The 63,064-nt window shown below is 37.3% G+C and overlaps 1 protein-coding gene across 1 annotated transcript; it reads right to left on the bottom strand.

Annotated features, from left to right (window-relative positions):
• Positions 1-35,258: 35,258 nt before the first annotated feature.
• Positions 35,259-47,826, bottom strand: LOC134740929 (uncharacterized). Its single transcript, XM_063673585.1, has 5 exons — positions 46,835-47,826; positions 44,862-45,169; positions 38,171-38,321; positions 36,372-36,562; positions 35,259-35,349 (listed from the first exon to the last, which is right to left on the bottom strand). The coding sequence occupies exons 1-5, from the start codon at positions 47,762-47,764 to the stop codon at positions 35,259-35,261; spliced, it is 1,671 nt and encodes a 556-aa protein (XP_063529655.1). The 5' UTR covers positions 47,765-47,826.
• Between the last annotated feature and the right edge of the window lie 15,238 nt (positions 47,827-63,064).

Below are 63,064 nucleotides of genomic sequence, written 5' to 3'. Positions count from 1 at the left end.
ATCTATCTATTTCATCCTTCACCATGCCGTGATAATTATCATACGATATACCAATACTATAACTAACCATATGTGGACCTTATGACTTAGCAATAAGGGTTACGATTTCTCAGTTAACAGTGTGAAAAATGATATCTTGTAATTCTTGTAGGTTCAATATTAGAAAATACAGTATTATGTCATCAACTCATCATAGTAAATTACAGCTTCATATAATTTCTTGCTTCTAGTCTCTATGAAATTACTATAAGATTAAACTTTGTCTGGTTTATGCTAAATGTTTCTAAACTACACCTATACTCTGTGAAATAAAACAACATACGGGCGAATTCTACTTTGTGCCCGTAGCTTCACTTAGCGAACGCGCTTAACGTCGTAGTTATTATGAATTGAAACAGATGGCGTTATTGCAGGCTACTAAAATTAACTCTCATCCAACGGGTATATTAATTGTGCTGAAAACCTTGTTCATAAACATATATCGTTATCGCGGGAGCAAAAACAAGCCTGTCAAAGAACACGTGTAACAGAAAGTATGTTTTGTAAAAGTGGAATATTCTGCCTACACATTTTAAACTTCTAAGATGTTCTTCTAGCAGTTCGTCTAGCATCAAAGATAGATATAACTCCGTAATAGATGGATACAGTCTAAGGAAAAAACGTGCCTTGAAAATCAAGAAAATTTGACTCTCGATCAGAGGGCGCTACTAGCTTTGGCCTACTGTCGTATAGATGGCGTTGACGGTTTCGTTTTTTATTTAACAACTTTAACGCATATCAGTGAAAGAACATGGGTCAAAATCATAAAAATAATTAATGCAAATAAAAAAATCATTTATCCATATTTAAATACATTTTATCGTATTTTTATAAATCTTCATTTTTAGTTTTAAAGTGTGTCGATAGATGGCACTGAATTTCTGTGGTTACAAAATTTACTATGACAGTACCGCTCTAGTATAAGTTACTCTATGCTAGCATGAAGTTTTCGCTGGAATGGTCAACTCGTATTTCACCACTTAAACGCCTACCTATAAGTCAACGTGTCAACTTGAAAAATAACTCACCACTATATTAATTATGTTCTTCTTAAAGTATTTTATGTGATTTTAGTAATAGATGACCAAAATTTTATCTAAATTCGATTCTGCAACACTTTGAACCCATAAGTACATTTATAAACGTTACTCGATAGAAATGTCACTTCTGTTATTATTTTTAATAATCTTTCACTATTGTCAAAACGTTGTTGCTCCCGTGATAACGATGTATGGTCAATTATTGTCATAAATTATTATTAGTCGTGTCAAAGAGAATGTATAGGATAGACGGGTACTGTCACAGTAAATATACTGCCATCTATCGACACACGATTGAAACTAAAAATATCAAAAAATGTGTATATATATGGATACATATTTTTTTTTTGTATTTTTTTTTAATGATTTTAACCCATGTTCTTTCACTGTGTGTTAAAATTGTTAAATAACAAACGAAACCGTCAACGCCATCTTAACGAAAATAGGTCAAAGGTTGGTATTTGTGGTAGCGCCACCTGTGCGAGAATCAAATCTTGATTTCCGAGGCACGTTTTTTCTTTTTCCTTAGACTTTATTTATCTTATACGGAGTTATATAGGTCTTTGGTCGTATGGTACCGTTCTGCGCTTTCTCATTGTATTTACTAACCCTTGGTGCTGCCTGCTCATCTTAACTTTCACTGATCACCGTGTAAACAATTTGAACAAAAATGTTAAAATTGTTTTCACAAGATTTTGTAAGTAATATTTATTTTTTACATTATAATTATATTAAAGATAAGTTCGTTATATTTTGATCCATACAACGTTTTTACATCATCAACCTATATAGGTACATACTTCACATACTTGTATATGCCCCACTTTCTCCTCTCAAAAGCATAAAATGTGATCTTGATTTGACATTAGTCTTAGTCATCTCGCTCGCGTTTATTATAAGCTGGATTGCAAAATAGATTGAAACGCCTGTGTATCAAAACATGATTGTAATTCTATTTGTAATTGGAATGCGCCTGATTGAAATATTTAAATTAATAAAATTTAATAAATAACTCCGCCACAGCCGCCGTACTCAAAGGGTAAAAACGGGACCCTATTTCTAAGACTCCTCTGTCCGTCTGTCTGTCTGTCACCAGGCTGTATCTCATCAACCGTGATAGCTAGACAGTTGAAATTTTCACAGATGATGTATTTCTGTTGCCGCTATAACAACAAATACTAAAAAGAACGGAACCCTCGGTGGGCGAGTCCGACATGCACTTGTCCGTGTTTTTTTTTCATAAGCAAGGAATCTGACAAAATAACCGTTCTTTCAGATACAAGGAAATATTGTTCGCAATGCGATCAAACAAGGAGAACAGGAAAGATCCAAGCTACATCGGACAAAAGAGTACGCTTAATCGGTACACTTCTGACGTCGCGCATTGCTTGGTGAACGAAGCCAGCTTCTCGGAACGGCAAAGCGGTCTGGTCTTCCAACGTTTACATCCTCAAGTCGTTCAAACATTGACCGAGTACATACCAGAATCGGACTCGATATTGAGCATAAGAAACCATCTAGCCTTCGCTCCGTACACGTACATACAAATGGACACATTTGACTCCTCCTTCGCTGATGGACTGAATGAACTGTGGTTTGATGCGGTAATAAACAAGGAGTTTACGCATTTATCTTCGTTATTTAACATGCTGGCGTAGAAAAATGGTTAATTAAACAAGCGATTTTGACCCTTGTGTGTAGAGCGTTAAGTTGTAATTGGATTTATTATTTTTAGTGTAAAGTTTGGAAGTAAGTTAGCCTAAACATATTTAGAAATTGCTTCTTGATATCGAGACAAGAGTTGATATTTAATTAATCACTAACACTGGTGCGTTTTTGTACCGCAAAACCGATGTATGAAAATAACGTATCAAAGATTCAAACTATGTTATGAATTTATGATAACTATTGATGTATTATGTATTTATTTACAATATCATAGTTCACAGCTAAGTAAGAATGTAATCAGCGGGAAGCCTGTGTACGTTTGATTAACGACGTAATCAAATCAATTAAGTAATCGTCAAAGACATTATTGTAAACCATCCATTCATGTATGTAAAACGGATTCGTGATGAGAATAGAATGTAATTATTGATACTATTGTGACAATAATGTATTGTAAGTCTCATAATTTTGTAGATAATAAGTATTATTTTATCAAAACTTGAGTTATTTTTAAGTCTCCTCAAAGTCCTCTTGTTCGAAGCACTTAATTGATTCAGAACATCGAGCGTCCTTTGTCCGTGGGTTGAAGCGGCGAGGGCTGTTTTCAGAGGTTGAAAAACATATTTGAGTGTCCTTAATTTACCGGGATTGATTAAATTATACGGCCCGTCCATCGCTTTTCAATTCGCCAGGAGAAAGAAAACAAGGAATTAAAATAAGCCCGAGAGGTGCTCGGGCCCATTAATTACTCCCTAAAAATGCTGCGACCCTCCGCCACGCGGCAGGCACAAATTAATACAATATCATGATGTATTATGTATCGTATCGCATGGGTACTCTATTGAGGTCCTCTGTCCTGCGTAGGGTGACCAAGCCGGATCGCCTGTTGTACTTGAGTTTGTACGCTCGGCAGGAACGCTTTATATTGTTTCATTATTTCTTTGAAAGGACCGTTCTTTTACGAGTTTCCGTAATATTTATTGAAAAGGAAATTATCAATAGAGTATTTGTTAGGTTGGACGACTTCCAAAAGGAGTAATTTGTGCAAGTCTGTAAAAGCTTCCCTTTCTTTTTTTTTTTCAATGGTATTGTAAAGAAGCATACAATTTCCAATAAACTTTTCTCCAAAGTTAACCACTGCAGAGATGTGTTACAATTTATCTCTCCTCTTTACCACCCCCTCTTTGTATTTGATTTAATTGAGAAATGTGCAGTGTATCAATGTAGGTTCCTATGTAGGTAGGAATGTGTTGTCTGTTGTTTTAAGTTTAATATTAATTTAATTTTTGAAATTTAATAATATGTACTTCTATGGATATATGTATAATCCGAAATAAAAGCTTTTTAATTTAATTTAATATTGAGATTATATTCTGGTTCTGAATCAAGTAACAAATCATCTTCCTCGCGTTGTCCCGGCATTTTGCCACGGCTCATGGGAGCCTGGGGTCCGCTTGGCAACTAATCCCAAGAATTGGCGTACGCACTAGTTTTTACGAAAGCGACTGCCATCAGATCTTTCAACCCAGAGGGTAAACCCGGCTTTATCGGGATTAGTCCGGTTTTCCTTCACCGAAAAGCGACTGGTAAATATTGAATGATATTTCGTACATAAGTTCCGAAAAACTCATTGATACGAGCCGGGGTTTGAACGTCCTCCGGATTGCAAGTCGCAGGCTCTTACCGCTAGGCCACCAGCGCTTTTTTTAATCAAGTAACAAATGTGGACAGAAATATTATTTTCACCATACCAGGGGCCCATTTCTCGAACGATTCCTATTGGTCTAATATTATAAGTGTGTTGTCATGACAACCCATACAATTTGACAGTTCGTGGACTAATAATATTATTCTAATATCGTTCGAGAAATGGGCCCCAGCTGGTAAAGGTTCTCTTGATTGTTCAAAAACTGTTAGGAAAGTTGCATTTTATCCACATGTGAGGCAAAGTAATCATATGCAAATTTTGAGTTGTTTTCTTATGTTTGCTAGTAGAATTGACTTTTAATAACATTCATTTTGAACCGCAATTTGAATTCATTACGCAAAAAACGGCAAAAAAATCACGTTTTTTGTATGGGAGTCCCACTTAAATATTTATTTTACTCTGTTTTTAGTATTTGTTGTTATAGTGGCAACAGAAATACATCATCTGTGAAAATTTCAACTGTCTAGCTATCACGGTTCATGAGATACAGCCTGGTGACAGACGGACAGACAGACAGACAGACAGCGGAGTCTTAGACCCCTTTTAACCCTTTGGATACGGAACCCTAAAAATCGCAGCACCGGACACCGTTCCGAAGTGCGGAACAGTGTGATAAAGGGCCGTAGTATGACTATAAAAACGAAAGCTTGTCAGTGCGCAAAACTCAATCAAGTTAATACCTCCAAAGTTAAACAATTGAAAACCGAATGAACTCGCGTCGTTCTGACAACTTATTTCCCGTTTTCTCTTGTAACTAGCGCCCATATATTTTTAGCGGTCCGCTCGAAAGCATAAATTATGGACATCGTGGCCGGAGTCTGCACGTAGTGGGGCGCGGGCGGGGTGGCCACCCCTCGCCTCAGTGAGAAATGTTTCAGGGCGCTTTGTTCCCTCATGCCCCTTTTTGTGAGCGACATCTTCAAGGATACTGTGTTAATCGGACCCTGCGATACTTTTTACGAAATACGTCAACAGAAGTCGTCTGGAAAAACTGTTTTTGCCGGCAGAATCGTCTTTTGCCTTTGATTGTCCTTTGTTTGTTAAAGGTCGTGTAACTTTTATTCAGCCGAGCTTAGAGTTGCATTTATTTATGGATCGCTGGTAGGCGTTTAACGTTTTAAAAGGTTTTTTTTGGTCCAGCAGTAGCATAGTCTTGTTTTCTATTGTCAGCTTTACAGTGATTATTAATTTAACTAGGTATACCTTTGATGACGATGGTAGGTACCTTATATTACCTGTAGTCAGAGGATTTGATCATTTTTATTTAGTTGAGGAATATGAGGTATACTCATCCGTAAATAGGTGTGCGTCGATTTTCTTAACAGTATAGTGACCAAGTAGTGACGCGTTTATTAACCCATATAAGTAAGCCTGTGTCACAGAATAAGTAATAGTCTGTGTGGTGAATGACACCTGTCTCTGGCACGGAACGAACACGCCGGAAAAAATATTTAGGAACCTACGCGAAATGTAGCGATCGCGCGGTATAACATTTTTACCGCATTTCCCTTATACTCGTGTATTGGTTCGAAAATTATGTGGATTGAGATTGGTGTCTAAAGAAATATCTCAATAGGCGTATTGAGATGCGCATCTGCCGAATCGACCTTGACGCGAAGGAAAGTCTGAAAATGCTCTTCATTTTTCTAGCGATGTCATATAATAAGAAAACAAACATCTCGAACATGTTAATATTATGCTGTGGTACTGTGTTGATTACGCAACCGTCATATATTCTCGTGATAACAAAATACGGCAGTCACGGCTCTCGGAGGGTTGTTTTTGTGGGTAAAAATATGCGCAACTGGTAACAATTGATAGGGGACTGCAAAGGGTGTAATAGTTCATATCTCGCTTGGAACTAGGGTAACCAGGCGTCCGTGGCGCGTCGAGCAGTTAGGCAAGCCGGAGCTTTTTTGACTTGTTTTTTTTTTAGACATGTAGGATAAGTGCTTGGTTGTTCAGAAATAAATAGGCAGATGGGAATAGAGTTGTATCTATCGACGCCCCGCCACTGATAATGATGTCGGGATTTTCTGAAAGTATCAAGAATACTAGTTAAATGTCAGGATTTGGTAACAACTCACAATTTGGCCAATTTTTTCGGTTTAAGATTAGAAGTTTAGAACGTAAAATTAAACTCCTGTATTTTTTGACAATGGCCGTACTTTCTGTGCTATTGCTATTGGAGCTAGCATTAAAATGTAAAATAATTGACAAATAGCATGATTCTTAACAAATAAAACACCCATTGGATTGTTGACATGTCAGGAAAAATTTCGAAGAATCAGGGATTTGGTCAGAACATATAAAACTTGTATCTGGTAACCCTACAAGAAACCCTTTGCGACCCCACTTTCCTTTTATCCCTACTCAAAAAACGCTCTGAGTGTTGTGTTTTCGTTCGGCGAGGTAACTACTGCTCCCATTTTTTTGTTATCAAATTTTTGCTTGGAGCGGGGTGCATACGTAATGTTCTGACCAATGTGAGGATACAGCGATCACTTCTGTTCACTATTCGATAGTTCTTTATTGTAACTTTTTTAATGATATAGCAGGCAAACGAGCGAACGAATCGCCTGGTATGACCAATGAAATGGTAAGCCATTACCTCCGCCCATGGACACCTGCAACACCAGAGGGGCCAGTTTTAAGATGGGAGTACGCTCTTTTCTTGAGGGAACTTTGAAGGCGCGTGTCCTTGGCCACTTTAACTGTCAGTATTATGACCAATAAGGTACCTAAATACCTATTATTAAATAATGGCTATTATTTCTAAAATTATAACGAACCCAATAGTTTTCGAGATATACATTTTAATAGTTCCTAAATAAACTACATATAGAATTTACTACTAGCACAATATCATGGTGCACGGTATTTAGTTTAGACTTCCTTAAATAGAACAAAACGTCGTATATGTTCTTATTGTTGGAGATTTTAGTTAACAGCGCCCCAAGACTGCGAATTCATATAGCCAAATAGCCATTGACCCCATTCCTTCCGACCACTTAGCTTGTCCCGAAACTATTTGTGAATGTTTATGTCTCTCTTATGTATTTAATACCAACTGAAATAATTTTAGTCAAGACTAAAATTAAATTATATGTTTCGTCTTGTCCTTTTACACATAAATATGTGTAAAAGGACAAGACGAAACATACTAGACTAGACTAGAAACTTTTTAGATATGTATCTTCAGTATTAATTGTGTGTGTACATCCGTTTTTGTATACCTACATTTTCTATATACATTTGTATTACCAAATTACAACAGAATAATATATAAAAAATATAAAAAAAATGATGAAATAAGGATGATATAGGGCGCAAAAATTATAAACGAAATAAATACGACAATAATGAATAAGAGGACAATTTTTAGGGTTCCGTACCCAAAGGGTAAAAACGGAACCAGAATACAGAACTTTATTGGTAAATTAATTTTTAAACCCTAACCCCTATTATTAACCTTTATTTTTAACCCTATTACTAAGACTCCACTGTCCGTCTGTCTGTCAGTAATCGTGCTGTATCTCATGAACCGTGATAGCTAGACAGTTAAAATTTTCACAAATGACGTATTTCTGTTGCCGCTATAACAACAAATACCAAAAAGTACGGAACCCTCGGTGGGCGAGTTTGACTCGCACTTGTCGGTTTTTAAAGCCATGTCTTCGAGACAAACTTTAGTTAGGACAATGATGTTAATGATAGATATGATAATAACTAAAATATTATAGTAGGTAATGATTTAGGGTTCATATGAACCATGTCTACGCAGCATATCTCCAGGAGCGGACAGGAGCGATTTGTTTTACGAGGACTGTTTAGCTACACGTACATATTTAACAGCCCAAATGTCAAAGCCCTTCTAAACCACCGAGATCAGTAAACACGGGCGTTGAATCGTGTTAGTGTAGGCGAGAGCGGCTGCTGTCTGTACCGAATCGATAAAATTCGGGTCCGGGCCCCCGTCCGTATCCATGGCAACGGGAGAGGGGACACCACCCGCCTTCTCCAGAACACCGATGTTGACTTTAGACGGATAGGGTAAGAGGCTTATTAATGGATTTATGTTACTTCACTGTTACCTATAAAAGTACGCAAAAAACGGTTTATCTTTTATTAACGTCAGGTAAGAAATGAATTGGTAATTAGCCTTAAAAATCAGTAAAAATTCTTTAAAAAATCGTGTATTGAACTGTTTAGTATTCTTTGAGGCATTTTTTTAATTTCGAAAAATAAAGGGGGTACATGGTTTCATATTTTGTACAATACAAGACCCTTTGCTGAGTTACGAAGACTTTTGCAGTTTTCGCAACTCAGTGCATTTATTCTACTTTTTATCATGTTTGGTACCTATATTTAAAATTAGGTAACTTCACAGAAAGAGGAGTCGTTCCTACACACCAACCCAACAACAACATTTAATTATGATAAATTAAATCGGCTATCAAATAATATGTAACGTCTGCGAAAAGTGGATGCCGAGCTCTGGTAAATAACCGTGGAGCGTGTCGGCCATGTTGCCAGACCGCGTGACGCCATTTCAAATTGAGTGCGTTCACGTCTGAGCCATTCCTACATTATTTTCATCCGGAATCACACTTAGTGATGGGCTAAAGGAATACCTTTTCTTAGAAATATGACCTAACAGACACATGGAATGGAAAAAAAAAACGCGGACACACAATTAGTTTTTTTTTTAAAACGATATCAGAAACTTTCGAATATTGTGAGTTTACTTTGGGCACAGGGCGGACACGCTATACATCAAAAATCACTTGCGTTTCTATGTGTGAACGGCACGTCTGTGCACGCGGCATGCGTCATTGTGTGAGTAGTTGCTTAAAAATAGTACTGAGCGGGCGGCAAACGGCCGTCAATCTGCTGTCGCGGGGCGAGGTAATTCAAGTCGGGGCGGGGCGGTTTGTGGCCGTTCTGTATGATAATACTATTACTTATTCTGTGCTTTGGGCTCGAGTAAACGACCTATCAAAATATTGTCATGGAAAAAATGCATATCTGTGTTTCGTTTTGTTAAGACAAGGTTGGTCCAGACCGATTAGGTATGTATCGATATTAATTTCTAATGAAATACTTACTAGTTTAGTAATGTAAGTATGTAGGTACATACTGAGGTAAAGGTGCGTATTGTTTGTATTCGTTGTATATATTGAAAATACCACAAAACGATCTGAGTAAATAATTAAGGAAAGTTTAAGTTAGCTTAAGGCAAAATAAAAAATTCCTAATATTTTCTTGACTTCGGCACATCACTAATCAAACTGGCTGTGCGAAGTCTTAATGTAGGATGTATTGAATCGAAACGAGCGGATCACTGAACATGGCTTACCCAAAACGGTGAAATTTGACGATATGGCATCTGTCCCTTTAATTTTATTCCATTTCAAAGTACCGTCTTACTCGTAAACGAGAATCGTCTAATAATTTATTATGTTGAAATTTAAACCCCTATTTCATCTAGGCTTTTTTTCAACAGATTTAAAACGAAATGTATAAGGTAGGTATTCATAACTTGATTTAGCAGCCAAATAAATATTTCAGAGGGTACAAATAATAGTATCGTTCCAATTAAGCCTCGTAGTTGGACAAATTAACGAACCCATTTTAATTAAAACTTATTCGAAAATATAGGTAGGTACCTTAATTACAAGAATTAATTTCCGCATCAAATCTTTTAATTAGGAGATGTACCTAAATGGTCCTTTGAGTGGTTCGTATCGTTTCAAATATTGAACTTGTTAGGACATCAAAAGGGCGCAATATGCAATAAGGTAAGTAGCCGCGAGCGTATCAGTGTCGCCCTCGTCGGTCCCCGGGCAAGGGTAACCAGTTAAAGTAGAAAAGTCCTGACAAATCCTTGATTTTTGTAACAACATCCTGAATCCTGAGTATCCTGACATTTAATTTTATACTATCCTGACATGTATTTGCAAAAAAGGGCTTCTCGTATATCCAACGTGATACAATTGTTTACTATCAATAAATGCGTAATTGCGAGTAAAATCATTGGATTCATGCTTACAGCGAAATTTTATTTTGCTTTGGAAAGAAAAACTAGGATAAAAATCAAAAAACTACTAATGTAGACTTAAATTAATAGAACTTCTCTATCATTTCTGACTGCTTCGGCAGACATCCTGTTTTTAGTAAAACTATCTTATCTTTAAAAAAAATCCTGTTTTATTTCTGTAAAAATATCTCACTGGTATATTATTAGGACGTTTGGGTCTCTACCGTCTTCGGCCTACCTTATTGGGCTTGGAATGAGGGCGAAAACGCCTGAAATGTAAGAAAACGCCCTGTCATGTGGCCACCCTACCCAGGGCCGAAGCCGGTGCCCCGGGCGCCGGCTCAGTGCCGGGACGAGGGTGTACAAACTTTCGCCTTCAATATTTCTCGGCCTGGGATTACTTAGCGATACATAAATGGCATTTTAAAATGCGTCAATAATATAACTTTTGGAATCGACATTATCAGTATATTGTTCACCAAGGCCGATTTTAGTTTTTGAGCTATAAGTAGATATGTTACTCCTTAATTTGGCATTGTTGACCGAGCGATAGCGAAGGTCTCCGATTCAGCTTGGGCAAAAATGCTTTCGTATGTCCGGAATCCGGATGTTCTCTACAGGTCGCATTTCTCAACCGATTCTCATGAAATTTTCTGAGCAGGGTCAAGAATTAAATAGTTTTTTTGTCGATTCATTTTTTTTTCAATGGCGAAGCCATGGGGGTCGCGAGGTCTACAGCTCACAGAACCACTAGTTTATTTAATATCACCATACACAACTGCGCCTATAAGTATGCCTATTTATTAGGAACTTATCTAAAAAGTTTCCCTGGGAACTTGACTATATTTTTGTAGGTAAATATAGTATGAATTTTCTCAAATGATTTTTACACCTAAGACCTGAATCTGTTAAACGAAAGCCATTGTTTCTTTTGTATGAGCTGCTGTTAGCTCCCGTGTTGGCAGCCGTATTAACGCGGCAACGAAACAATGTCCTTTAAAAAAGCAACTGTATCGTGGTGGTTTTAAGGTTCAAGTCTATGTAAGTACATCTAACATGTTTTGGTAATGTAGGATGATCGACCACCTCAATGTAGGCGAGTGCTCATATTATTACATAAATTTAAACCTTAAAACAATAAGATACAGAAGCTTTTTAAACGACATTGTTGCTTACCAACGCGCTCAAAATGGGAGCTGACCGCTCGCGCAAAAGAAACAATGGCTTTTGTTTAACAGATTAGGGTCTTAGGCGTAAAAATCATTTAAGAAAATTCAAACTATAGGAGTATGGAGAAGATTGTATTAACGACATTTACTGAAACGGTTGAAGCAGGAAGCTTTATTATCTCAAAGAAAATGGCGTGTTACTTTGAATAAAGGTTCACAACTAGCTTGCCGCGTAGATACGTATTACCTGTAACTACCTATGTAATGTACTACTAAGTCATACTAAGTACCATGTAAATGCCGGTACTTTTTAACTAAAACGCGTCATTTATTCCAACAGGAAATAGTCATGCACGCGCCGTACGCGTACCTTATTTATAAATTAAAACTAGAAATAGCACGTTGTCTCTAAAATTGATTAATCAACGTCGTGGCAGAGCGGCATGGTTAAATTTTCCCCATTGTCCCGATTGAGCGACGAAAGCGATGCGACGCGAACCATAAATTTCGGCCTGGTCCTAACTGAGCGACAAATACAGGAACGCGGTGCAACGTTGAAAGTGGATACCAAAGGCTTTTTTGTTCTCCGGCCGAAAAGCGTCAACTTTCGGCCCGCTACGCTAAACAAAGTTGCCACCTTCCGCTCCGACCACTAAATAATAATGCCTTAGATCTGAGACACTTCTTACTTTACTGCCCTAGATATCTATCTAATTTCACCATACCAGCTCGTAAAGGTTCTCTTTATTCTTCAAAACCTGACGAGAAGGTTGCATTTAATCTACAAGAGTGGCAAAGTAGGTAAGTTAGTATAAATTTTGAGTTATTTCCTTATGTTAGCTGGCAGAATTGACTTTTAAGTGATGATTTTGAATGATAACTATTATTTATTTATCGTATGGCATTACTATTACTGGATTTTTATCAAATATTATTCTAGAGCTAGAGGTTTGCACTCCTCAGATACTCGACTACGATAACTGTTTAATAACGTTCATTTGTATTTTATTTGTAATGTTTTACAGTTTGAATTTTCCTCGCGTTGTTGAGGTGAAATTTTTGTGTTGCACTGAGAAGTAAAGATTGTTTAACCCTCGTGCCTTGTATCCCTCCCAACGCTCAAGATTCCAATTTTCGAACCAAGAGCGTAGCGAGTTTGGAATATTTCCCTTACTCGGGTATCAATATTAGCACGAGGGGTTAAACAAGAACTTTGCCCCCTTCATACGTACTAGGGATTATAGGTAGTAGGGACGTTTTTGGTTGTCACTCAGTTAGGACAGGGCCTCCCGGGCGGAGTATTAGTTCTTTTGTCTAGCGGGCAATAAAGGCGCCTGCAAATGTGCTGCATTAATACAGGTGCCAGCGTCTGGCGGTCGTGGTTTATTTTCAGCCCATGCTACGCCCCGCCTCGCGCATAGGGTGACCAGGCGAGGCATAGAAAGTTTACCAGACTTGTCAGAAATAACGGTCTGGCGCCTGTTTCACCAACGTGTTAATTGACATTGCTACTGACAATTTCCTGTAATTTCTGGGACGGTAATGTATCCTTCTTGGACCAGTAATGTATTATGAATTGTCAATGTCAGACGACAATTGCGTGCGTGGTGAAATAGGGACCAGGAGTGACTATTTTGTGATTTTTCATGTAATTTAAAACTAATACGGGACTTTATCGCGTACAAACTTACGTTTATTTAGTTTGTACGCGATTAGTTTTAAATTATGAGTGAAAATCGTGTTAGTTTAAATCAGTTTATTTTTCATGTATTTGATATATTCCAGAAATAGGTACTGAGTTATACAAGGTGTGCAATAGTCAAGCATAGCTCACAGGAATGGGAAAATGTTATTTTAAATTGAACTACAACCTATAGACAACTGTGTGAAATGAATTAGTAGATTGTGTTACCAGGGAGCAAAATGGCATATTTACGGCGAGGGCGTACATTGAATCCTAAACGAAGCGAAGGATTCTATAATAGAATCCCGAGAGTAATTTATATACAAATGGTCTCGCCGGAAGACCAGCGCTGACTTTAGGGTTAGCATTATGCTGTGGCGGGACCATATCATGGTAAACTATATACTTTTTGTTTTAAATATACTACGTTTGTATGAAATGTAGTTTGCCATGAATAAATGAATTATTCTATTCTATTTTTAGGGTACCAGGAATTTTCAAGGACTTTTCAATTTTGCAGCTGGCATCCTCAGCGGAGCGCGCTCTTATTCCTGAGACTGCCTTTTAATTATTTTCTTTAATGAAACTTCGTCGCCAGGAAACCTTTGTCGTTTGTCCTCCTTTGTGAGCATAATATAATTCAAATTCTAACAATTATGAATAAAATGTGTAACATGTTTTCTATCTTGTCGTTATCGCTCTGCTTTGCTCGTTAATGAGCATTCTCGGATTTGCAAAGGGTTTACAATGTTCCACTTCCATCGTTGGCGTCACTGTTGCCAATTAACGATTAACGTTTTTGACGAACTTAGGATTTTCTTTGAGTATATGATTCTTGGAGATGATCAATAAGGGGTTGTCTGTCGCTGAGAATAATGTGAAAATCGGAAAGAAATTTGTAGTAATTTGACGCCTTTTTTCTTTACGATTATATAATAATCGAATTTAAACTGTTGTGAGACATACTAACATTAAATCATTTTACCTAGACCTAGGCTCTCCGAAACATGTCGCGCGAGTGACTAAAACAAGTGAGTCTAAAATGATTTAAGATTATATAATAATTGTCTAAATTGCGTTTCAAGTGTTATTAGAACTTTTTCCCAATCAGTTCATCTGCTTGGTGCCACAAATAAACAATTGCGGGCATCAAAATTGTAGCAGCCTTTTAATTGCAAAGGCTTGTAAAGACTTATTGTCGGAATTTTAACATTAACCGTTTAAAGTTATGTTAGTGTTTATTCAAGATCCAAATGTGCTATGTTTGTACCAGTATATCCAGGCCCGCCCTTGACCCTGTATATTATATTGTAACCCTGTATATTATGTTTTCTAAGAAACCCTCACTTAAACGGCCACTCCCCACAGAACCCATATAAAGTCGGTCCGATCAGGCGGTCACCATTGGTGTAAATTCGATGTGATGCGATGTTCAATTGTTCGAATACTATCACAGCCGACGCGTCATTTAAGGGGCCCACTGACTTCTTCTTCTTCTTTTAAAATTATGGCTTCAGCCCAGTGGGACTATTTCGCCAGTGTCAAGGTATTAAGAGGTTTACAAACGACAAAAATTTGTACGGTTGTACAAGACAGTGTACGGTGATTTGTTAGCTCTTGTAAATCGATAGCTAGACTTTACAAGAAGCACGTGGACTACCGGCCGTTGACTCCAAGATGGTGGTTAAACGCGCTTCAAAATTAATTCTCCATTCACTGCACACTACCACATTAGTTTACTGTATAATAAGCTATCGATATTACACTTTAAACAATATTAATGAGCAAAAAACAAAGTAATTAATCACGATGCTAACTATCAAGATGGCGCTCGAACCGGAAGTCGGGCCCACTGACTATCAGCCCGCCGGACGTTATCGGCCTGTCAGTTGTTCGGAACTGTCAAATTTTTGTTCTAACTGACAGGCCGATATCGTCCGGCGAACTGATAGTCAGTGGGCCCCGTTACATTTATTATGGTTTTGCTTGACTGTGATAGCTCGTTTTGGTTGTTTTATGGCTGATCACTTGCGAACGGATCATTTAGTAAAAAATAGTGCGATGGGGGTCATTTATTTATAACAATATTTATGTTGTCCTAGGATAGTGGTCCCTGGTTCAAACTTTGAAAACTTGTAAAGGATGGTCAACTAAACTTTAAACTATTGTGGAATCAAAAGTATATATATCAAATTTAAAATCACCCTGAAAAAACCTTCTAGTAAAAACTTGATTTTCGAAATGTAAATGAACGTATTAGCTTAAAAACGTAAATTTCTGACTGTTAAAAAACTTTACACTCTAGGATGGCAAAAGCTATTTTGTCACCCGGCTATCCCCATATAAAAAGTCAACTAACCGAAAAGAAAAGCTGAATTTTTTGGCACAAAACTAAGGATCATTATTTGTGATATTGTCGCTTGTCGATAAGGTTGATTTCTAATTGAAGCTATATGGAAATAGCGCCTTACTGACAAGCGACAATAAGTACCCTTTTGGTTTAAAATGGCACATTTATTAATAGCTTATATTTTGATCATTCTTACTTTTATTTATGATCAGCTCATAAAAGAGTATCAATTGACTCTTATTTGTCACTGGTTCCCGCCATTTTGAATTTGTTATAAAAAGGCGGGAGCCTATGCAGCAGTAACAAGTGGCCAGTTCGAGTACGGATAAGTTATAGTGAAGACGTCTTGGAATATTTAATGTAAATTGGTTGTTATTATGTTTGTAACAAACGAAAAAAGTTAAAATATTGGTACAAGTATAGTTTTCATCATCAACCCGGTAATAACCCAACAACTGTCAGGAATACTTGTTTAAAGTTTGTAGGGTTATTGGGGCAGATGGTGTATATGTCGCAGGCAAATTGTAAGATTTGTAAGATTCAGCATTTTCCAAATGGCGTCGTCATTTTACAATTTTCACGCTTGCAAATTCCTGAAGGCAAATTGTTAGTGCCCTCAATAGTGTCAACGTAAAATGGTTATCTGAGGGCGACCATGGTTTGCTGTTTTATAAATTTATATCTCAGACCTTTAAACAAGCAATTCTTGTCTATATATTTCGGGGATCTCGGAAACGGCTCTAACGATTTTGATGAAATTTGCTATATAGGGGTTTTCGGGGGCGAAAATTCGATCTAGCTAGGTCTTATCTCTGGGTAAACGCGCATTTTTTAGTTTTTATATGTTTTCCGAGCAAAGCTCGGTCTCCCAGATATTTACCTTTAAACCACACACCAATCCTCACGGCCACCAAAATCTCAGTCACCCAAACCGAATCAGACCACCCCACTATCCACGTGGTCTTGTCTGTCCTACCGCTAGAGAGCAATTACGAAATCGGAGGCACGTAGGGAAAGCAGCCCTCGCCCGCTGAGACGAAGCGCGGGAACGAGCGAGGCGAGCGGCTGAGGCTGGCCACCGAAGGCGGCTAGTAAGTCGTAGCTGCGGAGCTGAGTGCTTCGTCACACGAGGGTGCAAGGGCTGCTCTTCCGCAGTGCCGGAGCCACCCAGATCCAAAAGCCTCCCCCGTTCCACGCGCCCCTAATAAGTCCGACGAACTCCAGATTTGATGGACACCCCAGCGTTTTTCATAGTTTTAATGAGCAGCGCCACGCGTGGTAAATTAAAGGACTAATTCGTTCAAAATGTATTTTACAAAATGCCGACTTTACAAATTGCCTTCGGCAATTTTACAAACGGCGGATTCTTATAATTTGACTGCGACATATACGTAACATAAAGTAATAACTTATCTGAAATGCAATTACTCTGAAATTCCCCTTTCGACTCTCCATGTGCTTTTCCACTTATTACGAGTTAAATTTGCCTAAAATTAATCTAATAATCGACGATAGGGGGTTAATTTCGTTATTAATCTGTGCTTTCCCTTCCAATTTGGTATTTGACAAAATCCCAGCAAGTCTTATCAAATAGGTATATAATACTTTAACCAGAAACATATCTCAGATCAAATTCATAACATGTTACAATCAGATTAATCCGAATACGTTTCGGATGAGATAGTTGCAAAAGGAAATAGGTAGGTATTGAAATTCAAGACATACCTAGATTATTAAGAATTGAAGGCCCTTTTCAGATGTTTTTTTCTGCGCGAAGCTCGTTTTGATACCCGCGCGTTATAATCCGAATCGAGCTTACATTTAGCATTCACTCTCGAATAGTCTCAAACCTGTGCGTGTCTGGTGGTGTTTTTGTTGCGCTTATACTAGCTTGTAAGCGCGTTAATGGTCCTAGGAATTACCTCGCCGGGATATACGTAACTACATAATTATAAAATGTTAGCTAGTCTAAGTTTTACAAATGTACTAATGTTGAAAATTCCTATAGTACCCTCGCCTACTCGGTCCTACTAAAATGTCTATACATTTGCATACCTTTTCATACTTTGGCTTTGCATACCTAATGGCTTTTCTCGCCAGCGGCGCAACGGCGGCCTCGTACACAATCGAACGGCTCTCAGATATGTTTCCTTTGCTCTCCTTTAGCGACAGTGACACAAACCGTTTTCGTATGTTTAGGTACATTACGCCGACCGGACGGCGATATTATTTGTATCATTTCGTCCCTTATTTATTAGACAGTATATAGCTATATGTGCGCGTAAAAAAGGCCCACGGAACGTGACCCGGGCGTGTTCTTATCGCTGATCGCCTAAAAGTAGATGGACCAGTACAATGTGACCTATAGACACTTAATAAAGTTTACAACACTTAATACTGGTTCCCTCAGCGTTTCGTTCTTTGGCGATTGGAATATGACCAACCCCAGGACGAGGGCAACAAAAGGCATGAATCTTATAGGTGATTTATCGAGCAGCGGTCGCCAAGAGCTACGTGCGACCGCTATCGCTGTTATGGTTTGCCCAAGGAAATGTAGGCGAACCGGGCAAAATCAGAAAACTTGGGAGCGGCCAACCCAGTTTTTAAAATAAAACGGGATAGTAATTAAATGATCAGCCGTTTTTAAAACTGATTTGCAAAAAAAATTGCCATTAAGTCATTTGGACAGCATACAAACATTTTGTTCTCTACTCTTGTTCAGCAACAATACAACTTACAAACAACTACAACAACAAAAACAACAGCAACAACTTGTACAATTTACAAACGGTCAACATTGGTTAAGGCGCTATAATGGTAGGTAATCAAGACTTCGCCTCCTGGGCGATTCCATTTTGTCACAACTCACAGCGTTTCTTGTGACCTTTGATCTATTGGTGCCAAAATTGCAAAAAGTCAATTTTTTTTCTTTATGTTGGAATGGCTTGTACACAATTTGAGTAATCTCTAATACAGTCTCCTAATGACTACAAGTACCTAGATTAATCACAAACAAAAGCACCATTTCCAAGATAAAAACCCGGGCTTTTACTCAGAATCTTTTACACGCTTCTTTAAAATCGCGAGCCGGCAATCAATCTTAATAATGAGTTTGCAGGAGAGAATCGCAATGGAGAACAATACTTACCGCTAGATGGAGCATTAAACGCCGACAACTCATTTACGTATTTGAACAAAATTCCATTAAAAAATCCTATATTTTATATTCTAATAAAAAAGATTACACACGAATAAATATTTGGGCAAACATGACCAAGCAAGTACGATCTATGACGACTTACGCATGTTGAAGAAATAGGTACGCATCTAAAATACTAGGGCTCAGTCACCATGCATTTAATTTGGCCCACTGCCATATCATTTTATACAGTGACAGTTCATATTTATCAGATGAGGCCAGATTTACAAGCTGAAACTTCTGTTACAATACAATTTTACTTGGTATCATTCTTGATACCAAGTAAAATTGTATTTATACTTTATAATGTACCCTTAGTGTCCATATGTCTCTATGCTGCCGAGACATGGACACTACGGATATCCGAAGAACAGAAAGTGAATGCACTAGAGATGTGGGGCAGGAGACGAAGGCTGGGTATATCATTCCGGACCAATGTATCAATTCTTGAGGAGCTTGGCATAAAAGAGCGTTTGCTGTCTACGGTCAAAACTGGGATCCTCAACTTTTTTGGACACGTGTCTCGGCGAGATGGAACATCCATAAAACGTCTGGTTGTGCAAGGAAGAGTGGGAGGTGACAGGGCTAGAGGAAGATCGCCAATGAGATGAACCGACCAAATCAAAGCCAGTGTGTCGGCCACAATAAGCCAATGCTCACGGAAAGCAGCTCTACGGGAGGAATGGCGACGTATCGTTAAGCGAGTCGCTCAAAAGATTACATAATGGCCACGACCTCTCTGTAAAGAGTGCAACGAAGAAGAACAAGAATGTAGGATCTAGTTGGAGGCAACGTTATCGAAATCTCCAACAAAATAGTGAGATAAAATAAAATTGAAAGATGCGCTGTTCTCGTACGTCTTTATCTGGCCGCTGTAACTCTAATGAAACCTTAGAGGATATAACCCAATGGAGACGCCTTGTCTGTAATTTTCTGTACAAAACAGTCTGCCGATTTTTGCGGGGAGGGGCACGTGAAATGTATGTAACGTACAAATAGCCATGTCAGATTAAACGTCACTCCATACAATGTGTATGACCACTGGTCATAGAGTTTCGACAGAGGGGAACGCCTGTCAATGGCTACTCCGTTTGGTTATATCCTCCAAGAATGAAACACACTAACCTGTTTGAAGCCAAGGTGAGAATCGTACAGTCGAAGGCAAAAATATCGATCCAGACAAATGGCTCAAAAATATGTGAAAACGACTTTATTGTCTAAGATGTAAGAGCGTACAGATATTTTTGAAACTTTGGGAATGTATATATATTTATGCCCTTGACTGTACATCGACAAACGCCAAAAACGTATCGGGATGACAGATGCTACCAAAACTCAAGTGTGCCCCCTGAAGTGTGAAGGTTAGCCCAGAATAATTATGTACCGTTAGACTAATTTTCGAAGAACTTAGGCTATTTTTATGACGTTTGCACTTTGACGAATGATAATAAGTATGATAACTAAAAGAGCATAAAACACACAACCCTGCTGAAATTATTATGTAAATATTTTCACGGTTTAGACTCACTTGTTTTAGTCACTCGCCGTGAAATTATTTAATGTTAGTATGTCTCACAATAGTTTAAATTCGATTAAAGTGACACCCTTGAACTTGTTGGTACCAATTTTAATTGTGTTGATCACATAGCCCAAGTGCAGCGTTTATCCATCTTGGACGCCGACGGTCGATTCATCTCTGAAATACAACTTTACTGAATTACTTATACGGCCCGCGAGCAGCTGCTGAAAACGCTATTTCATCCTGGGAAATGTGCACATAACGCCGTTTATTGGCTAGATCCATTATTATTTTAGTACGATGCGAGCTGTTTCTATGGAGATTAATGTGTTCTAGCAGGAATAATCGGTTATCTAACTAGAGTTTGACGACTTGCTGACGAGTAGCTATTTGTAATTACTTGTTAATGAGATACTAGACAAATATTTTTGCATTGTAGGTACTTTATAGCGGTTGTTTATAGAAATTCTTACGAACAAGAGTCTTATTTTATAACTTATTACAAAAACTCGACTCAATTATGCGAGACTACGCGCTTAAAAGTTTTCAGTCTTTTGCGACTTAAATCGAATCTTTTAAGAGTACATTTATTAGGACTTGAAATTAAAGGACTCGAGCCATATAAAACACCCAGGCATACCCCTCCAGCTGTCTATATAATGTTCCATCTACCTATACAAGAGTAACGAAAGTCGTCGGTATTGTTTTTTTTATTAATGGGTTTCTTTGTTTAAAATGGTTACGCGTGAATAAGCGGCGTAGAGGCAGAATGGTACCTGTCCGTAGTTTCCATTAGTAGCGCAACCGCGACTGAGCTGTTCTCGGACAGACCATTTCAAAGTGATCTCTAGATCTGTAACAACCATACGCAAGCTGGACTTACTCTTTTACTGGTTTCCTCGAGCGATCAACTCTATAGGCAAGTATAAACTTCCTCGAGCGGTCCACGACGTGCTGCCGAGAAATATTCAATCAAGTTTATAGTCCCAATTCTTCGCAGCCTCCGGCAGCTTTATCTCCGTCCGACGACTTTCAAGCCTCATTTTGCCCTAACAGCCGACGGTGCTTGCACAGATAACAAAACAGAGCCCTTACGCTTTACGAGTAAAGTATTTTTTATCCAAAATTTCCGAAAATTTGATCTAATGGTTAGTTTTGTGCAGTCGGCACTATTTTGAGAATCATTTGGTACTTATAGTATCCATCTTTCAGCAGAATGTTCGATTCAATCAGTTTACAACGTTCGGTTAAGTAGGATTAGCTATTTTTTATTGATACTAGTTCCAAATACATGGTCACATTACCTACGACCAATCACAATACATTTTTTCATTGGGAGTAGGTACAGTTGTCTAGAGGTGTACCTAGTTCCACCCAACAAGGCTTAGACAAAGATGAGATGAGAGAGGAGGCTGTATTTGGGTATTATTAGATAATTTTGAATTTTGATGTTTATTTGTAATGACAAACCTTACACCTTAAACCTTACTTGTAGGTAGATAATCGTCTCGTAAAACAGGAACACACTCAACTGACCATCGATAGGCTTTATCTTGTCGCAATAAGGTTCAAAATGCTTAATTAAATGTTTCAACGATGATATATAGCAGGACAGGCCTTCATATACGCCATTAGGACGGTCCTTTGTGCCCGTATCCGGCGGAAACCCTGCAAGAACTCCGTCTCAGTAATAAATGGCTGGGAATTATTTTCACGTAGACATTATATATATTATAATAAAGCTACGTGTGATGTATGTGAGAGCACCGAGCATCATGGCCCGGAAATAATGAGCGCCCCCATACAGCTAACCTGTTGTTCGATATGTGGCCGCGGGTGAGTTGCGTTCGTGTAATTCCAGTGTAATGTGACCTCTGGCTCTAGATCCTTGAGGCTTATTCTGATAGTAATAACTAGTTGAATTTGATCTGGATTTGTCCTTGATATGATCTCTCAGCTGTTAAAGCAACTTGAATTTATCACCCCTGCTTGCCCTGCAGACCTATTGTGGATGGCTTTTGTTGATGCTTTGACAAAATATCCGTCACTTTTTAACAGAGCGCGATTGAAAGTGACGGATACCATTTTATCGCGCTGTCACGTAGACAAGAACGACCATCATATCCGTACTGGACAGTCAGCTATAGCTAGAAGCTGATTTTACGTTTGTATGAGGGCAAGGTTAGTATCTGAAGCTGATTGTACTCTATCACATCACACACTAAGTCCAGGCGACTGTAGAATTTGGAGATATCGGTATAAAAGTATGATCTCCTATTATTTGAAAATTGGTTAGGAATCTCGAGTTCACGATTACGAGACGAACGCTAGGTATAACAATGGTAGGCTTTAAGAATAACATCCCTGATACATTAAATAGAACAAAAGACGAGCGTGTCGAAAGAGCGATAATGAGCAGCCATTCATTACGATACGAAGAACGCACGTAACACTATCCCGAAAATAGTACTAATAGTAGAACATCGTAAGATGTTGAACTTACAGAATACATTTTGAAAACCCGACTGTAAGTTTACTTTATTCTTCAAATCGTTTGAGTTATGTGACACTTGACATTGATACACTTTAAAAATTTACCTTTCTTCATTGTCAGTAGGCAAATAGGTATGTGCATGGTACAAAGATAAGCGGTCGGTTTGCAATATAAGTATAAACTTTGTTAGTGTACCTACGTACATGTAGTAGTAGTAGTTATAGTAGTAGCAAGTAGGCACCGAATAGCCTATGTATGGTAGGAGATTGCTTTTTATTATCTATATCAATGACTTGCCACTAGCTATAGATCACCCCATGGTCCTCTTTGCAGATGACTGTACAATTGTATTCTCAGATTCAGACCCACATGCATTACAAATTGACATAAACAAGACACTTGGAACAGTAATAGAATGGCTAAACAGAAACAATTTACGTATTAATTTGACTAAAACAAAAATTATGAATTTTAAACAAAGACTAGACAAATTGCCCGATCTAACTGTGACATATAAAGATAACATTATTGATGAAACGGACATTACAAAATTTTTGGGATTAAGTTTAGACCATAAGTTGACGTGGAAAAATCAAATTGAAATTGTATGCAATAAGCTTAGCAGATTTTCTTATGCATTGTATAATCTAAGTAAAAGAGTCAACGAGTCTGCTTTACTGACTGCCTACCATGCATACGTAACATCAACACTGAGATATGGTGTCATGTTCTGGGGAAATTCCACTGATCGCGAGGCTGCTTTTAAGGCGCAAAAAAAATGTTTAAGATCAGTTTGTAGATTACAAATAATGGAAACCTGTAAACCACATTTCATTAGGTTCAATATACTAACCCTGCCATGTCTATACATTTTTGAAACTGCGGTTTACATTAAAAACAACATCGATCAATTTTCAATGTTTAAAAGTGCTCGCAGATGCGAAAAAATTTACATCCAATCCGTGAACTCGGCTTTGCTTGCTAAAAGTATCTTTGGGATGGCACCCAAAATATACAATAAGTTGCCAAAACATATTATTGCAATAGATAATGTAACTGAATTTAAGAAATGCCTGTATGACTTTTTGGTACAAAAAGCATACTATTCGATAATGGAATATTTACTCGACATATTTTGAATTTAAGTTGTTTTAGTTTTAAGTACACTCTTAGTTTATAATTCAATTAATTTAATTTTCAATTTAGTACACTCTTATTTTGTTTGACATTTAACATATTACTTTCGTTTGAAATCTGTTATAATTAGTGCATGCTCCATCTCTTCTTGTTTATATTTGTATGCCAAATGGCAAAACATAGTGAAACATAAATTATTGTATAAGAACTATATTTAACCTATGTTTACAAATAAATAAATTTTGATTTTGATTTTGATTTTGAGATATTTGAGCTTAGGACGAACTGAGCGGCCGGCCACAGTTATTTACGGCAGAGGTATTTTTGGTACACTTCTATTGTGTTAAACCAAACAATTTGCTCACATGAAACCGGCACCAGATAGTGAATATTTAATCCAAGATATCATGATTATAGATAAAGGTACCCACATATTTAAACTGATATTGGTGTAGTATTGCTATTTAGGTACTAACGGTTTAACATTTACTCTTGACAGACTCTTACTCTCCAAAGCAAAGTTGTAGGGTTTCACGGTACTCTATTTTCAGATATACCAGGAAAAGTTGACTGTAAACAAACCGATATCCCTCTTCTGATAGCACTTTATCTGCTTCCGGACCGATATCTATTTTCCCTGTGGGCACGTGTAGCACACAAAGTATCCGCCAATAATTCCGCGATAATATTGCGGAATGGGGGCTAATTATATCTTGCATTTAGACCTCTCTTATCACGTCGTTACTATTATAAGTATAAAATTGGAATTACCTATGTTAACACATTCTTTCGATTGCTGACGGGAGTCTTGAAACATGGTAGCCGACAAGCCAACTCCGATATCTATCGCATAAATTGATAGACCTCTCAAGTTGCTTCCCTCATGCTACTGCGACATTTAATATCTGAAATTCTGCTGACGGAACTATGCCGTGTCTGCACCAAGCTTACCTGTGGAGGCTGCATGCTGATGTCAGAATCATCAGTCATCATTACGTCATAGAGCTTATTTGATGGATGTTCGCCCGTGTATTCTCATTAATTTCGCAGAGTTAGCGAGTCGTGTTCTTAATCTAACCATAGTGTACATACAGTTTAAGTTTTTTAAAGAAAATTTAGTTTATGTGAAATTTTGTGAGCAGGTTCTAGAAATAAATAAAGCTTTTTTGTCACAGAGCTAGTGGCTTGATTTATGTCATATTTTCAAAACAGTATTCTGCAAAGTGTATAAACGTTTCATGCATCATATAGAAGTAATATTTAGAAAATCTCTATCGGTTACAAAATTATCATTTCCAAAGGACTGACATCACATTTTCCCTTCTTGATCCACTGTCCCTCCTTTATCGCAGCCAGGCGCTGTTCAGTGTGCCGAAATCTTTAGAAGTTATCTCATACAATCATGATATTTATATAGGTCCTACATTTCCCTATAAATATATACTTTTTGCACTGGCAACTGATCTCTTAGAACTTTCCCGTCATTCGCCCCGGCTTAACGGCGTGTCAGAGGCAGCTTTTATTATCAAATCACAGCCTACGGCCTGCCGGTGGGCAGACAGTTACAATGGAATTAACCTGCCTATATGGCAGCCGTGTTTGTACCTACGATATATAAAATATATAATGAACACGTGAACTGAACTACGATAGTAGCATTTTGTGCGACAGGTACATAATAAGCCTTATTATGTACCTGTTGAACAAACAATTATTTTTTTGAAATTATTTATAATTTTAGGGGTTTGCTGAATTTTTGCTGCTATTTTAGTAAAAATATTGTGTGCAACGGTACGTAATTAGGTCTTAAAATTCTCGGGCCTGTCTTTATAAAACTCAACCCTTATTATGTACCTGTAGCTCAAAATACTATTGTTCGCACTCTCTTACATGATTACATGCATGATTTGTGTCTAATGTCTATAAAAAATACGCCTAAAATGCCGCTAACTGAAATGAAGAAAATACGCCAACCTAGACAAAACAATACTATATAAATATTTGCTTTGTTCTAGAAATATCCTTCGACGGCATCCTGAAAATAATAAGACTAAGGTCTCGTACCGTACTTTTTATCGAACCCAGCTGTGAAGTTTGGTCTACGGTTTTCCAATATATTACTGGTAGGGCGCGCATGGAACAACGCAACTTGCCTATTTTGTGACTATTAAAACTGATCTATCCTCCTGACGACTGGGTACAAAATTTGCTAGTCGTACGTTTAAACGACAAGTCAAAACTCAACGTGTTGTCGTTTGTCAAGTTGAAAACTTGATTGGGGCCTATGTACTAGTGTAGGATGCTGGTCATCGAAGAATAAAGCTATCGAGAATAATTACGAGAAAATAAGTTGCGGCTTGCCTCCATTGGTACCTACCCATATATATAACCGAACGATACAGTTAAGTAACTCTGATCCCTACCAAATTTTGAACGCTTACTAAACATCCTAACCACAACACAACTTGACGAACGTAGGGCACTTATCGGACGTGTTTGCGGCGCATTCTGTGCGAACTGTCTTAAACTCGTCTCCGGCAGAAACCGCCGCTAGCGACGGCCGGATGCCGGTTAATTATTCCACCAATTACAACATCCGACGCTCAAAATAATGTGATGTCAGTACCAACCTACCACCGGATATTGATTTAGTCGGAGACACAGCACGCTACGTGGTAATGTAATATATTATATGCACCGAACACTGGTCAAATATCAAGTTCTACAGCGCATGCATGTTGCCCGGGGCTCGCTCGTGGTCCGGATGTTACTATTGGCAACCGCGCAGCTCGCGGCTGCGCTCGAACACGCCATCATAAATACAAATTACATGAAAATACGCTTGAAATTCGCTTTTCTAACAACGAAAAGTTGAGATGTTACAAAATTAATAGTTGGTTGCATCACCTCGGCACCTGAATTCAGTCCCGGGATGGGAGCTCGACTCGCCTTGCTTTGTTCTCTGCAAATAAGTACGAACTTCCAACATTTGGGCGATGCACACGACGTTGACGTGCACTAATTACTCCGCCAATGCCGCCCTTTAAAACCTATTTATACCTAGCTACGGACATCAGAGGGATAATATCGGTCTCTAATTAATGTAAGATATAGGTAGTGCTAGGTACTATAGTCCCTAATTGGACAGACGGACACAGACACAGGTGGGGTGACTAATTTCGGAAAGGGTTAATCCGAATGGTAGACGACAAAAGACGGGAGGCTTAAAAAAGAGAGGGAGAGAGAAGGGACAATTTGAATAGATATGAAATTTATAGATAGCAAAACCATTGACTTAACTGAAGCGTAATCGCTGAGCACTGACTGAGTTTTTTGACTTTTGCGACTTTTCTTGCCTTTTTATGTAGGGTCGCTGTGACGTAATCGCTTATATCTCTTCAATTAAAAAAGCAGTGAATCTGCGAATCATTAAGTTGCATAAATATGCGAGCTTACGAAGCAATTTGGGGCTAGATTCCGTTAAAAGCTTTCTTCAAATTTTATGTTTGATATCCATTACAATTCAATAGAATTGTTTCACTGCCGCAGTGTTTCTATGAATGTTTCATACAAACCCATTTGCTCACGATTCTGTAGAAAAGCTTGAATATATTTCATGCAGTTTGGCGAAATGCCGAAAAATACAATTGCTTTCTTTTACCACCTAAAAATTAAAATAAATCGTTGATAAAAATTTGCCAAATTTCATGACCGCTAAACGGCCCCGTTATGTGTAATAACAATTTATTGGTTGCACAAATATCGAGGAAGTCAGCTTATTTAATTTTAAAATGTTGTTCTGCATCGTATAGAAGTTTTAGAATGTAGGGAAGGCTTATATAATATCGCACGTAATGTGGAGTATGTTAAGCAAAAGCAAGAATGTCGTGGACAATGGGGTCGAGAATTTTGCTTCATTGTAGTTGCGAGATTTACTACAAATAAGTGACATTCTACTTACAGGAAAGCTTCTCTTTATTAGGTACATATCTCTAAATCACTACACCTTATTATAAAATAATCCGCCGCGTCTGTCTGTTTGCGATAAACTCAAAAACTACTGAACGGATTTTCATGCGGTTTTCACCTATCAATAGAGTAATTCTTGAGGAAGGTGTATAATTTGTTACGGTTTTGTGTAACCCGTGCGAAGCCGGGGCGGGCCGCTAGTTAATTTAATAATACGACCAGCTCGCTAAGTGATTTTTAAGACCATCCCCGTTTTAGATTAGCGTAATGCTTCTGAATATAGAATGGAACTTATTAAAGTTTTGGAATTTACGAGTAGGTCTGCTAGGTCTCAAGTAACTTTGAACGACTTTTAGGTACTTTTACGTAGCTAGTTGCAGAGAAATCTGACTTCGTTTGCATGTAAGTTTGTATGCAGACGAGTGAGGTTTCTGGTTCCCTATTGTGTTGCAGATTTTTTTTTGTCATATTTTTGTATTGCATAATATTAAAATCAATTTTTTAACATGCAGATACGTCTGCGAGCGATACTCAGTTTTATATTAAAGGATTGCGGAGGTTGCGGGTTCAAATCCTGCCGAAAGTGTAACTTTTTCCATTTTTTCCTTTAATATAAAAATTGCATAATATTACTTGGCAGAAATGTCGTTTGGCAGAATTACCTTTCGCATACTGCTTTTCGCATAATATTACTTTGCAGAATTTCTTTTTGCATAATATTATTTGGCAGAAAACCCTTACCTAACCCACATAGAAAATTCTGCCAAATGAATATTATGCGAAATGACTATTATGGCAAGTATATATTTATGCGAAAGTATCATTCGACTAAAAGTTTTCTGCGATACGTGTTATGCGAAGTGTATTTCTGACAAATAATATTCTGCCAGATGAGGGGAACCCGAGGTTTCTTTGCAGTTGACTAGTTTTATGGTATGTATGAAGACAGGCGTAAAATAGCGTATCACATTTAGGGTCGGCTGCACCAAACTGTTTGTCATCGTTAAAGAGTTCGCTAAATATTATTATATGAAAAGTTTCCTAGTAAACCGCCGCAGCGCGCCGGGTGACGTTGATCAGTCTGTCAAGTGCGGATGGTACAACTGGCACTTAGTCTTCTATTATGCTAGTTGATCGAACAAATGTCGGGAATAGTGAACTGAATATATTAGCTGTACATTTAGATACTATGTATAGATACCTACAGGCGGTTATATTCTACAGTAAAACAAAACTCATCAAATGTTATTCCCACTAAGGTTTTATTCTCGCATTTGCATATGACGTGTGTAAATTATATCCAGACGGTATTAATGTGTTAATTGAATAATTTAATCCTTATATTTTATTAAATTTTAATGTTATATACGAACAGAATAATGATTGACATGTAATATTTAAAATATTATGAATAAATGTCTATGTCTATTAGTTGCGTGCGCTCGCTCTAACTTAATAGCAACAAGTGAGAGCGAAACATTCTGATATTGACATTAAATTTTATTTTACTGCTGTTACTGCTGGGTCACATCACATATGGTTCATAATGTATAGTGAGGCACCTATGATTTATAACCTAGTATTTAGTAATGGTGGGTAAGTCATGTGACGAAAAAGGTATTACGAATGACTGTGGAGGGAAGTAACGGGAGAGGAAAACCGAGGAAAAGGTGGATGGACTGTGTGAGAGACGATATGAAACGAACGCGAGTGAATGATGAGATTACGGGCGACAGAGAGGTATGGAAGAAAAAGACATACTGCGCCGACCCTAAATGAATGGGATAAGGGCAAGTGAATGATAGTGATTAAGTAATGGTGGGTAATGTTGGTAAAGATTTTTTGTCAAAATATTTTTTTTTCTAAATAGCGGAGTCATGGTGGGTCGCGACTCGCGAGGTCTACAACTCACAAAAAAACATTACTTGAATTGGATTATATTGGAATTGAATGCTCATGACCGAACCCGCCTCTGAAATCAGCTCAGGCTGCACGGTGCACATACACACACTAATTTTAATTGGCTCTCCGTGCACCGTGCACGTGTTTATTATTACAGTCAACGGCATAATTATCATCACTGACTATCGATGAATATGAATCTCAGTTTTGTGCTTGTATTTACATATTGTTATATGATTTGAACAGCGATTTACATTTATGTGATTACATATGCCTGCATGTTTGGAGTGCTAAAATAAATACACAATAAGTTGCGTTAGATGTTAGAAGTTAGAGTTAGAAGTTGTTAGAAGGTAAAACATGTGGGCAAGCTAGGAACATTATAAAGAAACACATGATTGAAATGAAAGAATACCCCTAAGAATATCCCTATCTTGTAACACCATATTAAAACTATAAGATTAGTAGTTAAGTTTGTAAAAATGCATGCTTTTTTACGGAATAAACAGATGATTTTTTAAATTATATTTTTTTTAATGTGAAGAGACAGTTTTACTATATGCTGCTTAAAACACGGTTCAAGACTTCCCGCTTTCTAGTAGTATTTTTTCGTGTTTATCTGTCAAAAGTAATATCAGACTGAAGGCCTGTCCAGACGGGGACAATTCTTCGCTAATCTGATTAAATTGTCCTATCAAATCAGGCCGTGCGGACGGAAACGCCAATTTGGCTCGCCGATTTCGTGGCATCGCCGTGTCCTTGTTAGAAACTACTAGGTATATTATACACTAATTGAAAAACTTTTCCTGATACTCAATACATTTTTTTTTGCTAACTAGTAGACTGCTGAGTTCTTGATAGTTTTTTCTTAGGGATATAACTGTAGTTTGTTAGCCGTAATCAGGAAATGGGGTGTTATAATAGACTAATACTTCAAAGTTCGAATGTGTTTTGTAAGTATATTCTGTAGTTTGTAGCTGGACGGACCAAAATATGTAGGGATAGGAAAAAACCGGCCAAGTGCGAGTCGGACTCGCGTTCCAAGGGTTCCGTACATAACACAGTTTAAACAATGTATTTTTCATGTGAAACGTGAAAAAGGTTATTTTTATGGTTTTCCAATATATTATAATACACACATATTTTAACATCTGTTAGACGCAGAATTGTAATAAAAAAGGTAAAAAATAATTTATGAACATAACTAATAACAATACAAAATGGAGACTACTCGTGTAGTAGGTAGTTACTCATTCAATTCACGTTCATTAAGATCTTAGTGACTAATACCGTATTTATATTTACGTCACAAAAATACATTTAATTAAGGCGAATGGCCAGTCGGTCCAATTAGTCGTGTGTTGTTAATTAGAATCCCCTTATGTTTTATCTGTTTAGTTTGGGTCCTTGTCAGCTAATGCTAATGACCGAGAATCCCTAAGTTTCACCTATAAGTAAAAGGTGTGTAAAATGGGATCTTAATAGGCCATTCTACGCAATTTATATATATATATATATATGTGGCGGTAAAACCCGTTTTTAGTGAAAATGCGATTTCCCTAGTTAAAGTAATTTTCCGTATCGCGTCAGAGAAAGCGCGTTTTCATTAGTACTACATAGTTTTCACCAAGGCCTTACGAAAAACTAGTTTAATCTGGGATTTTTCAGACAAAACTAGTTTTCTTAGTTTCTCGGTGAAAACTAAACAACATGATCATTCATAAATATTTAATAAAAATATAAAATCAATGAATTTTATCTCCCTTCCTCAAACTTATACCCTATACCCTATACCTACACGACAGGTAAACAATGCATTCACTCGTTGATTAGATCGCTAGTTCTACACTGTATAGTTCGGGATTTTCGGGAACAAATACAAGCGCTGCTACGCCGTAGCTACGTCTACGAGCCGTAACCATCTACGGCCAGCGTACTGAATAGTGAATTTTATTGCATTATAAAACTTGAGCTGTACGTGTATTCCTATTGGTGTGGGTAACTTGTATTTTTGGGCGAACCATTTAAACGTGATCTTGAGATCAGTAACAATTTTGCGTATTCAAAGAGAGTGCTTATACTGGTCAGTATGAGCTCGCGTCTCGCCCGGGCTCGCCAAATGATTGGAATGATATCCCCGTAATGAGCCGTTTTATACATATAGTGCGACATAAAATAGTAGAAATTAAATGAAATGGAACTAATAAAATTCCATACTAAATTGTTGCCATTTTAAGCATTTTACGTCAAAAATGTGACAGTTACATAGGAAGTGGCGCCCTCAATATTATAGTTTTCTACAATTTCTTGTCGGACTATATGTGAACGCATTTTTCTAAGGATTCTGGAATGCCGACGAGGTTTTGTTCGCAGTAATATAAAAAATTAAACAGTGCAAAGAAACTTGTCTTTTTTAACGTTTTTATTAAACGTGTTTTTCGATTTCTTGATGCTATAATTTACGATTTTTCCTACTCCGAACCATGAGTAGGAAATTTTATTTGATGTTGTTCAAGGACCGAAGGAATCACCGTTATTCAATATTTTTTGAATCAATTAATTTTACCTTCCAATAAAAAAATACAAGGTACATTAAACATTATAAAATCACCGTTTTACGAGGACCTACTTCGATGTAAACACGTTTTATATTTCCCGCTTTCCAAATTTTGCTTGCAATTTGTTCCGCACCGCCGGACGTCAAGAGATGTATGAATGCGAGGTATCCTCGCGTTGCATGTGACCCTCCGCACAACGACGTATAATACACCCAGTTGGTGTATTTCAAAGACCTTTTACTGCACAGTACTTTCCACGGATCGTAGATTGAACTAGAAGCCGCAAGTTCCCTTAATGTGATGAAAAGTGTGTCAGTTTTGATGACTAATCCGTGAAACCGTAAAGGTGACATTTCTTCATACAAAAGTGTGTTTTTGATTGAAGAAATGTCACTTTTGACACTGACAGATAATATCAGTTTCTCAAATAACTAAGGCGCAACGTGGCAATTTATATTATATCAACACACATCTAATAGTGGCTTCGTCTTGCGTTGTGTGGTTGCGCGACTTACGTTTACCATATTAAACAGGGGCTAAATTGTAGTTTTTATATTAAATTTTTATACGGTTTAATCAAGGGCAAATGCCATGAAAAAAATATAACGGAAATAAAATTATATTTGGAAGGGCGGACTCCAGCATCTGGGCATTTTCACTTAAAACCACCATTTACTTTTTTTCGAGAATCCATCAACTTTTGGGTTATTTCTACTCAGAATCACTAGGGCGGCTATCGATTAAAAAAAATCTCCAAAACAATTTCAGTTTTGTAACGCATTTTCATATACATTTTGTATGGACCGTTACAAAATTGACATCCAAAATTTGTATGAAAAAATGTTGACAATTTTTTTCTTTGTCTCATTCATTAATACTCGTGATTCTAAGTCTAAATAACCCAAAAGTTGATGGTTTTCCGAAAAAAAAAAGTAAATGGTACCACTTTTTTTTAAACCCCCCCATCTACAAAAAAACACGTGAAGTATGAATAAATGCTGCGTTCAGTTGAAAACATGGTCTGTGGTACTTTCCCTCGGATGCCGACGTCCAAAGGAAATGTAATAATGGGGAATGCTCGGGCACGCGCTGCGTTTTATGAGGCATATAACATCGAAAATGTGTCATTCCGTGCTCTCGGAGATATTGAGAATTTCGCTACATACCTGTCTGCTGAAAGGCTTCTACAAGTTGCGGCAGTTCGAATAATCTGGAAATTTGATGGTGATGGTGGTGGTGGTGGGGTGGATGGCAACATTTTTGTAATAAATTCTTTCAAAATATAACAACCAATACAATACAATATATTGTATTATATAATTATATATAATACATTATACTGTATTATATATTATTCAATCAATGCCGTATACAGATGCAGTGCATAAAAAAGTAAAGTAAAAAGTAAAAATCATTTATCGTACACAAGGATTTAGGAAGAAACAAAAATTATCTGGTCTTAAAACTAAGAGACAATTATGTACATATATGCATTAGCAATGACGGTTGTACCGGTTCCTACAGTCTACACTAGGCGTAGCCTGTCAAGTAGGTAAGCAATTCAGACACGAATTGTCAGTGACATGATTTGTGCGAAATTATGATTTAAAGTTATAGAGCGAAGATATGTATTTAGGGTACGTATTATTGTCAACCCTTATTTTCAATGAACTGTAACATTGATAACGGGGTTTGTTCTTAAAACTTCTTAGCCAAGTAAATAATGAATCTGCGAACCTTACGCCATACCGTCAACTGCGGTGAATAGGGATGGCTGGGGTGAATAGTTAAAATGTAATTTATTCGACAATTCCTTAATAATTACCCACACAAAGTGTATCATACAAAATCTACTATTATTTTCAATCGAATGATACAATTTGTGTGGGTATTATTTAAGAAATTGTCAGGTAAACCCCATTTAAAGTATTATCCTTATTCACCCCAGCCATCCGTATTCACCCCAGTTGACGGTATTTCATTCAAATATGGAACGTCTATCAATACACATTACTCACACAAACAAAAGGGGCTTTAGCTAATTTTTTACCATACACATGATTATGGTATTGTATAAATGAAATATTATGTAAGTCTTGATGCAGAATCTCGGCTCTACTCGTCATACATGTATGCATAATATAAGATGACCGAAAATGAGTTTATATGTAGTTGGATGTTGGAGTAATAATCTTTCAGATATAAGTTAATAAGGAGAACGGATTCTGTTCATTTCCTTTAATATAAGGCGCTTGGCGCGTGCCGTGGCGGCAGGGTGCGGGTTTAGGGTAGTTTTCCCATCGATGAACGTTTGCCTCAGATAACCAGTAAAAGTGAGACCTTGAGATCCATAACAACTATGTGTGATCGGAGGTCATGCATACACTGGTTTTGTGATGTGCTCGGTAAGCGTCTTGAAGCTCTACTTACTTAAACATTACCGTAATTATGTTTACACTGAGCGCGGCGCGCGCGCCGGATAACGGCCGTGACTTAGCCGATATTAAATCCCCCTTAGGGACTTCAGCTATAAAACCAAACGAAGGTTCAATAAAAAATCAAATTAAACCCGATTTTGTATCATAACCCAATAAAAACACCCGCACAAAAACTCCACAAGGAGACTAATAGAGCCATAATCTCCTGCTGAATATAGTAAACGAATCGAATCGAATGATCCCCTCGGTCGGAGATTACATCAAAGCGGTCTCACCTAGCGTGGTCTCGAACAAAAAACTTGTTCGGGGCTTGAGGGCAGGCTGTGCTGCCATCTCGCGCGTTGCTAGGAGACGCGCCGATCAATACAGCCTCCGCCGGGCCGCCTAATTACCCCGTCCCCCGCGTCGCCGCCCGCCCGCTCTCCGCCCTGCCACCTCGCAGATTTAAATATCGAATGATAGAATTCACATTCAAATGTTTTTCACTTCTTTGTTTGAATATTTATTCTGATGATAGCCTTTGTTATTTGAGTGGCCGCGTCAACCTTTTTGTTCCATTGTTCGCGACGTTATCATGCCGTGGTAAACATTGGAAATGGGTTTATTGCTGAAATTATGATATTAGGTTTTAATGAGGTTTTATAAAAAAAATAGTTTGCCAATAGAATTAATGGCAATGCGAGTAATTACAGATTGTATCTTAATTCAGTTAATAATAATTTCACATTTGAACTATTTTTAGTTTTAGATCTTAATTTGGATTGGGATGAGAAAAAGGTACCTATTTGATTTTATATATACATCAGACATTTTAAACGAAGTAAGTATGAAGGTATATGTGTGTAAACATATAATATCAAATGTGACTTTTTGAAAATATATATCTCTAACCTTAAGATCAATAATTAATCAATGCCTACTGAAATAACACCGTAACACTTTTCGTGGGCCTAAATAATCTGGAAAAGGAAGTCGGTTAAAAAATAAAATCCCCCGTCAAAATTATAACAGGATTATCGTCATGTAGTGAATTCATAGATAGTTATACAATTTTTAATTAAAGCAAGTTTGATTTAAATTAATGGTTACATTTCATGACCATTCTAAAAACGAAAGGGTCCATAACTGTAAAAACTTTACGGACCCTAGAATTAGGTCGTTTTATGAATTTGTCCGCCCGAGGAGTAACTAAAATGAACAGATTTGACTAATTTTGAAAATATAATGATATCCTTCCGGCCGATTACGGCCGTGGCGACCACTTCGACTCTGTTTCGACTTCGACTGGTGTTTGCTGGGCGCTCGAGCGCCCGAAGATGGCTGACGTAGCCGATCGAGGGCACGTGAAGACACCAGCCACGTGGTGGTAGTGAATGGGAGCAGGCTGGTGTGTTTTCAGCTCGTCACGTTTAGCGTCAACTTTACGTTGCTCCTCGAAATCGCGCACTTGCACTTACCTGCGCCACTCAGGACGCTGTGCTGCCAAATCTTCCCACTGAGAGGGATCGATGTTGCATATTTTCATGTGTCGCTTCTGAACATCTTTGTATCGGAGGATTTGCCCCTTACCCTTCTCTAGTTCAGAATAAAAGATGCGCTTCGCCACGATCTCTTCCGCCATACGCGATACGTGACCGCACCGACGAAGCTGCCGACACATTTGATAAGCCTCTATTCCATCGACCTTGGCTCGTCGTAGAACTTCGGTATTTCGCACTCGGTCAGACCATCTGATGTTCATGATCTTACATTTGAGGTGGAACCGGTCTAAGGTACGACAATATAGTTAATCCAGAGGCCGTGAGGTCAAGTCTCACCCAAGGCAGTAATTTTTCCACTTTTAAATTTATTCTAAGCTTAATATAGTTTACTTCCAAAAAGCATTCAGTTTTATAATTAACTAGCTGTTGCCCGCGACTTCGTACGCGTGGATTTGTATGTTGGTATATATGATATATTTTACATGAGCATAGAACATTATGCGGCAAAAGATATCAGTAGGGACGGTTAATCATTTGTTAATAATTATTCAACCCCTTTAAGGGGTGAATTTTTAAAATCGCTGAAATTACTTTTTTTCTATGCTAATACCTAACCTTTATACAAAGATTCCAGTCCCGCACTCAATAAAATGTTTGATCTCCATACAAACTTTCAACCCCTATTTCACCACCTTGGGGGATGAATTTTAAAAAATGCTGAAATAAGTTTTCTTGTTTTTTAATAATATATCTTTTACCCAAGGTTCGAATTCATAGCTTAAAAAAAACTTGAACCCCATACAAACTTTGGACCCTCATTTCATCCCCTTAGGGGATGAATTTTGAAAAACCCCTTCTTAGTGGATACTAACGTCATAAAAGCTATCTATTGTGAAAAATTCAGCTCTCTAGGTCCAACGGTTTGGGCTGGGCGTTGATTTAAGTGAGTCAGTCAGTTAGTCAGGACTTTTACGTTTATATATATAGATAGATAAAAACTTAGTACGTAATTTGCATACTTCAAATTTGTACCTGACAAGTATTTTCAGAAAAAAACATTACTTATCGTTTAATTTTGTTTTAGGAACTATCAGTACAGAACCCGCCTTATCTATATTCGTAACAGAATGAAGTTGAAAATTAGGTAAAGAGATATTTCAAGCATGTCACAACCTCGTATCCTTAGTACTGTCGTATACGTAGTATCATAGACAATCCGACCATCTCTTATACTTTTTGATCGTGTCTTCCTCGTACATATATGTATCGTCAATCGTAGTTAATGTTGAATAAAAATTCAATTGAAATCTTTAAAGTTCGAGTAAGTATATATGTCTCTCATGTGAGTCTACAGAAAGTATGCAGCAGGGAAAATAGGAACATACACAGATTTTCAATCTATCTCTATAATTCAAGCACAGATACTGAATTTTAGTGCCTTTTTAGTATTTACAGGTAACACACAAGTAAGTAGTAAGTTATAAAGTAACAGATTATTTTATAATAATGCAAGAAAAATATTATCAAGATAAATGACTTGTTGTATGTCATGATTTTAGTTAGTAGATTTAACATAGCATTCCGAATAACAGATGTGATCAATTATCACCATCACCCGAACCAGCAAAAAGCGTTCCCTGCCACCTCATATTAAAATTCACGAAACAAAAGTATACCAGGCAGCTCGCATGGCTCCAAGCTGCTTAACAGGCAAAGTTATTTTCGATAGCATTAAAAGTCTCGAAAGAACTTTGGAACAGGTGAATTCCCTATACTCGTAGCAGGTGCGGATAATGTATGCCGCATATCGCCGTCGTCTTGAAATATTGGAATATGATATCGCTGCGCTGCGACCTAGTGCTTTCATTCAATTTGCCTGGGGCTTCGCTTTGAGGTTTACCTTGCAGGAATTGTGCTTTTCCGGGTCTAGAGAATACACAGACGCAAGTTTATACACAGATTATACACATATTCAATTTATGTAGCAACATTTTTAACGTTTTGTTGTCATTTAGGTCCTCTCTATTTTTTTATTTAATAATGGTTGGTAGTTTTCCACTAAGAACAGTTGTTACAATGTAAACGGGTCATCAAACTTGAACACATTTTAGTTACAAAGTAGAAAAACAAAATTACCTACTTACGTTGGTTTTTTGTCAGCTTACTATAACTCTATCAACTACAATTTGACATAGCTTTAAGAAACGAAATTATTAAACCAAGAATTTATTTGTCAGTTATTGTGCAGATTTGCTGATCTCGTTAGTGCGTAAATGATCGCTAACTCCAATAATTTACTCCTTTGTCAGGCCTTAATATCCAGACAATATAGTAATCTCGACACAATCAACGAATTTGCATCGCAAGTTCAAGTAGGCACGTTAACTGACTATATAATCATATACACCACCATCCCTTACAGGTGTGTTAACACGGAAAACCGACCTTATTTCAAAGTGTTAAGAATCATTTTTGGGTCGTCGGGCCCTTACAGAGCCCTTTGAGAGTGAACCAGCCCGTGACGTCAGTGGATCGACCGGGTCCAGATTGTATAAGCCACTGACTCATTAAATAAAACCGGAGGCATTAACTCGTTTTATTGCGTTATTTGTTTGTGTCAAAGTTGTATTTATTGTTAAGTATGTATGATATTTTATGTTTACTGTTTACTATACCAAATTTAAAAAGCGTTTATTTCGTTAGCGTGTTTAAAAGAGAAAATATGTATGTAAGGGGAAATTTTCAATTACTTACTCAAAAATTGTTCTGTGAATATATACCTACTTACGATTCCGATTTTTTTTAATTATTTGATAGTTACCCCCGGAAGGTCGCAATTTTTGTTTGTAGAGTGGCGTAGAGCGTGTATTATATTCCATCCCGCAATTTTACTAGTAATGTATTAGTGATGGAATTCTTCAGATAGCTTAAGTACATTGATTCTGGAAAAATTATAATAAATTGAATCATATTATCCAAAAGTCAGTTTAATTATTGAATATATTATTGTAATCATGCGGCAAATTCCTCAAATATCCTGTTTGATTCTGACTGTTGCGTAATGATATAAAAAATATTTTACTTGCAAGATAGAAATAAAGTAAAATTGTAATGTTCAAATTTAGTTTACACGGTAAGTAGTGTTTAGGTGTCACTATATAATTCAATTCAAAGTAGAGACTAGCGCCAGACTCGGTCTTTCATTTTATCTCATTACTATTAGAGACCACCCAACGCTGAGCTACGAGTAAACCGTTGCATATTTTATAGCCGTTCAACCTACAACCAAATTTGGGTTTCAGGCTTCTAAAATGAAATAACAAAATTCGTTATTATTAGATTAGGCAGTTCAACTCAGTCATTGTGCTAGCATTTTGTGGGCGTCATCGTCGGATAGTTACGTGATCACATGAATACCTACGATTATGTGATGTATGATTAAGTGGACCACAACTTTCTTTCCAACTTCAAAAAATGTGCATGTGCAAAATTCTTAACTAAATAAAAATTCGTGCAATTTTTAACAATATTGAATTTGAAAAAGAAGTCTGTCTGCAAGGCGTGGTAAGCACATGTGTCAATCTCCTTCATACCAATTTCCGAACGTAAAATACATCCTGTGCAAGAGTTAATATCATTCATTATGAATCGAAAATTCCGAATGACCAGGTTTATTTTATTGCACAACATATACTATGTAGGATATACCCTATGGAGAGTTGGAGAGAAGCACCACACATAAAACCGTGTAACGATCGCCATTCTGCAATCGAAGGCCGGCCGTTCTCCAATACCGTAATGAATAAAGTTACCTACTATTGTAAAAAGTCCGATGAGAACATTTTATGACGGGAATCAATTGCGTAAACAATCAAACAAATGCTTGCGTTGGCGGCAATCGTAACTAAAATTAGTAGATTACTAATCACAAGTGTTTGAGCCCAATTTGACTCGAGAACGTGAAGGAAGGTTTTGTAATGTAACAAAATCGAAGCTATAATAATATATATCATATCTACCAGTATCATACAGTTAGCTTAATTTGTGAGAATTCGTGACGTCACGACCGAACTACCAGATTTCCAATTACAGTTGTCAATGTCATCTTACAGTTTTTCTGAAAAAATTGTTGTCTTGATATAACCATCTATTTTAAAAGCAGAGCTATGGTAGCCATAAATAAAAAAAAAAACACCTTTTATTTCGAGTCCAAGTTAATTACATTAAATAAGTCAGTTTTATTACAGCAAAGCATTTATATAATTTATTTAAATATGTATTTTTAGTATGTCAATTTAAATAAGTCATTTTTTCACATATTAAGTAATTTGATATTTTAATATATGTATAACAAAATATTAAGTTGTTGCAGACAAGAATCCCTCATCGGGTGAAGGCCTCCTCCAAGGTCTTCCATATATCTCTATTTGCAGCAATATATCTCCAGTTTGCACCGACTGTTTTATTTATGTCATCAGTCCTATTTGGTTTTCCGGAGCGTCGTTTGACTGCAGGTCCTTTCCAGGTGGTAGCTTGCAAGGTTCCTGCGCGAGTCAGACAGTCTGGCAACATGTCCTGCCCATCTCCATTTTTGTCTTTTGCGTAGCGTGGTAGCCATATACGTCCAAAACTTTTTCACCAATAAATGTATTTTTTTCTATCCCTCCCAAATTCGTTAATTTTCGTCAAAACATTAACACGAAAAGAATTTCAGGCTTTCCCATTCTGTAAAGGCAGACAATATGGGCGAAAAAATTTAAAGCGATCTAAATTCGGTTAAAGCATTGTCATGCAAAACGCGGCGCGGCAGAGGCAGCGGGCGCGGGCGTCAAACGCAGATACAGACAGCTAAAACGTGCCTTTCTGCTCTCCGTACCTTGGGAAAACACCTAAGCTCGATTCAGACTCACGATTTTTGTAAATATAAGTATTTAAGAGAAAAAATAATAACACAAAACATGCTCCAAAGTTAGCGCTCGTAAAACGCATGTATAACTTTTCGTAAGTTTACGTACTGTAAAATGACATTTAATTCAGTGAATTAAAAAAAAGCAGTAATATAATTTATATATTAGGTACAGGTAATTTATATACAGGTTTAAAGCGCTGAAGGTACCTCCAGATATTTTTACAAATTTCGACTTGTGAATGACCAATCGTTAAAATACAAGTCAAGAAAATACTGATGTATGTTAACCCTATGTATACACACCAGGGTCCTTTCGTAGTCTAAATGTGCAATAATAGTCCTTATTACATGCATATAACGTCTAATTCAGCTTTCTTGTCATGCACAGCGATTCTCCACTGTATATCACCTCCTAACTCCTTTTATTTTCGCATCATGGACTTACTCATATTAATGCTTTTATTGCTACGAAGTTATTGCTAAATTGCTTGAATAACTTGGGAGTGGTTTCATAACATGATCATTCATATTTCAACAACCTTTGTAGTTTTTTTACTATACTGTACACTCTAGGTAGGTAGGTAGATAAGTACATGAAAACTGAAATATCGATGAATTTTAATATACTTAAGGAGAACTTCGTCTCGTTTCTTCGTTTTCTCGACTTATGGCTTTAAGACCGCAGTTTGCAGCTTTCCATTGTTTTCTTACTTCATCCTTGTTTTGTACAAAGTTTATTGTTCAAGTTTGTTCGAGTTTATTGATCAGAATTTTCATCTCGATTCTCGGTACTGTTAGTACATAACCTTTAACACAATCAAAGCTGTCAGAAGCAGCGCCAGCCGTGTGATTCTGATTGCCTAGCGAAAGGTGAGGGAAAAGCTTGGGAAAATGATTGAAGTTGCGACCTCGAGGACCATAACACAATATGCGTACGGTCAATGTGGTGAAGACCGACATATAAAATGTTTGGTTCTGAAAACCGTTAATAGATCAAGAACTCTCGTATTTGTATACGTACCTACTTCGCTCAGACACAGAAAGGTCCTTCGCTCCTTCTGCTCTACCGACCTTCTGAGTGGAGTTGTGTTCAAACACAAAAGTTATAAAAGCGATGAAGAGTTTAGAGTTTATTGTAAGAGAAAATCTTGCTCATGGCTACTAGCATGTCGTTGGTCGACGCCGGTTGGACATCTGTCTCAAGTTAGCTATACATAAGCTACGTTACATTTGTGACTGGCCTGTCTACATGCCCCTACTAAGCGTTCGCATCGCCCATGCTCGGCACACAATTGGAACATTACCGTTGACCGCGCTACGCCAGGAGGGCCGGATGCAGTTTTATGTCCGCTCCGACACCCTCTATTTTATCTTAACTACTTTTATGACGACGTACCTACTACTATATTTACTTCGGCTATGAAATAATGCTACTAGAAAAAGTTCATAGATGCGTAAATAGTCAGCACTCAATGAAATAGTACATTTCACTGCTGTAAAAGTATAAGGAACTCTTCAATTAAACGACAAGATCGAGCAATGACTGAATGTTTATTTTAGACGCAGGTAGACCTTACAAAAAGCCAATGCGCTGCATACCCACATACATAATATGACATCTTCCCTTTTTCAAAAACAAAAAAAAGAGAAAAAAATTATTCTAGTCTCATGCACATGCATTTTTTTTTTTTGCATTTTAGATTTCGTATCAATATATTAACGACTTCTGAAATAAATTTAATTATTTTACAGTGTCTGTCAATAATAATAATATTAGTAATTGTACAATTTTAGTATTATTTAAAATATATAATCAGAATAAGGGCATGTTAGGTTACAAACTTATCTTTTATTTTATTCTTTCAAATGGAAAGACAGACACCTATTTTGCGACACAATACAATAAATCTCAATCAATTTCCTCATCATTCATTCATGTCTGCATTAATGACACAAAAAATATGTCACTATTTAGTATTCAAAATATACAATAATGAACTACTCTCTATAATTATTTTATGTTATCATTATCTACAGAAAAACTATGTTGCAAATTTAACATTATTAAGGATTCGTTTTTGTTTTTACGTAACAGGTCATTTGAAACTCGACTAAATTGGTAATCAAAAAGGTTTACATTGCTGTGACATCCATATTGACATGTGTACTTACTAAATCATCAATAGGTATATACATATAGAATAGAATTGCAGTTTTTGTTTACTACATGGTAATTAAGCTTTAGCTATAGACTAATTTCATGTTACGACCAATAAGTCATTCACATTCATGCATAATTTGTTTTGTGTAATAATAACATAGTATATTATATTTTGATTATTTTTGTACATAGAAGTTGTTTGGGATGCGTTTCCCGTCCTCCGTGGAGCATTGACATGTGTTGTTAGATCCAGTTACCCCATCTATCTGGAGCCCTCACTATCCTGCCGGAACGAGTAACAATATTATTACCATTGGTTGATACCGTGTTGTTTGCAGAGCGCGGGGTGGTGTCTACAGCGCTTGATAACGGGGCCGGCATTACGTCATCTAAATCAAAGAATAAGTCCATATCAGGCGAGTCATTTCTGTGCGGCGAGTCGCTTATAATATGCCTACGATTTCTTATTATTTCGTTACCGTTTACTAACTTAATTTTATAACTGCGTGGGCCTAAAACTTTAGATATGGTTCCAGATGACCAACCTTTTTTATTTGGATCCAATAAAACTTTAACTTTATCCGCTACTGATAAAATAGGTAAGTTTTTCGCGTTACGATCGTAATAATTTTTCTGTATGTGCTTTTTATAAAGTAACTTATCTTTTACGTGATATTGAATTTTTGGTTTTAAGAGCTTTGGACACATGGGAATTATACTTCTCATTTTTCTACTTTGGAGTAGTTGAGCTGGCGATGCTAAGTCATTGGATAAAGGCGTATTTAAATATTCTAGAAGGCCTAGCCTGTAATCAGTGCGATGTTCACTTGTTTTAATTATAATATTTTTTACAGTTTGAACTGTCCGTTCTATCTGGCCGTTAGACTGTGCATATCTCGGAGACGACATTTTATGAGTGAATTGCCATTCATCAGCAAACTTTTTGAAACTCAAGGACGTGAACTGTGGTCCTCCATCTGACATCACTACGCTAGGTATCCCTTGGCGACAAAAAATATCCTTAAGGGATGATATAACATAATCAGACGTTGTTGACAACAACTTAGTAATTTCTATAAACTTGCTGTGATAGTCGACTAACAATAAATAGTCAACCCCTTGTATCTGAAACAAGTCCACGCCTATTTTCACCCACGGTTCATCTGGAATTTCATGTGGAATCAATTCTTCCTTTTGATTATGTCTTCTATGCGATAAACAAATATTACAATTATTAATTAAATTATCTATCTCATTAGTGATGCATGGCCAAAACATGATTTCTCTCGCTCGTAATTTACATTTTTCCTTGCCCATGTGCCCTATATGTAGTTTTGTTAACATATCCTTTCTTAGGGACCTGGGTATAACTATCCTATCCCCTTTCCAAACTAACCCTTGTGCCACAGTTAACTCATCCCTATACGTCCAATAAGGCCTTAGTACGTCTACTAAATCTTTTCTATCATCCGGCCACCCTTTTAAAATACATTTTCTTAACTGCACAAGTTCGTCGTCAGTGTCAGTTTGTTTTTGTAACGCGACAAACTGGTGGTCGGTGAAGTGGCGGTCGGCGACCACGGCCAGCGCTCGCTCCACAGCGCACACCTCGTCGTGCAGCGCCTCGCGGCCGGCATGCTCGACGCTCGCGCTCGGCTCGTATGCGCGCGACAGCGTGTCTGCTATATACAGATGTTTACCCGGCTTATATACCAATTTGAATGTATAACGCTGCAACCTTAATAACATTCTTTGTAGGCGAGATGGCGAGTCTACTATAGGCTTTTTAATTATACTAATTAATGGTTTGTGATCGGTTTCGATCGTAATATCCGATCTTCCATATATGTACGGATAAAATCGCTCACATGCAAACAAACAAGCATACAACTCCTTTTCAATTTGAGCGTATCGTTGCTCCGTTTTGGTTAACGATTTGGAAGCATAGCATACGGGTAGGTTATGTTGCATGAGACAACAGCCAAGACCGCTTTTACTCGCATCTACTGAAATAGTTATTGGCTGATTCATGCTATAATACTGTAACACTGGTCTTTTCATCAAGCATTCTTTAAGATCATTAAAGCATTTACTCTGAGAGTCATCCCAATGCCATTCAACTTCCTTTTTCAATAACTCTCTTAATGGTTGAGTCTTATCTGATAAGTTGGGTATAAACGTCCCTACGTACGTAATAAGCCCTAAAAATCTTTCAATATCTTTCCTATTTACGGGTGTAGGCATATTTTTTATTGCTGTTATGTGCGAGTCATCCGGACTCAGACCGTCCTTTGTTATGCGATGTCCTAAGTACTTTATCTCTTCCAAGCCAAACCGACATTTATTTCTATTAAGCTTAAGGTTCACTTTCACGCACCTCTCCAACACATTTTTCAACCGCTGGTCATGCTCCTCCTTAGTGCGGCCGTACACCAATAAATCATCTATGTACATACATACCCCTTCAATATCATCAAAATTTTCATATATCTTTTTGTGAAACACTTCGGACGCAGAACAGATTCCATATGGCATTCTTAAAAATTTGTATCTTCCAAACGGCGTATTAAATGTACAATACCTACTGGTATCATCTAGCCGCACCTGCCAGAAACCTGAGCTCGCGTCAAGGGTACTAAAGTACCGTGCCCCTGACAAATTGGACACAATTTCATCGATGGTTGGAAGCCGAAAGTGTTCCCGTTTTATGGCATTATTTAGCTCCTTAGGATCCAAACAAATTCGCAAATCTCCGTTTGATTTTTTAACTACCGTTATACTACTAACCCAGTCCGAAGGTCCCTCAACTTTAGCAATTATATCCTGAGCCTCCATCTCTAACAACTTATTTTTGACCGCATCCTTTATCGCAAATGGTAATTTTCTCGGTGCATGAATTACCGGTACCGCATCTGATTTTAATTGAATTTTATACTCGCCAGGAAGACAACCTATCCCATTAAAAACATCACTGAATTCCTTTATAAAATCTGGAACATTATCATTGGACTGCTCCACAGACATAACTCGCCTAACCAAATTTAACTCTTTACACGCATACCGTCCTAGTATCGGCGCGGAATCTAAATCAACAATTTTAAACTCTAATACATATAAATCATTCTTGTATCTGACCCGTAAGAAAATCTTTCCTATGACGTTAATACCAGCACCCGAGTATTCAGTAAGTCTTGTATTTGTTTTTAACAAATCCTTACTCGAAATACCTGATTTTATCAAATAACTTTTGGGGAGTATGTTAACCTCTGCCCCCGTATCTAATTTAAAACTCACAGGTACATTATTTATTTTTAATTCCGTGTTCCACTCCTCACAACAGTCACAACATTTATTTTTAATATTATTTACCTGGTCCTCAGACTCTTCCACCATGTACACCCTGCACATCCTGGCAAAGTGATTCGGTCTGGAACATTTCATGCAGCTCCTGCCATACGCCGGACAGTCGTATTTTTTGTGAACGCCGCCGCACTGGCCGCACCGTCCTCCGCGATGCGCGTACGGCGCGCGGTGCTGAGCGCCGGCCGGGCCCGCAGCGCCCGACGCGCCCGACGCGCCAGCGCGCCCCGCGCCAGGCACCCATCCGCGCCCGCGCCATCCTCGTCCGGAACTCATACTACGACTCGATTTTGCCTCGACTTTCGCACCTGACCGATTCAACTCGAACACTTCTTTGTTAGCTACCGCACACACTTCGCTACCTTTTAACTCGCTAGTGCACTCTCGTTTAATGTCCTCCGAATACATTTTCGACACGATAGCAGCCCGACATATTTCTAATGCTTTGTTTAGCGTTAGGTCGTCCTCGCGTAGCAACCGCTCCCTAATCGCTGCACTCACGATTCCGCATACGAGTCTATCTTTTATTAATCCGTCGTTTAAGTCACCAAACTCGCATGATTGAGCCAATTTTCTCAATTCAAAGACGTACTGGTCTATGGACTCATGTTCACCTTGTTGACGAGTGAAAAACCGATGACGCTCGACCGTTACATTTTTTTTCGCTTTAAAATGATTGTCGACTTGACCTATTAAGGCCGCTAATGTTGTACTTTTCGTCTTACTTTGTTCTATTATCTCACGGCATTGTTCCCCTACGACGTGTAAAAATATGTTCATTTGTATTTCTTCCGTTTTCTTATTAAGTTCGCATGCCTTAACGTATATTTGAAAACCATTCTTCCACTTCTCCCAAGATTCACACAAACTGCCAAACGCCATATTGGTTACATTTTCCTCAAACTTAAACGGCAACGGGGGAGTGAGAACCGATTCCATCTTGGGTTATTTTTCCGAATTTTCTTACTATCTTAACTTCTTTGTCTTCCGCCTTCTATATAATGCACTTTCTAACACTTTTTATCCCTTTAACCGACTGCGCCATGTAAAAGTATAAGGAACTCTTCAATTAAACGACAAGATCGAGCAATGACTGAATGTTTATTTTAGACGCAGGTAGACCTTACAAAAAGCCAATGCGCTGCATACCCACATACATAATATGACAACTGCAAGTGTGAAAAGTGTGTTATTATTTACGGGTCCCGAGATTGAGCACTACTAAAATTTTAAGCCTGCAGGTGTTTTAATATTGGGAGGCTAATTTCCCTCTCTTGTGTTAAATGTATCATTCTTGTGTTTAATGTTCTATACCATCCATAGTTTAATGCTTGCTCCATTTTTATTCGGTTACACTTTAAAATTATTAATAGAGAAAAAAAAGCTTATATTATATCTGTTTACGACATTTACTTTTGTCTGACAGTAAACAACAGTTGCTAAGTTACAACTGCCAGGGTGATTATTTGCCATTCACAGTACAATAGAATCTAAGTAGCGAATGTTCTTTCACATCTAGAATATCGAATATTCTAGATAAACATAAAGAATAATAATGACAAAAGACTATGAACTCTAACTACTAAAATTAAAGTAGAATTTTACTAACGTACATTATTCTTTATGTATTTTGACTGATTCTATTTGAATTTTAATTTGACAGAAGCCCACCGTATTTAAGGTTAATAAGGTCCTTCAAATTTTGTATGAAATTATAAGCAAATATCAGCCGTAATGAATTAAGTATTACATATTTAAGTATTGTATCCGTGATGTTCAAAAACAGAAAATCGTATGCTTATTTTAGACTATGAACTCGTAAGTACTAGGAAGTAGAATTTTACTAATGCTGTATGCATTACGCGATATGCTAAAGACAGCCCAAAAGATAAAAAGTTTCACTTTAAAAGATGACGTCATAACTCCTTTCCTTTTTTTTGGTGCTACGGGTCAAATTGATTAAAATGGCTTAAAGATCAAACGTACCGATTTTCATGCTTTTAACACAATTTGCAGCGTTTTTTGGCGTACCGCTAGCACTAAAAGTAGTAACTTATTGTAACAAAGTGCCTAGGTGATAAGTTAAACTACTGCGAACTTGAGAGCGACGGTCTCCGTTTGAGCTTAGGCAAACCGGCTGTCTGGCTTTGGTGAGGTTTTGTGAACAATTTCAATAATTAGATACACAGCTTTCTTGCTTTCTTTGTCGATTCAGTTATAGGTTTTTTTTTAAATTTTGGAATCTACAGCTCACATGGTCACTAGTATTGTAACCATATAACTTAGTAACGTGTAGTTCCGAATGTTACTTAGTGACTACTAGATACAAGTATAGCTACTCAGCTCGCTGTAAGAATCCCTCGGCAATCCAATTATATCGACGTTTGCTCTCAAAGGCGCTGAAGGCACCGCTTCCGCGCCGCTGCGTGCCAGCTAACGAGCTCTGTGGCAAGTCCCGGAATAGGTACAACCACTTTAGTACAATTTAATAATGCGACAGTTTGAAAATTTACATAGTATTTTCGACCGACGACGAAAAACGATGAACTAAATATTTCCTTTCTCAAGAAATTTAGCTGATGTAGCTCGTCTGGTTAAATTAGTCTTCCGCTGCTGACTGAACGCTGCTGCTGCTGCTGCTGACGTTATGTGTTTTATTTATTTTTATAGAAAAACAAACAGCGTAGAAGGTACTTGTAGTGGGATATTTATACTTGCGTGCACTGCACGATACGCTTGTACTCTTTTGCTTTGTTCTATTGAAAAGCAAACATTATTTTATTAGCTATACCCGCATGCACCGCACGGTATATTTATTTATTTATTTATTTTAAACTTTATTGCACAAGAACAAGTACAAAAGGCGGACTTAATGCCTTGAGGCATTCTCTACCAGTCAACCACTGGGCCAAACAGAAATTGTTAAGGTGGGTGCAGTGCGATGCGAAAAAAAAAATTCTAAATATAAATTCTAATACTAACGCCAATATACAAACTAGTAATATTTATATACTATAATACCTTTATAAACTACATAAATAAACAATATAAATACATATACAAATTTATCATATAATATACATAAATATATATTTGCATGTGCGGGGAAGGGGGGAGGGGGTCCCACTAGACAGTATCTAGCAGGTGCTTGTAGAGCATTCGTTTGAAAGTCAGCTTGTTTGGGGCTTGTCTAATCGTTAGAAAGGCGAATTCCAAAGACGGATTGCTTGAACAGCAAAAGAAGACGTGAGAAAACCGGTATGGTGAGGGAGAACAGAGAGTTTAAGAGAACGGGCAGCGCGCAGCTCGCAGCCTGGGCGTGGGGTAATAAAGCTGTATACTTGTTCGATGTTTTATTTCTATCCTATTGAGGTCAGAAAAGCTGTGCTCTTATTTGATCGAACAAAGATACATCACCACCTCATCATCTCCTCATCACCTAGCTACAGCTAGGTACGGTATTGCTGGTTTTGTGATGAGTGGCGATGTCACGGACAAACTAACAACTGTTGTAACACGACTATCGAATATGTTAGTTGCTGTGATAATTTAATTAGTTAACATCAAGTAGATGTGTTGTGTGTAATTGCAGCTGTACAAATAAATCATTTATCTATCTATCTATCTATATGTAGTTTAGTAGGAAAAAACCTTTTCCTTACAAATTTTTTTTCTTAAATGAAAGTGAGTCTTCAATCTGATACGTAGCTACATGCGGAACCCTCTGCATGACCGACCCGTTTCTTTTTATTTACGCTACACTTTATTACGACACAAGCCATGAAAGAGGACGCCCTCGCATCAAAGGCAATGAAACGGACTCTTAAATAGACCCTGCGCTGGTGCCTAGATACTAGATACCCGTTACCTACCAAAGACACGTATTATAAAGACGTCTTCACAGTGGCGGCGTATCAAATTAAATAACTTGGGCAAATAGCTGTATATTTTTGATTAGTTTTTCCTTTGACACCTCTTTGTAGAATAAAGTGCTGAAATTGGGTAAGCCTAGTTCAACTGGACGCTCCGCTACTGAGTTTCCATATAATGTTGAATTGTTATAGTTGAAGATGACGTCACATTACCGAAGTCACTGCGGGCGAACATACAACATACATGCACACAGATTCCAAAACTTCGCCGCTCACAAAATCAGTTTATATTAGGTACTTAATTATTCACAAAGATTGCCAACGACCGCTTTGTTTATTGGTCGCTTGTTACTCTAATACTACGAGGTACCTGTTAGGTTAAGTTAGGTTAGTACCCATACCATGAGTCACTGACAGTGTCTATACTGGTATATTACACGCTAACGTCTACTTATATTACTTTCCATAGAATTGCACATCTCGCTTGCACTAATATGTCACGAGTGAGATGCATAGAAAGTAAGTTAGGTTCACGCTAGGGTTTATGTCAGTACCAAACTGCCGGGCTAGCACATGATTGGCGCGAGAGTATCTCGCCGCGACATAGACTACCCGTTAGTAAAAGACGGGTAGCCTATCTCGCGGCGAGATACTGTCGCGCCAATCATGTGCTCGGCCTACTGGTGGTAGCCGTACTAATACTGCTCGAGCGCTCATATGCGAACTATTTGAGAAGCAGACAGAGCGTAAAAGTAATGGAGTCCAGAAAGCATTTTCTTTGATGCAAACATTCCTTGCGAGATTTTTAGAGCGAAATGTCTTTCAATATTGGAAACTAGGTATTCCATCCTGAATTCCTGATACCCACAGATGTTAATTTAGTTACTTTAACTAATGTGTTGCATATTGTGTAAGTGGGAGATGTTAGAGAGATCTGTTGCTGGACACTATCGGAACTGTAAGTTCGGTAGAATAGACGACGACAACCGACAACACTGTGTAAAATAATGTCATGTATTCAAAAATATTTAATATGAACATATTGTATAATAGTATAGATATTGTACTCACTGAAAATAACACAATTCAACCGCACTAAGGTTGATTTGTTTTATGCTCAGTACCACTGCTACCTGAATCGCCATTCAACTATAATATTCTCACAAACTGTCTAAGTTAATATAAGAAATAGGCATAATATTTCACTTCTACGGCGGAGCCGTGTCCACCTACACACCTATTATATACTTTGTAATCCATCAAGTCGTGTGGACCAAAGTAGTATTATCTATCTACGGTTCTCCATAGTCAATAGTTCTAAAAATATTTAATTTCTCCCATCTCAAAACACGCTCTCGAAAGATGGGTCAATCGCAAAGCTTCTAAAACACTATTAACTCGGTGACCGTCTAATGCATTATTATACTTCACTAGTTATATAGAAAAGTGCAGATGAAAGTGCGCTCAACATCAGCACAATATTTTTCACGCTTAGCGCTCTTTCTAATGGCTCCTTCAAAGGCGCCCGCGGAAGCTGTCAAACGTTATTTTGCTCGCCGTCCTCGCCTCGTAAATTGGCTTCAGCTCCCTTTAAAAACAAATAAGAACGAGCAGAAATGGGTTTTGCCGCGCTCTTTATGATTGCGAGTTTACTAAAGCGTTAGAGAAGTTTATTGGATTCCGTGATGATGTTGAGTTAGATATTTATTTGGAGAATGATTTGAATGATTACATTATTTAGACTTGATTATTTTCCTTGACGGTTGAAATACACGTAGCAGATTTTAACCTTTGGTATGCTTAGGAGCAGATCTGCTCCATATATTTAACTTAAACATGAAGTTGTCTAGATTGCTATTTAAATAGCAGTTTTTTGACAGAAGCATACGAAAGGTTAAGCCCCGACCGAAAAGTTTGAGCTAATTTCGTAGCGCCACGCCGTAGCTCGTAGCAGTTTATTCACTAACAAGTCATACAGGCCAATTCGAACGTACATCTCGCTCTCGCTCGCGCCAATACATGTGCGGTCAAGTATGAGCGAAATGCACGATAACTGAATGACATCATTTAGATGTCAGTGTACGTTCCAATTGGCCTGATAGGTATTGTATTTAATCAACTTGAAAAAAAAGTACTCTATAGGTTTGAAAATGTGTGTGTTCCGTTGGCTTAGCGACCCCAAAATGAAACTGGAGAACCAAGCCTCTTTTTTCATCTTATCGTTCCTCATTTTCCATTCTTACGAGATTGTCAAGCCAGCGTGTTTGTTTTCTTCTCCCATATGATAATTACCACCACAAATGGCTCCGCTACCTGATCTTCTACTTCCAAGTTTAGGTTTAGTAAGAGCGCAGAAAAAGTTGTTGCAATTTAAAAATTAATAAAGTTGCTCCTTATATTACAAGTTATTGGTTGTATACCGTGTTTGTAAGTTTTCCAGTTGCTATTTATTACAAAATAGTTGTACGCTTTCATATAATAGAAAAGCTTTTGTAGTTAGAGAAAAAAATTCCCAGAAGCTTCTTTGATGGTGCAGAGTAGAGTCGCTACGATCGTAGAGATCAAAAGGTGAGTTTCAAAGAAATTCTACAGAAGTACGTTATTGAAAGAGGTCGCGCACAGACTTATACTGTTGTAATGTAGGTAAGTACGAGTAACTCGTTTTATTTAGTTGCCTCGCAGGTATTCTTCAAGACGCGAACCAAGTGCTTTAGCATTACGCCGCAAATGTTTCGAATGTTTTGAAGGCGCCGTAACTTTTAGGTGACAAAGGACAACGATGCGGAGGTGAAATTGGAGGTATTTGTACTTTGTTCCGTTATTGTTTAGGCGTATTTACGTTTGATACGGAGACGATCTCCTATTTCAAAATATATTTAAATTATTTGCGACGTTTTGTGTCTTATTAAATAATAATATTCGCAGCGTCTCGGCAACGAATTCCTGACATTATTATTCACTTACAATTTAAATAATTGAGCGCTACAAATAGAAGCTGAACATTAATTTACGCCTGTCTTTTGTTTACTGGAAAAGCGTTATTTTAATCAGCTACTGATTGCCAGCGGCAAAGCTGCTGTAACTTCAATGAATGTACAATAAGTTCCTTTTGTTTTTCAAGATATACACCATGAATAACCGGGAAAACACGACAAAGTGTGCCATATTAATGAAAATTGATAACCCACTAAAACTTTGCAACATTGAAGCCGGCCCTTGGGCAGTTACTTAGAATTCCTACGAGTAATAAGATGAATGATTTAGCTGCTAAGTTTTAAGTGATATTAAGCGGTACCCTGAGAGAGCAAGAGGTGGACAGATGATTGATTTTAAGATACCTATACTTGGTCTGCTATCTTCGTTGACACTTCTTTTTTGAAAAGTTCGCACTGAGTAAGCTTATGTCCCGGACTGACCAAGGAGGAAAGGTAAAATTTTTGTGTAGTGTTCCAATAAATTAACATTTAAATTGACGTGCGATAATTTGTGTTTTGAATTTGTGATGTCTACTCCATGAACTTGTTATGGTTACTTCATAAACTTTTCTTCGGGTAGTTACACATATCTGTTTTGACATTTTGCTGGAACTTCAGTTATCCGCGGCAACGACCAGTGTAGAACCTGCGTCGAAACGTTGGACGGAAATAAAGGCAAACTAAATGAATTCCCCTAGACCCGTTAAAATTATGATAAATCATATATAATTATAATTATGATGATATTAAAATATTGCTTTAATTATTTTAGTTAGATACGTTCTGACGAAGCTACATAGTGTACAAAACCGATTAGACGTCTTATGACCAAGAGACTAACCGATACTTGTCTTACCCCACTGATGAAGCAGAGAAGACGATGGTTTTCAAAACTTTGCCAATATTTTTTTTCATGTACCCCGTGGGGTTTCTTTATTTTACTGATTTAATCATCGAATCTTGTTGTACTGTACATGTTTAGGTATTTAACAAATCCCACAAATCTATCTAAAACAGGTATTTGGTCGTTATAATATCGAAGACTTTGCAACATTGAAGCAGGCCCTCAGACGTCCACTCGTCGAAACAAGATATTCGTCTAACAAACTGTAACTTTACGAGTACTTGTTACCCTAAGCATTGTTTGAATAGTTACATTCTGGCGAAGCTACATAGTTGCCAAAACCGCTGTGAGTTCAAGTGACTACCGCTAACCGATGCCCGTCTTAGTCATATAGTTTGAATCTTCTCAAATTATTTTTACACCAAAGACCCTAATCTGTTAAACAAAAGCCATTGTTCCTTTTATATGAGCGCGTGGCCATTGTGTCTGAGCGACACACACACAATGCCGACGCGCTCGCAAGGACACACAGTATGTATGGCTCAGCTGAGGACGGACAGGAGTAGGGATAAAAGAAACAATGGCTAAAAATCATTTGAGAAGATTCAAACTATACCAGACATATTTAAACTACTTGCCCCACAACACATGTAACACATTACAGATTACTCAGTATACCATTTAGTGTTATAAATTGGCTAAATGATAACAGACTACGTTAAAGGTGTACAGTCAAGTGTAAAAATATGGGTTCATACAACTTACCAAAAATACGTGCCATAGTAATTCGCTGACATAAGAGCTATGGGACATATTTTTGAGTAAGATGTGTGCACACATATTTTTACACGCGACTTTACAGAAATAAGATAAGTAACTATTAAATGCGAGATCACCTTCGAGAAAGTATGTAGTACCGTCCTAACTAAATAGCTGGTGTAGTTGCCGATGAATGCTGGCCCCATGTTGCCATCAAACCTTACATTTAAATTTGACTCAGTCTCCAATGTTCGATTGAGCAACAACTCCGCATAAATATGTAAATTGGATAGCAATGAAATGCCCCCTGCAACAATGCAATAATGGAGCCAAAACCTAACCACCTAACCATGTGGGATAGAAATTTACGTAGGTACATTTTGCAAATGGGACCCTGAATCGAAAAATGGTTCCTAGGGAGCGGAGACCTCTAATACTTTTGGAGTGCACACTTATCCAACGGCTTTCCACACTTGTGCAAATCTTGGCACCCTTTCAGATACCTACCATAACTTTTTGTCTCCCATAAACTTGCCCTTTTAGTTACAAATGTTTTAGGTGATAACGTGATCAGTATCTCTTGTTTTGGCATGTGGTATTAAGTACACATTCATAGAAAATGATGAAGTACTGGCCCATAGGTAATAGTATGGAACGCTCATTTGTTTCATGCATAGAAAATTTATGGCGTAGTATTTTTATAGTTAAGTCCATTATTTTTAAAAGGAAAAGCACAAAATAATTTTTATATACCCGACCTCTATCCTTGTCCAGTCCCTATCCCTTCGTAAAGCAAATTTCTGCCAAAAAGTAATTATGTAAGTAATATCTAATAATAAGCAAATTAATAACCATCCGGGTAATTACTTAGTTGTTGAAGGCGGTGCCAAACGAAAATGTTAAAGGACTAAAATTTTAGAAAATGAAGAACGCTGCCCTTACTTGCATGAAAATATACTTTTCAACACACTTGCTCAAAACGACGTTTTTATTCCACCGATTTTTGGCTCATAATCCTAGATATTAAACACGCTTGCTCTTTCAGTGTATTATTCCACTCGTGATTTTTCATTATATTATCCGACTGTGTCAAGAAGCTAACTGATTGCTAATAATATGCATGGAAAGGGAGCCTTCTTTAATTGGTCGGACTGGCGGGCACCGGCGCGCCCGACCGCCTGCGCGGCGCGCGGCCCGGCCGGCCCGCCCGCCGCGCCGCCCGCGGCCGGGGCGAGCGAGGGGCGGCCGGCACGAGTATGACAGATGAAACACACAATACTACTCGTAACTGTTTTAACTATTAAAATTTTGATTAATATGAAAGTTTTTTTTTCTCGCAAGTGTGTTGAAAAACGTCGTATGAAACGCGTGTGCATTGGTCATTACACACATCGGCTTTCTTATTGCGCGCTCGCTTACAGCTCGCGCGCACAATATCGCCTCGTGTGTAATGACCAACTTAGCACACTTGTATCATAATGTACTATTAAAGGAAGGATGAAAGGTAGTCTATCGTTTAGCTAGGTTTTCAAGTAGTCGGTAATGCAGAATATCATTTCCGTAATCTTCTGTCCTTTTGCTTCCTCCGTCGCCGTCGGCGAGATGAGATCTAATTTGAAACCCGAGCAGATGTGCTTTACGGGACTCATAATCTCTATCGGGAGATAAAGGGACCTCCGGTGAATTCTTGTGCTTGGGATATTACTTACACTTATTCGTATTATATCGTAACGTTTGTTGTCAACGCTATAAATTCTGCACAAATGCACATATGACCAATGTTTCCTTCCCTGTTTCAATACCTTTGCGGTACAATTATGTTTACCTACTGCCTACCTATCAGATGGTTTGCTTATTCTGCATGAGTATTAATGTGTAGGAACTATATTTTTTTGTGTTTCGCAAGGTCTTTTGTCTCCCACCAAATACGCAATTATAGTCATACTTGTTATGGCCATTTTTTGCCCGGATGCTGCACTTCATGATAAAAGCAAGCCGCTTTGCACAGTGCTAGAAGGGGCCAAACTGAGTGATTTGACCCGCAGCAGCGCAAGTTTCACCCCTTAGGAACAGAGATGGCGCCACTTCTTTAAAAAATATTTCAAAAAATTCTACAAGCTAAACCAATGAACCGATTTAAATGTTTAATATCTCAAATAAAAGCTTATTACATACGTTACTTTTAAAAAAATACTCAAAAAATATATACTGAATACTTTGACAAAAAACGTCATCTTAAGTTTTTTTTTTACTCGATTGATAGTTTTTACTTGATTTCTCAAAAAAAATGTATGGAACATTAATAGTTTAATGCATGTGTATATTACTGAATAAATAACAAGTATTATACAAAAAACTCTACACCGATACCTCTCATACTTCACGAAATATGAAAGTTTGAATGTGAGTGTAAATTTCTTCAAAATATATTTCAAAAAATTCTACAAGCTAAACTATTTGACCGATTTCAATGTTTAATATCCCAAATAAAAGCTCATTATATACATTACTTATAAAAAATTATTCATGAAACATATACTGAATACTTTTCCCAAAAAACGGCATCTTAAGTTTTTTTTCTTACTCGATTGATAGTTTTTACTTGATTTCTTAAAAAAAAAAAAATATAGCCTGTAGTGTCCCACTGCTGGGCAAAGCCCTTTGATTTCCATGACTCCCGTTGTTGAGCTGTTTCCGGCCAGTTATTAGTGAAGGTGTCTAAGTCGTCCCGCCATCTCCGCCTGGGCCTGCCACGTCCGCGCTTCTTTTGCGGCATCCACTTGGTGGCTATACTAGCCCACCTATCCGGATGCATGCGGCAGACGTGACCTGCCCAGTCCCACTTCAGCCTAGCGGTCTTCTCCCCTACGTCAGCTATGCCTGTTCTGGAGCGCAGTGTAGTGTTTCGGATGCGATCCGATGCGATGCGATGAATAGTTTAATAAATGTATATTTAAGTTCAATTATGCACGCTCTTACAAATAAATTTATTTAAAAGAAATCTTCAACCGCAGCAAGTGCACTGATTTTAATATAAATTTGTGTCATATGAAAAGAAATCACCCAATTTATTTTAATAAATAAATAAAAAGTGAATAGTTTTTTCCTGGGAAAAATATAACAAAATAGAAATTATTTTTATTTAAAGTGACTACATTTGTAAACAAAAAACTTAAATGTCCTCTTCGGGTTCACCGGTAGATGTAGAACTGAAAAAGAAAAGTCGTTTTGAAGTACTCGTACCATTTCAACACTACAAAATCACCGATTATACATGAACTGGTTGCTGTAGATTACTGTGGAATTATTTTTGTGCCTGTAGATTACTGTTGGATTATTTTTGTGCCTAGCTGATTACCATTAAACCTATAATTTTGTGCCATCAGTGGTCAGCATGCAAAATAACCCTGAATTAAAAATTACATTATTATATTTCACTTACTGCGGTTGAAGATTTCTTTTAAATAAATTTATTTGAAAGAGCGTTCATAATTGAACTTAAATATTTCGTGAAAAATGAAAGGTATCGGTGTCAGGTTTTTTTTATAATTTTTTTTTTTGTAAGCCTACTAAGTGTCCCACTGCTGGGCAAAGGCCTCTCCCCTTGATTTCCACGACTCCCGATTTGTTGTTTCCTCCGGCCAGTTGTTCAGGAACTTGTTATTTATTCAGTAATATATACATACAGTAATAAATCAAGTAAAAACTCAATCGAGTAAGAAAAAAAAACTTAAGATGCCGTTTTCTGCCAAAAGTATTCAGTATATGTTTTTGAGTATTTTTTTATAAGTAACGTATATAATGTTCTTTTATTTGAGATATTAAACATTGAAATCGATCAAATAGTTTAGCTTGAAGAATTTTTTGAAATATATAATGAAGAAATTTGCACTCACATTCAAACTTTCATATTTCGTGAAGTATGAGAGGTATCGGTGTCGGTTTTTTTTATAATACTTGTTATTTATTCAGTAATATATACATGCATTAAACTATTCATGTTCCATACATTTTTTTGAGAAATCAAGTACAAACTATCAATCGAGTAAAAAAAAAACTTAAGATGCCGTTTTTTGTCAAAAGTATTCAGTATATATTTTTTATGTATTTTTTTAAATGTAATGTATATAATGAGCTTTCATTTGAGATATTAAATATTTAAATCGGTTCATTGGTTTAGTTTGTAGAATTTTTTAAATAATTTTTCAAAGAAGTGGCGCCATCTCTGTTCCTAAGGGGTAAAACTGCCGCTGCTGCGGGTCAAATCGCTCAGTTTGGTCCCTACTATCACTGTGCAAAGCGGCTTGCTTTTATCATGAAGTGCAGCATTTTGTTCATAACAAGTATGACTATTACGCACCGTGCGCGAGTCCCTCAATTTAATGCTATTCGAATCTAACAGGCGCTTACAAACCGATAGACCGATACTCCGTTGAATCGAATTTTCTCACGCTTTTACTTAGTTATTCTCTGTATGTTTTCGGCTCGTTGGAAACGTGTCGATGATTTATTGATAAAAGTGTAAAAGCGCTCAGAATCTAATGAAAGCTAATAATCCTGATGACTCCTATTAACCAAAGAAAAGGTTTCATAATAATATATCCTTTTTTATGTGACATATCTACTTACTCAATAGTCTTCTCTAATAATTCAATGCACTTTCAACTGAGCCATACATACTAAAGCTCTATGTACATCTACTTTAGTTAATAATGAAGCTAAACTCATATATTATGCTTTTCCACTGCACGGCGTCTCCCTCCTCAAACTTTAACACGTGTGTTATCTACTTTCGAAGTATTGAAGTGCATCAATCTACCAAAACTTGGCTTAAAATGTAAGTACAGGCGCGAACTCTTCACCATATCCCCATTCACCGAACTACAAGTTTGGCAGTTTTGCTGAATACCCACCGTTGAAAAACTAACCCTAACGGAGGGGGTTGGGAGTTGGTCCCAGAGGGGGTTTAAGCGCCCGGAGCGTGAGGGGCCAACTTTGAGATATCGCGTTGCCCACATATTTATATGTTTGATACGCTTTGGTTGTTAAGCTTCTGTCAGTTTTGTGTGGTGCTTGTATTTACGTTGGTATTCAAATATAAAAGTAATGGTGGGAAGTATTCTCGTAAAGCCCACGGTCCTACTCGTAGTGGGTAGGTACTAATTACTACAATGTACTCTAAGAACAAATTAAATAACTTTCTTAAGAAAATATTTTAATATATGTTTATTTACAAGTAGACACTACTATTTAAACTATAAACCATCTATAAACGAAATAAATATCATATGACCAACTTAGCACACTTGTATCATAATGTACTATTAAAGGAAGGATGAAAGGTAGTCTATCGTTTAGCTAGGTTTTCAAGTAGTCGGTAATGCAGAATATCATTTCCGTAATCTTCTGTCCTTTTGCTTCCTCCGTCGCCGTCGGCGAGATGAGATCTAATTTGAAACCCGAGCAGATGTGCTTTACGGGACTCATAATCTCTATCGGGAGATAAAGGGACCTCCGGTGAATTCTTGTGCTTGGGATATTACTTACACTTATTCGTATTATATCGTAACGTTTGTTGTCAACGCTATAAATTCTGCACAAATGCACATATGACCAATGTTTCCTTCCCTGTTTCAATACCTTTGCGGTACAATTATGTTTACCTACTGCCTACCTATCAGATGGTTTGCTTATTCTGCATGAGTATTAATGTGTAGGAACTATATTTTTTTGTGTTTCGCAAGGTCTTTTGTCTCCCACCAAATACGCAATTATAGTCATACTTGTTATGGCCATTTTTTGCCCGGATGCTGCACTTCATGATAAAAGCAAGCCGCTTTGCACAGTGCTAGAAGGGGCCAAACTGAGTGATTTGACCCGCAGCAGCGCAAGTTTCACCCCTTAGGAACAGAGATGGCGCCACTTCTTTAAAAAATATTTCAAAAAATTCTACAAGCTAAACCAATGAACCGATTTAAATGTTTAATATCTCAAATAAAAGCTTATTACATACGTTACTTTTAAAAAAATACTCAAAAAATATATACTGAATACTTTGACAAAAAACGTCATCTTAAGTTTTTTTTTTACTCGATTGATAGTTTTTACTTGATTTCTCAAAAAAAATGTATGGAACATTAATAGTTTAATGCATGTGTATATTACTGAATAAATAACAAGTATTATACAAAAAACTCTACACCGATACCTCTCATACTTCACGAAATATGAAAGTTTGAATGTGAGTGTAAATTTCTTCAAAATATATTTCAAAAAATTCTACAAGCTAAACTATTTGACCGATTTCAATGTTTAATATCCCAAATAAAAGCTCATTATATACATTACTTATAAAAAATTATTCATGAAACATATACTGAATACTTTTCCCAAAAAACGGCATCTTAAGTTTTTTTTCTTACTCGATTGATAGTTTTTACTTGATTTCTTAAAAAAAAAAAAATATAGCCTGTAGTGTCCCACTGCTGGGCAAAGCCCTTTGATTTCCATGACTCCCGTTGTTGAGCTGTTTCCGGCCAGTTATTAGTGAAGGTGTCTAAGTCGTCCCGCCATCTCCGCCTGGGCCTGCCACGTCCGCGCTTCTTTTGCGGCATCCACTTGGTGGCTATACTAGCCCACCTATCCGGATGCATGCGGCAGACGTGACCTGCCCAGTCCCACTTCAGCCTAGCGGTCTTCTCCCCTACGTCAGCTATGCCTGTTCTGGAGCGCAGTGTAGTGTTTCGGATGCGATCCGATGCGATGCGATGAATAGTTTAATAAATGTATATTTAAGTTCAATTATGCACGCTCTTACAAATAAATTTATTTAAAAGAAATCTTCAACCGCAGCAAGTGCACTGATTTTAATATAAATTTGTGTCATATGAAAAGAAATCACCCAATTTATTTTAATAAATAAATAAAAAGTGAATAGTTTTTTCCTGGGAAAAATATAACAAAATAGAAATTATTTTTATTTAAAGTGACTACATTTGTAAACAAAAAACTTAAATGTCCTCTTCGGGTTCACCGGTAGATGTAGAACTGAAAAAGAAAAGTCGTTTTGAAGTACTCGTACCATTTCAACACTACAAAATCACCGATTATACATGAACTGGTTGCTGTAGATTACTGTGGAATTATTTTTGTGCCTGTAGATTACTGTTGAATTATTTTTGTGCCTAGCTGATTACCATTAAACCTATAATTTTGTGCCATCAGTGGTCAGCATGCAAAATAACCCTGAATTAAAAATTACATTATTATATTTCACTTACTGCGGTTGAAGATTTCTTTTAAATAAATTTATTTGAAAGAGCGTTCATAATTGAACTTAAATATTTCGTGAAAAATGAAAGGTATCGGTGTCAGGTTTTTTTTATAATTTTTTTTTTTGTAAGCCTACTAAGTGTCCCACTGCTGGGCAAAGGCCTCTCCCCTTGATTTCCACGACTCCCGATTTGTTGTTTCCTCCGGCCAGTTGTTCAGGAACTTGTTATTTATTCAGTAATATATACATACAGTAATAAATCAAGTAAAAACTCAATCGAGTAAGAAAAAAAAACTTAAGATGCCGTTTTCTGCCAAAAGTATTCAGTATATGTTTTTGAGTATTTTTTTATAAGTAACGTATATAATGTTCTTTTATTTGAGATATTAAACATTGAAATCGATCAAATAGTTTAGCTTGAAGAATTTTTTGAAATATATAATGAAGAAATTTGCACTCACATTCAAACTTTCATATTTCGTGAAGTATGAGAGGTATCGGTGTCGGTTTTTTTTA

This window comes from Cydia strobilella, chromosome 4 (assembly GCF_947568885.1).
Source record: "Cydia strobilella chromosome 4, ilCydStro3.1, whole genome shotgun sequence".
Classification (NCBI taxonomy): Eukaryota; Metazoa; Arthropoda; class Insecta; order Lepidoptera; family Tortricidae; genus Cydia; species Cydia strobilella.
This window is presented reverse-complemented; position numbering and strand designations above follow the sequence as displayed.

Excerpts from the sequence above, each read along its gene's own strand:
- LOC134740929 (XM_063673585.1), bottom strand. The coding sequence starts at position 47,764 with ATGGAATCGGTTCTCACTCCCCCGTTGCCGTTTAAGTTTGAGGAAAAT. Across the intron at positions 38,322-44,861 it reads GAGTTAACTGTGGCACAAGG|ACCCGGAAAAGCACAATTCC; the intron begins GTTAGTTTGGAA and ends TGTATTCTCTAG. Across the intron at positions 36,563-38,170 it reads ATTATCCGCACCTGCTACGA|CTTCGTCGGTGCGGTCACGT; the intron begins GTATAGGGAATT and ends ATGTGTCGGCAG.